Source organism: Gordionus sp. m RMFG-2023, chromosome 1, assembly GCF_954871325.1.
Source record: "Gordionus sp. m RMFG-2023 chromosome 1, tfGorSpeb1-WG-v2, whole genome shotgun sequence".
NCBI lineage: Eukaryota > Metazoa > Nematomorpha > Gordioida > Chordodea > Parachordodidae > Gordionus > Gordionus sp. m RMFG-2023.
This window is the reverse complement of record NC_088775.1, coordinates 39,762,239-39,834,327: the sequence shown is the minus strand read 5'-3', so window position 1 is coordinate 39,834,327 and position 72,089 is coordinate 39,762,239. Positions and strand designations below refer to the sequence as shown.

The window sequence follows — 72,089 nt, the reverse complement described above, 5'->3', positions numbered from 1 at the left end:
GCTTAATGAAAATTTTTAAGATTTATTTGGAGTAATCAAGTTAGAATAAATACTCTTTATAGTATTAAGATTATAATTAAATATTTTCTGGTCTTTATTAACATTTACAGAGGAAGTAAAGGTGATGTTTAATACATAATGAATATTATTAAGATTTATTTAGACTAAGTAAGGTAGAATCAATGATATGGTAGAATATATACCTTTTATAGTGATGAGAATATAATTAAATATTTCTGCTCTTTATAAACATTTGCAGTTTATTACTTAATGAATATATTTAATATTTTATATAGACTAATCAATATAAAATAAAATCTGTATAGTAATAAGAATATAGTTTAAAATTTTGTCATTTCCAGAGAAGTAAGGATTTATTGTTTTCTTTAATACTTCATGAATATCTTTAAGATTTTTTAAATATATTATCAAGTTAGAATGAATATTTTTTATAAGAATTAATTTAATATTTTATATTTATATATTCAATAACAAAAATCAAAGTGAGGAAAGATATATTATTATTTGAAATTTATTATAAAATTTAATATATTTTTTATATTTTATTTAAGGAAATGGTTATATATTGTAGTGCATATGGTTGTAACCAAAAATATTATTCAAGAAGCAAAATTTCCTTTCATAAGTATGATATCTCAAATTAAATATTCAGAATTAAATCTAAAATATTGCTATATTAATAACCTATTTTTTCTTGTAAAAATAATTATGTCAGATTTGCTATGAAATATTTAACATGTGATTTGGAATTTTAGAAACTACTCCAAAAACAAAATTGAATATACATAATTTTATTGATAAATATTTTGAATTATATAGAAAAAAATTTAAATATAATTTCTTTTGTATTTATTTTTTTAGCAAATAAAAAGAGGTTATATTTTATAATTTATATGTCTTTTTATATTTTATTTTTTTTTGCTTTGAATTATGTTATTCCTTAATAATTATAACTATCCATTTCTAAATATATTTATTTAAATTTAATTCACTAAAGTACAAAAATCAATAATGAATATATATGTATCGCGAAAAATATAATAATCTTATAAATTTTTACATTTCTAATATAAATAGAGATATTCGTCATCTCTTCCCGCCAATTATATATTCCTACCATTAATCGCCATGACTCTTACGTCGTTCGGCTCTCATGCCCTGGACTTCTTTAAAGAGCTGGAAAAACGGATCTCTGAGGATCCCAACGAGGGATTCTACCTACACCAAAGATTAGCCATAAACAAAATAAATACAATTATCTAAGCTCTATTTTTTCAATATCCAAAACCCCGTAATTGAACATCCTATGCATAGGATAGACTTTGGCCATTTTGCTGCCTATTATAATATTAGCGCTAAAAGGGAACTTGAATCTCAATCAATAAAAAATAACAAGAATTAATGACTTTATATAATTTGATTTACTAATATTAAATTTTTTTACTATTATTATAACTTACCTTGATATAAATTATTTGATAAGTAATAAATATTAAAAATCAAAAAAATAAATACAAATAATATATATGTTATATTTACATCTAATAAAATAATTGTATAAAAAATAATCTTTACAATAATTAATACAATAATATATATGTTATATTTATATCTAATAAAATGTTTTATTATAACTAACAAGCGCGTACACAGGAATTTGGTCTGGGAGGGGGGGGGGGGATAATAAATTTTTTTAAGAAATATTATTGTTTTTAAAAATATTAAGCATAAATTTATTAGGACTAATAACTATTCCTAATACACAATTTTAAATTGAATTATAAAAAAATTATATGTAAAGAATCACTTAAATGACCCAAAATAGAAATTTGAATTTTTTGAGCCTTTACACAAAAAGTTTATTAGGAATAACTGTATTTTGTATGTTATATATTTACAATGTAAAATCCAATTTCGTTGGAATTGAGTTGAGCTAATTTCTCAATTATCTCATCCTTGCTTGTCGTCAAATGCCTATGAATATTCAAAAGATCTAAACCTTTCAATCTACTTTCACATGTTGTACTTCTTGGTATGTTTTTTAGAGACCTGCAGGCCAGGCCCCTGGGCCGGACAGTATTTTAATTTTTTTAAATACACCCTGGCCGGGCCCGAAATTTTTTTAAAAAAACACCCGGACCGGACCTGATTTTTTTAAAAAAAACACCCAAGCATGGCCTGCATTATTTTTTAAAAAAACACCCAGGCCGGGCTGCATTTTTTAAAACAGCCTATATTTGAAATCGATATTATTAGCTATAAAAATCAAAAATAAATATAATTTATTTTAAAAAAATCCAGGCCGGGCCGTAAAAAATCTTTAAAAAAAATCCGTGCCGTGCCCTGCAAATGGTACTTCTGCAAGCCTCTGTTATTCTTCTTAAAAAAGAGAGTGTTCTCTCATTAGTTTACTAATGGGAAGAGTTTATAAACCCTTTTAATACATTGGGAATTTAATCTAAAATGTGTTTGAAATAATGCAGAGCATCCATAGCATTTTTTGGGACTATATCAACTATAGTTAATCTTATAAACATAGTTATTCAGCTAGTAAGGCATCATAAGATACTTTAACATCTTCATAATAAAAATCTAACAAATATTTTTTTTTCTATCACCATCTGAAAAAGGTTGGGAAGGGTTTTGTGGAAGTAATATTTGCAGATGTAAGTGCTGCATGATGAATTAAAAATTCATTTATTTGGGTTATAAATGTATCTGCATCTAAGATATACTCTTCTACTGATCCTATATTAATGTTTTAACGATGAGCTGCTTGCCTTGCTACAAGTCGAGGGAGACAAATATTAAATAAGTATAGCTCTGCCTTTGACTCAACATTAAATATAAAATATGAAATTCTTCATCAACGACCTAATTTCCTTGAGTTCTGATAAAATGCTCTCCGCTATTCTCATCTTCTTAATTAAATCAATGTCATGTTTTTGAAAAGTAATACTTATAATAGTTGTATAATTAAATAATACATTTTAATGAGAAATAAAATTTGGAATAAGCATTGAATCCAATAATTTTCTTGCTTCTGAGGAAATATTTCTTTTAGGCCATTGTGATATTTCAGTAATAGCAAATAATTGACTCTTCTAACTCCTTAATAGCAGTGCTTGATGGAAGAGGCTCTATCTCGTTGGACAAGGTTGCAATTTCTTTTTCCCTGTTGGACCAGAAGTTTCAGAAATAATTATTATTTGACTAGAAATTTGAAAATGGTAGATAAATACTAAAAATTTGAATATGATAAGTAAATATTACGCCGGAAAACTTGTAATCGAATTAATTGATAAAATAACTTATGAATGTGATAATAAATGTAATAAAATATATATTTAATATGAGATACAAATAAATAGTAACAAATATAAATTAATATAAACAATAATATTTTTGAAAAATATATCCGGCATCTGCATTTTTTGGCTTTGGGGGGGGGGGGATTTTCCCCCCTGTCACCCCCCTCACCCCCGCTGCGTACGCCAATGATAACTAATAAAGTAAAGTATAAAGTTAAAAGTTTTTTTTCGTACAAATTTTCACAATAATTCTTCCTTCACCTATAAATATTTAAGTACCTGAATTGCCCTTGAAAAAGTACTGCTTTGTTAAGTTTTTGTCTAATATATAATTTCAATTTTTGATTAATTTTATTGACATAATGATGCATACGTATATGCAGGTATCTGAAATAAATTTTATTAAAATCAAGTAATGATTATATATACCTTTTTATAATAAGTCTTATTATCATTTTATGATGACGTAATCCTGCCTCTTGATCATACATATGTTCTTGCAGGCATTGAATATATTTGTGCTAATATTTTTGATAATATTAGACATTCTAATTTTTTAACGGCATGTTTTTTCGTTATTTCATATACTTTTTCAAAAGCCCTGAATGAGCTCTCAGTTATTTTGCATAAATTTGATACGCTTTGGGATGGTATTACCAATCCACCATAATTTTTAATTTTTATTAAAGCGTAATTATAGTTGTTTGAGAAATTATCTATTAGTGAATGTAAACAGATAATCACATCTCACTTTTTTTTTCTTCAACAAGTTTACGGATAATGTATCCAGAGATATAAGTAGATACATTATCAACGTTTGAAGCTCCCAATCTGGCATGTAGAACACCTCTAACAGCACACCGCAGCTGGAATGCAGATGGATTATTATTGAAGCCACCTCTACTACGTAAACATGAGCAGAAAAGTTCTATATGGTCTTGTGATAACTTATACATTAATAAATATCTACAAAAATAGGAATAAAAAAGGTTTTACAGGATATTTATAAATAAAAATCATAAATATAAAAAAAAAATTAAGGTTTAAAAAGATATGTTTTATAAATAAAAATCATAAATATAAAAAAAAAATCAAGGTTTAAAAAGATATGTTTTATAAATAAAATTTCCACTTCATTTTTCGGTTAGGGCCTTTCAATAATTCATTCCCCAAAGCTAGCACACTTTTCATAGAGAGAATTAAACCCTCAATGCATGTTTTACGATTCGATTTATAGTCATAGTTTCCCTTTTCAAATTTAAAGGCTAATAAAGTTTTAATACACTTTTCAAAAAATATATTATATTCTTGAATTGATTTTTGAAATAAAGGGGCTTTATTGCCTTTACCATAGATGTGACGTGAATTTAATAATCAAACATTCTAGAGGAATTCAAATAAAAAATTAATATTATACTTGTCTATCAACAGAATAAATTCAATGGTTCCATCACAGTTGTCAAATCCAAAAATGTTCAGATTTTTAGCAAAGGCCAAAACCTTGCCCACAGAAGCACTGAATACTTGTACTGCCAATTTTACCTTATAAATTATTTATATATATTAAATATATTATAATTTTACCTTCATCTTTTGCTTATAAAATTGAATGTGTGATAGATTCAATTTATTCCCTGCTCTCAAGCCTTCATTTTCTTGTAAATTATATAACTTAGTTATATAATCCCAATTTATGATCTATAAAGTTTTAATATAACATGAGAAATTTTATTTTAAAAGTTACGCTTCCATCATTGATGAGTAATTTGGCATCAGCTAGCAAATTTCTTAACAGTTTCATCATGTGACACACATCTAGAAGCATATAGACCTTTTTATCTTTATTGATAGGGTGGAAGAAATATCGAACTGAATTTTCAGGATTTAGGCAAACATTAAGTTGTTCACCCATTCCTTTGTTTGCAACCAATCCATCACATATTAAGGCTTTACAAATAACTCCAGTTTCATGTATGTGATAGAGGGAGAGCATTCATAACTAAATTTTTTAATAACTGGGAATTAATAATAGAAACTAGGAGGTATCCAAGTGGAATCTTCCAAGATCCATTGAGACAAGTTGCCATCATAAATAATGCCCCTGTTGCAATTGGAAGTGACTCCGATATTGCAATTCTATTGCTTAAATCCACATAACCATGGGATTCTGTTTTATCCTAATGTATGTGCCGTCTGATTGACATTTCATGATTTGAGGATTCTGATTGGAGACTTTTAATTTTTTCTAATGAAGACTTTAAAAATTCTAAAGGAATAAAATAAAATATTTTTATGAAATATATTAGTAATACCAGGCCTAATCTTTGTATTGCAGCTCCAGTTTCTTAAAGTTGATTCAGATGGCATACAAAAATGGCTCTTTAAAAAACGATAAGCCTTTGGAGAGTAGAAATAAATAGTAAAAGCATGTTTAAAATGTGTTTCATATTTAATTTTCTTTGGATTTTTGACTCCACCACTGTCAATTTGAGTTTTGACAAATGTAAGAGGGAGACCTGTAAATAATCCCTCGACAACATCATGACCTTCACCATAAGTTTTTTTCTTTCAATGATTTAATATTTCTCTATCTTTTCTCATTAATTTTTTTTTGCCAAATTTAATTTGTTTTGTAACTTTCTTGTCAATCTATTTTTAATAATAGACCTCTTTTTTATTGTATCGAAACTTTCAAAATAATTAGTTCAGCTTCAATATTCTTGCTAATAGGATATTCATATATGGGGCTTAAAATACTTGATGTTTCATGGCTTACAATTGGCAAGATTGATTTTTTTGATCCCCTTGGCTTGATTGATTTCGATAAAAAAATATTCAATTATTTTTAAATTAATCTGGCTTCCAGGAAATCTGCATGTTATAATTTATTATTATTTTGCTACTTTTTGAAGATGCTTAGGAAAATCAAAAATTGATGGTATTGCGCCCTCTCTTAATTGAATATGATTTGTAACTGATGGAATAAATGTATCTGGTGTAAAATGTTTTGAACATAATTTACTATATTTTGTTACATTGAAGTTATCTCTCTTCAAAGCATGGGTCCACTTTTGTAATAATATTTTATTTTTCATAGGAAATCTGGCATAATAATTTTTACAAGAAAAAATAGGTTAGTTGCATCTTATATGATTAATATTTTAGATTTAATTCTGACAAAAATTAGAAATTATTATTTAATTTGAGATATCATACTATGAAAGGAAATTTTGCTTCCTGAACAATATTTTTGGTTACAGCCATATGCACAACAATATACTACCAATTTATTAAATTTTATAATATATTTCAAATCATAATATATCTTTCCCCACTTTGATTTTTGTTATTGAATATATAAATATAAAATATTAAATTAATTCTTATAAAAAATATCATTATAACTTGATAAGTCTAAATATATTTAAAAAATCTTAAAGATATTCATGAAGTGTTAAAGAAAACAATATATCCTTACTTCTCTGGAAATGACAAAATTTTAAAGTATATTCTTAATAGTATAGAGATTTTCTTCTATATTGATTAGTCTATATAAAATATTAAAGATATTCATTAAGTAATAAACTGCAAATGTTAATAAAGAGCAAAAATATTTGATTATATTCTCATCAAAAGGTATATATTCTAACTTGCTTAGTCTAAATAAATCTTAATAATATTCATTATGTATTAAACATCACCTTTACTTTCTCTGTTAATGTTAATAAAGACAGAAAATATTTAATTATAATCTTAATACTATAAAGAGTATTTATTCTAACTTGATTACTCCAAATAAATCTTAAAAATTTTCATTAGTAATCTAAACAATATAACTATAAATTACTTGCTCTAAAAATGTTTTTTTATTCATCTAGTAAAAAAATATGGTTATAAATATAATGTATAATAAAAATAAATCTGAAATTTATGAAATTATCATATACGTAAAAGATCCAAACACAAAATGGCTGCTATTCAATTCAATTTTTGTCACTTCAAATTTGATTTTAGCATTACGATCGGCAGTCTATAGTATTAATGTCATTGAGAAATCTCTTATATTTATTTGGACCTTGAAAATATTTTTAGGAAGAGACATGGTAATTAAATTTAAAAATGAATAATTTAGTTGATTAGTGAATTTGAACTCGGCTAAACAATATTAAACTTGTTAATTTTCAATTAATAAATGAAGATATTAATTTAATTAGGGTTATATAATAATTTAAATAATAAGAGTCAATTAAGCTTCAACTTTTAATGCTAAAACACAGAATTTGATTGCAAGCTGACATAGCGAAAATATAATTTATATGTATTAATCTAATCTAATAATTAAAATAGTATTCATTTAATAAAAATTTAGATAGCCTTATTAATTTTTAAATAATAAAATTAAATCTATATATTACTTAATAGGATTATAAAATAAATCGTTCAGGGGGCAATCAAAAAAATTTATTTTTAATTCAAGGGGATATTAAAGAGCCATTAAAAAAAAATTTTTTTGCTTCAGGGGGCTATTCAAATTTTTCAGCCAGTACTCTGTCTGCCAAATTTCGAGCTAATATTATTTTTGCTAAAATCTTAATCGCGCCATTTAATAACAATAAATAAGAGCCTTTTACTTGTTAAGGGTGGGCGTATCATAATTTTTACAAATCTATTACTCCCTTATATTTTGTTTATATTTGATTAAGAACATTGGAATGTTTTTTTTTTGTGAAATAATTTTATAATGAAAATTGTATCGATTATTATATTATTTACGATTTTAAATTGACTTTTTTCTTAAAATAAAAATATACTCGAAATATTTAATTAAGTGTATTGACATTTGCGGCGACACACTTGTATTTTTGTAAAATAAAATTTGGAAATAACTTTAAGAATTATTAACTTTTTTTAAAATTTTCATTGTCAAATTATAGCATCGGAACTGTAAATCATCCTTATATATTAAAAAAATCATAAATAACAGATGTGGTTAAGAAAATTGGATGCTAGAGTTCTTAGGATAGCGCGTTACTTTATTTGTATTGCTAGCTAATAGTGCACTTCTTTTTTATTTGAAAAATAGAAATGACATTAGTGTAATACCTTTTTAAGAATAGCTTTTAAATTAATATTAAAGACTTTTAAAAAATTTATAATTAGATAAATAAGTTTTAAATTTTAATTTATATATTAGTTAAATTTTGAATTAAATATATAATTTCGAAATGTATATTTAAATTATCTACAATTTTGTTTGACTTATTAAACTTTTATTGGAAAAAAAAACGAAAAATTGAACAAAACAAAGGGATCTATCGATAAGTCTTGAATCTTTATAATTAAATGGATAGCATTTTTCTTTTACAACAGCGTATATTAAATTCTTAAAGATCATAATAACCTGGATCAAAAATAAATAAGTTTATAGCAGCATCTAAAGTTCTAAATTCTATAACTATAGTAACGTTTATAGCGGCATCAAAAGTTCACATAAATATAATAACCATAGTAAAGAAAGGTAAACTTTTATAATTGAATCTACTAACTAAAGAAGAAATGGAAACATCGAAAGATAAAACAAATAGCGTATTAATATCAGTACCTGATAAAGGCAACACAACTGATAACTCAATTCATTATTGTACTCACATAAAATCTTTATTTAGATCTTTAGAAAATTTGTTAACTTTATCATAAAAAACGTTAATTTCCATAAATTATAATACCTTTATTCATTGTACCCTTCCATATGGTCTAGCCAAAATTCATAAATTGAATATTGTATGATGAAAGGGAAAATTAATTTTTATTAATATATTTTTTAATAAGTTTAAAAACGAGAGTATTTATATAAGTTCTTGTTAGGGGGGGGGGGTAATGAATAAATTAAATTAACCGAAACATCTCATTATCAGTGGTGTTAAGGTATTCTTAAAGCATGCCGATAGCCTTTATATTTATAAATTAGCTTTCACAATTTTGCCCTATTTTAATGATAAAAAATTTTTAAAATATGAATTTGGAACATTATACATCAATTTATTATAAGTAGGAAGAAATTAATATTAATATATTATTAATGCATTTTAATAACAGAATCATTTTGATATATTCATTTCCAAGTCTAGAGCGGTGATCACTAAATATTAGTTTAAATTTATCAAACAACCGCTCAACACTAGCAGTTGAGGGTGGCTATGGACTAAATTTTTGAAGAGGGAAAGTCATTCAACGTTTATGGTTTATTTTTATATTAAAAAAAATATTGAATTTCTTTCATATCATGATTTTCATGATTCATTTGTTGACATTGTGGTTACAAACGATTTTATCAGACTATCTAATCTTTCAATACATATACTAATGTATGGCCAGTTAAGTCTAAAATTTGGATGGATATAGCAAGACCTCCAGGGTACACGAGCTTGGCTGGATCTTAATTTTTTTTAAATATACCCAGGCCGTGTCTAAAGTATTTTTTTAAATACCCTGCACGGGCCGCATATTTTAAATCGCCATTATTAGCTATAAAAATAAATATATTTTTAAAAAATCCGGGCCGAGCTTGAAAATATAAAAGCCGGACAATTGGTACCTTTGAGGCCTCTAGGATTCATATTCATCTCATTTATTATTTTAATGATTATGACATTTTTAATGGATTTATTACATATAGGGGTAAACGAGGATGGAGGCTTCGAAATTTTACCTGTTCTCGTAAATATCCTATTAAGCAAATAAAAATTTCTCTCTTAAAAATGTGTACAACATATCATCATAAACAAAAATTTGAAAGAAAAAAAGTTAATTATTGATTCAAAATTTTAAGAAAAAACATTTTATATATAAAATATGTGAAAACATAAACTATTATTTAAAAAATGTACCAAAGGCCTGCAATAAGTTACCTTAAAGATCTCCAGTAAAATTTATAGTAAAAGCCAACCTAATAACGCTCCCCCCAGAAAAATCCTGGCTAAGATTTATTATAAAATAAAAAATATAATTAAAAATATTTCAAAAAAAGTTGCTATTAGCTACTTTAGAACTATTTTAAAAATATTTTTTTACGTATTACTATTTCTATTTCCATAAAAATATGATTAAAATTTCAAATATATATATAATATATTTATTTTTTATTGCATCTCAATAATTATATTTCCATACTGTCATCCCCAAGTCTAGAGCGACTATGAGGGAGTCCTAGCTTGATAAGACCTGTGTAAGGACTATTTCAATTGAAGGAGATCTAGAACCACCCTATTTATATGAGTAATATGGTACGGTAGAGTCCGTGAAAATCATGGGGTGCTGATTGTATCTATGCAGGGCTAGAATCGCACCCATTCCTACTGCCAAGACTTCAGCCCCAGAAGGATATTCCAATGCGGGATCTCGAAGCGTCCATGTAAACCGGGTTGTTAGCTTGGTATCGGATCCTAAGGGGGGGGGGTTTCATAGCGTCGATGATTTTATTGGCTTTAACAAAAGCTAGGTAAGTGTCCACGATGGGGGAAAGGTTACGTTGATTCATCGTAACGTAGTATGGTGAAAAAAGTCTGGACATGCCTGTGATCGTATAGGCATAGTGATTGACCACACCTAATATATTTGCTGCTTGTATACGTCCTAGTTCGAGATGTTGGTAAGTGTGTCTCCTGAATACCTCCAAACATTTCTCTAGACGGCGCCTGGTGTTAGTATCCGCTGGGTTTTTGCCTCGAGATCGATGGGGATGCCCAGATATGTAATACGAGGGGTAGGATCTAACACTGATTTTTCGGGAGATATTTCTAACCCCCAGCCTTCCAGCGTGCATCTGAGCGATCTCGTGGACCACTTAACATCCTTTTCGTTGTCCCCGTAAATTAGAATGTCGTACAAGTAGACATTGTAATTGGCTCTTCTGATCGTTTTGGCGCATGCGTCTAACATGATAGATTGAAGGCAATATGGACCGATGCGCCCATTGGTAGGACTTTGTATGCCTAATTGGCTCCGTCGAATTCAGAAAGTATAAGCTAGTAATGCAGGATTTAATTTAATATACATATTTTTTTATATAAAAAAAATCATCAAAAATATTCATTTGAGTATTTTTAGATTAAAAAAAAATACTATTATTTATTTCAAAAAAATTATACATAGTGGATGGCGTTTTTGATCTGGCTAGGGTCAGTAGTAATATTTAGAATAAAAATCATGTAGGGGATAAGTGGATGACCATGTTTGCCAACTTGCCAGGCCATCACCCTTTAAGTTTTATCTATTGAACCAATTACTCTCAAAATTTGTTATAATGTGAAAGAATTGAAAAAAGCATCTTTAGCTAGTATTGATAAATTTATAAAAAGATAGTTAATTTTAAAGCTCCGTGAAGTTGGCAGAACGACTTGACGTGCAATTGACAAAATTTATGCCATTATTTAGAGACTTAATTGCACCTAATTGCACTTCTATCCGGACATCAGCAGAATGAACCGTTCGTGAGTTATGAGCAAAATATAGAAAGTGTGAAATTTTGATGCTGGCAGAACGACTTGAGGTGCAATTAACAAAAGTTACGCCATTATTTAGAGTCTTAATTGCACCTAATTGCACTTCTATCCGGACATCAGCAGAATGAACCGTTCGTGAGTTATGAGCAAAATAAGAAAATGTTGGCACTTTGCCAAAACCGAAAATAAAAGAGATCCTTTTTTGAAACTTAACAATAATGTAGTATTTGATTTACTCTTTAATATTATCAAACCCGGATATCCGTATGTATAACCGTAACCGAGCTATAGCTATTTAAAAAACGTGAAGTTGGCAGAACGACTTGAGGTGCAATTAACAAAAATTATGCCATTATTTAGAGCCTTAATTGCACCTAATTGCACTTCTATCCGGACATCAGCAGAATCAACCGCTGGTGAGTTATGAACAAAATAAGAAAGTGTTGGCACTTTGTCAAAACAGAAAATAAATTAGATTACCTTTTGAAACTTGGCAATTAATTAGTTTACAATTTGTGCTTTAATATTCTAAAAACGGGATATCCGTATCATTAACCGCAAGCGAATAATATTTATTTATCTGAGAAAAGTGAAGTAGGCGGAATTATTTATAAAAAGTGAGGTGCAATTAGGGATACTTATGCCAATTAATAGCCCTTTAATTGAACATTAAGAATCTATAAACGGCATATCAGCAGAATTAACGGCTGAGAGTTATGAGCAAAATAAGAAAGTGTTGGCACTTTGCCAAAACCGAAAATAAATTAGATTACCTTTTGAAACTTGGCAATTATTTAGTATTTAATTTACTCTTTAATATTCTCAAACCCGGATATCTGTATGTATAACCGTAACCGAGCTATACTTATTTAAAAAACGTGAAGTTGGCAGAACGACTTGAGGTGCAATTAACAAAAGTTACGCCATTATTTAGAGTCTTAATTGCACCTAATTGCACTTCTATCCAGACATCAGCAGAATGAACCGTTCGTGAGTTATGAGCAAAATAAGAAAGTGTTGGCACTTTGCCAAAACCGAAAATAAAAGAGTTCCTTTATTGAAACTTAACAATAATGTAGTATTTGATTTACTCTTTAATATTCTCAAACTCGGATATCCGTATGTATAACCGTAACCGAGCTAGACCTATTTAAAAAACGTGAAGTTGGCAGAACGACTTGAGGTGCAATTAAAAAAAATTATGCCATTATTTAGAGCCTTAATTGCACCTAATTGCACTTCTATCCGGACATCAGCAGAATCAACCGCTGGTGAGTTATGAGCAAAATAAGAAAGTGTTGGCACTTTGCCAAAACCGAAAAAATTAAGAATAACTTTCGAAACTTGGCAATTTTTTAGTATTCAATTTGTGCTTTAATATTCTCAAAACGGGATATCCGTATTATCAACCGTTACCGAGTTATATTTATTTATTTGAGAAGCGGAATTCTTTGTAAATGTGAGGTGCAATTAGCGATTCTTATGCCAGTGTGTAGCCCTTTAATTGAACATTAAGAATCTTTAAACGGCATATCAGCAGAATTAACGGCTAGTGAGTTATGAGCAAAATAAGAAAGTGTTGGCACTTTGTCAAAACCGAAAAAAATTAAGAATAACTTTCGAAACTTGGCAATTATTTAGTATTCAATTTGTGCTTTAATATTCTCAAAACGGGATATCCGTATCATCAACCGTAACCGAGTTATATTTATTTATTTGAGAAGCGGAATTCTTTGTAAATGTAAGGTGCAATTAGCGATTCTTATGCCAGTGTGTAGCCCTTTAATTGAACATTAAGAATCTTTAAACGGCATATCAGCAGATTTCCATTTTTAAAATATAAACTGAACCGGTTTAACTTTTTTTTATAAAAGTTCTTTTTACTCCTTCAAAAAATAAATATATAGGTTCGGTTACGGTTCAGATATTTATAATGGTTGGTTCACTCCGGGTCTCTGATTTTTATAAACCTTATTTTAACTTTATACATAATAATAGGAAAAAACTTGAAAATTAAAATTATTTAATAAATGTAAGTGCCATTCTTATTTTTCTATAGAAAGGTGCTAATCGGAAGAACGAAATATATAAATTAACAACCTAATAAGAAAAACTCACTAGCCGTTAATTCTGCTATGCCGTTTAAAGATTCTTAATGTTCAATTAAAGGGCTACACACTGGCAAATCGCTAATTGCACCTCACATTTACAAAGAATTCCGCTCATTTCCGCTTCTCAAATAAATAAATATAACTCGGTTACGGTTGATGATACGGATATCCCGTTTTGAGAATATTAAAGCACAAATTGAATACTAAATAATTGCCAAGTTTCGAAAGTTATTCTTAATTTTTTTCGGTTTTGACAAAGTGCCAACACTTTCTTATTTTGCTCATAACTCACTAGCCGTTAATTCTGCTGATATGCCGTTTAAAGATTCTTAATGTTCAATTAAAGGGCTACACACTGGCATAAGAATCGCTAATTGCACCTCACATTTACAAAGAATTCCGCTTCTCAAATAAATAAATATAACTCGGTTACGGTTGATGATACGGATATCCCGTTTTGAGAATATTAAAGCACAAATTGAATACTAAATAATTGCCAAGTTTCGAAAGTTATTCTTAATTTTTTCGGTTTTGGCAAAGTGCCAACATTTTCTTATTTTGCTCATAACTCACGAACGGTTCATTCTGCTGATGTCCGGATAGAAGTGCAATTAAGACTCTAAATAATGGCGTAACTTTTGTTAATTGCACCTCAAGTCGTTCTGCCAGCATCAAAATTTCACATTTTCCTTATTTTGCTCATAACTCACGAACGATTCATTCTGCTGATGTCCGGATAGAAGTGCAATTAAGGCTCTAAATAATGGCTTAGATTTTGTTAATTGCACCTCAAGTCGTTCTGCCAACTTCACGGAGCTTAATTTTAAGAATGTTTAACATCCATATTACAATTTATAAAATATTTTCTTTAAATAGATGTGTCTGATAATTAAATAAAATTTTAACATGATTATTTATTATAATTTTTGATCTATAAATATCATTCATCGTATGGCCAGTTGAAACAAACCATGTTTGTACTGGGCCAAAATATAAACTATCACATAAACCATAAACTCATCTAGCTCAAAAATATTATAGGTACAGCTTTGATTCAAATTTTATTTTAAAGATTAAGGAATGGGCTACACATTGGTATTAAAATTGTTTGATATATTACCTTTAAATATTTCCTCACTATTGACGTCGTGCCGAACCGGGAATAAAATCCGTTTACTAAAATAAACCTATAAGTTCCTCACAGGAAAAGAATTAAGATTTTTTCCTTTTTTTTTAAGTTAACCTAAAAAACGCAAAAGTAAAATAAACTTTTTATTAAATTTTGAAAAAATAAAAAATTTTCATATTTTGCCAAAATTCGGCCTTTTATATACTAAAATTAAATAAATAACAACTTAATTTTCTAAAATAAAAATAATAGGACTCATCCTGAGTCTTGCAATTCAAAGCCAAAAAAATATACGCCGAGGTTACAAATCCATATTACTCCGCGTAATAAAAAAAATATTATAAAGATTATATATAAAAAAAAATATACAATACAAAAAAACGATACAGTAGTAAATACAACATCTCCCCCTTCCCTACTCCAAAGTTCTACCACCCTTATTTTTTAGCTTAAAACATTTTAATTTTTGGAAATAGCCATGAACATTCGAAAAAACTTTATTACTAAAAATACCAATATATTATGAACAAGTTTAATATAAATTGTTATATTTTTAATAGTATATATGATTTAAAATATGTAACTATTCAAATTATCGCCCTACTAGGCTAAAATATCATTATATTCACCCAGCTATATTTAATTATGCTACATCTACCTTTGTATTTACAACTGCAACTATTATTTTGGCATGGAATTAATAAAATTCTGCTAAACAATCTGAAATATCGATTTCCTTATAAACTTAAAATTTTTACTCCAACGAATCCTTTGTTCTAGGCTGCTGATTTCTAAGTTTTCATTTCAGTATGCCTGGATGTTTTCAGTAGGTTTGTAATCTGGAGAATGGTAACATTGATATGATGTCCTTTTATTTTTTTGTAGATTTAATAGCACGCTACCATTTAGTAGCTTTTACCATAGCGCCAAAATAGCTTACGCTACTTTGATATTAAATATAATTATTATTTAATCATTTATAAACATATATTATTTTATTCAGTGTTGCTAAAGTTGCGTGTTACTATAGCGCGTTACTTTTTTTAAGTAGCGGTAGCTTTAGCGCGCTACTTTAAGAAAAAGGTAGTGGTAGCTCACTACTAATTTAGAATTTCAATTTTATTATATATTTATAATTATTTTAATTTAATTTTGAAAATTAATATTTTAAAATCTGCATTATTAAATCTAGTTTTCAAAATAATTTAACATTTAAAATGTCTACGATAGAGATTGATATTGAAGATAACTTTGTTTACAAATCATATCGACAAAGTAATTTCCGTGAAAAATAATTATAATATGGAATTTCCTTTTCCTGAATTTACGAAATATTTTAATCTCGATGAAAAAATTAAAAGGATATAAATTTCATTGTAAGATATGCCGGAAAGATTTATCATCAAACAAGATTAGTAGTTGTTGTAAAAAAGAAATAAATTTAATATAATACAAAAAATGTCAGTTATTTTCTGACAGGGGAATTAATGTTTCCTTGTGGATGAGAGCAGAACGAGAAGATCACATGGGTTGTTTTTAGAAAAGAACAATAAGTTTCTTTGTTTGCGATTTGGAGTGAAGAAGACATGATATTGGATGAAGACGGGATTGATTGGGGAAGATTTAATATGTTTATAAAATATAATGTTATATGTGCATAAATAAAGTGAACTTGTAGTAATGTTTATTATATTTATTTAATATTATTAAAGGAATTGTTAAGTTATATTTTTGAGAGGGAAGGGTTGAGAGTAAAAGGGCATTTTTTTTATTTTTTTGATAGTAGTGAGTGTCGTATTTAATACTGTATCGTTTTTTTGTATTGTATATTTTTTTTTATATATAATCTTTATAATATTTTTTTTGATTACGCGGAGTAATATGGATTTGTAACCTCGGCGTATATTTTTTTTGGCTTTGAATTGCAAGACTCAGGATGAGTCCTATTATTTTTTATTTTAGAAAATTATGTTCTTATTTATTTAATTTTAGTGTATAAAAGGCCGAATTTTGGCAAAATATAAAAAAATTTATTTTTTCAAAATTTAATAAAAAGTTTATTTTACTATTTCTTTTCCTGTGAGAAACTTATAGGTTTATTTTAGTAAACGGATTTTATTCCCGGTTCGGCACGACGTCAATAGTTGGTAAGGGAACATAAATAATTTGTGTTGAGTTAGGAAATTTTTTTTTAAAAAAAAAAAATAGTTAAAGTTTTTTTTAAATACGATTTCTTTCTTACATAATTTTGTTTTGAATTAAAAGAAAATTTTTTTTAAAAAATATTATTTTCATTCCGAGGTTCTTGAATATGCCAATAACAAATAGGTAAGCTTTAAATTATTATAAGTGTATATTGAAATATGGCAGTAAATTCGAGATGGTTAAAAAAAAGAAGGGAAAGGGGATTAGGAAGTAAGGGAATATTGTAATAATAGATATATAGTCTTTATGTCTGAAGGTATATAGATTTGGGCACCCATATGTTACGTACCATAGTAATTAGCAATGATATGGAACCATTAGCCAGTGAGTGGAGATTGATGTCCCGGGAACAAGATGAACGTCATCCCAGAGCTCGAAGTGTGGATACTCGGGTATTGCAGGCGCCCAGATGGGAGACAAGAGTACAATGTTTTCGTTGTGGGGTGGAGGGACACGTCCGGAGGGAATGCCCGCAAGTCCATGTGCCCCGGAGGAGGGACCCCAGCCTGGGAGGGGAGGAATCAGCCATCGTACAATCAACGACCGTACAGGGAGCATCCATTCCTTCCCAGAGGAGGCCAGAACCGACGGAGATAATAGCTCAACAGAGACGACCCGTGGTTTTGAATGGGCCGGGACGGCAGGCGATCACACACGAAGAGTATTTGGACCTGGGGGTGAATACCCAGGAGCTTAATGATTTGTTTCAGACTTAGGGGAGATCTCTACTACCCCTGGGGTAATATACAATAATTTAATTTAACTAACATGTAATGTGTTAATAATTAACATACACCAAATAAGAATTATAACAATTATATTAATAACAATTTTTTGGTCAATTCCCTAATCACTAATACTAGATATTATGAAATCGTCTAAAGCAAATTTAAATTTGATATAATATATATATATAATTATGTTACATAATAATTATAAGTAATAATATAATAATATCCCCCGATAATTGTGAACAATAAAATCAAATTTAAAAAATAATAAATTTGAATCAGATGTGATCCGAAATTTAATGGAAAAATTGCACAAATAATATAATTAGAAATATAATTTATGTAAAAATAATGATTTAAAAGAAAAGATTAGATAATTGTTTTATTGAGAATGAGTGGCTTCATTTCCGTAATTTTACAATCGAATTGCATCATACTTATTTGGTCTGTGGAAAATTTACTAAGGTTTGCTAAAAAAATGAAATGGTAAAAGAGTATAAAATTAGTGAACATAGGGAATATAAATAAAAAATATATAATGAAATACAAGAAAATTTTCAACACATTCATTAATTTCTTAAATCAGTTATCACTTAATTTTCCTTTGGAATGTTAAATAATTCAGGATCTGTGAAACTTCAATTTTACCAGAAAGATGAACTTTAAGCTTTTCAAATGTAATAAATTACCAAATGATCCAAAAAATCATAAGGTGATAAATTAAGTTATAAATTATAGTGCAGTCTGATTCACAACACAAATAACTAAATTATTAGAACTTCCAGAAAATAGCGCGAGAGATTTTATAATATTCATATTTGGAAAAAATCCTTATAAATTTATAGGCAATAATATTTTATATTATATGTACTATTTAAAAATAAAATATATTTAATATATAGAAAAAATAAAGCGCTATTATAATTTAAAATATATTTCATAGAACCGTGAATAGAAAATAGATTATATTTACATGCTTCTACCACTATGTTGCGTCTAAGTAAAAATATTTATTTAGATCGCCAGAGATATCTAAAAGTTTTCCTAGTATTTTTAAAAAGAAAGGGCCTCATGCCTAAAGTTCGAGTATGGAGGTGACCACAGGGAAAAAAATAAGGCTATTTGGGAGGAAAATTTCTGAGTTTTAGTTAATGAAAAGCAGTTTTCATGGCTATTTGATCTGGCGAATAGTAGGTATACAAGTAAAATCCCCTGGAAGAGGTACTGTTTTCTTTCATAATTATTGCCTGGGCTTGTGCTATTTTTATGTTTTTATCATATTGAATAAAGATTAGTTTCGAAATTATAAAAGATTTAAGTATATAACTTTCAGCTTTACTTTAGGCGAACTTATTGTTCTTCTTTAAAGTCTTAAAGACCGAATTTTAGTTAGAAGGCTAGATCAGATAGGAATTACAAGCTTTCTAAATTGATGAAGCTTAAGACTCAATAAATATTAACTGTTGATTGATCCAATTAAATTTTTGGAATACGAATAAAGGGCCTCATAATTATTCAGACCATCTTTACAGAATGGAAACTGCTATACACCCATCGTACCTCAAGTAACCTCACGATTATAATTCGGGAAACTGAACAAATAAAAATATAATATATTTTATTTCTTTTATTTGTTTATTCTCATAATAATTAACTTTTATTAGTTATTTATATTTTATATCAATATCTTGTCAATAAAATGGAATTCTTCTCAAATATAGATATTATCATTGGATATAAACATAATCTGATGATATAAAGAATAAAAATATACATTGTTGAATAAACATAATTAATCAAAGATGCACCGATACCTCAGATTGCCAGGTATCAGGCAGAAACCACCGACACGTATATAAAAATAATTCCTTAAAAATTTAAACACTAACTAAATCAAATTTTATTTATACGCATAAATTGTTATTTTTTTTAAATATATAATATTATAATAAACGCTTAAGATTATTCTTAAAAAGTAAGCACTATGCTATTTATTGATCTATTTTCTTAAGCAACTTTTCAAATCAAAAATAAAATGGTCTAAAAACTTTTAAAAAATATGATAAAAATAATTTATAAAATAATATTTTATTAGTGCTAAATTAGATTTAACTTATTGAATAATTTGGTATCGACAAAAATAAAAAGTATCGTATCATAAGTAATATTAGATATCAATGCATCTCTGATAATAACTTTAAAAATATAAAATGCAATTTTTCTATATTTTGAATCATTCATTAAAACCATATTTGTTAAAATTAAACTAACTATAAACATAAAAAATATTTATCTTTAATACAAAGAGAAAAAATTATGGTTCCTCTGAGAGCAACATTTTTACAAAAATATTAAATTAACATAATATGAATTTTGATAAACTGGGTCATTTAATGTAAATCAATCATGATTCTCCGGACCTCTTTGAGATTTGGCAGAAATTTTGTATACAAATTAAAGTAAACTTAACTAAGGCAGTGTCAAATTTGAGAATCTTAGCATCTATATTTTTAGAGATATCAAGGATCAAAGTATGCAGTTATTCAATTGAGGATTTGATTTACTAGTTCTAAGTTATTATTTTTAATGTGACCAACATTTAACCCCAATTTAAAGTTTAGAATATTGTAAAAAATAATGAGTTTCTCCTATTTTTATAAAATTTTAAGCAAGAAGGAATATTGTTTTATATTTAATATAGTAGTAAATAATAATTTTTTAAATTTAAATAAAATGGATATACTAATATAAATAAAGATTCCACGAAAAATGTTTTTAATAATGAAAATAAAAAACAATTATGTTTTATAATGTTTTTTATAAATATTTTATAGGTTTTTTTAACACTTGAAATTTTTTTATAATAAAAAAATAAAATAAAGAAAAATTAATTAAATTTTTTTTAAAAAAATTTAGAAGTAAAATATCAGGGTTATAAGGGTTCTGGCTCAGGATCCGGATTCACAGGCCTGGTAGATTCTTCACTGTTATTAAAATATAAATATTTTAAATAATATTTGGATTAATTACATTTAAAAAACTCTTGGCTTTTTAGTGTTTTTATCGATTTCCCCTATGAAAATCAAATATCGGGACTTTAACTCAGAATTTTATAAAAGAGAAACTCAATATTTTTAACAAGGATTTTAAACTTTAGAATGGAGTTAAATGGACTTCCAAAAAAAAATAAAAATAATTTTAAAAAATAGAATGTATATTTATTTTGATATTAGAATCATAATTTATATCTTTGTAGTTTTTAGAAAATTTTTAATTTAATGTCAATCGATAAGGGTAAAAAAGTCATCCTTCATAGTTTTTGACCCTTAATATCTCCGAAAATATAAGAGCTAGTATTCTAAAAGAAACACTGCTTTAGTTATGTGTATCTCTGCATATAAAGATCAAATCTAAAGGGGTCCCGCGGAAATCATCATTTGATCGATTTGACATGAAATGGCTCAACGATATAAAAAACAAAACTTTTAGCTAAGTTTGGCATGACTAAGGACATCTTTGGGCGAATATTATCCGAGTTATTTAGGGCTGGAAAAAACATGTCCTTTTTGTTGATGATAAATATTTTAATTAAAATATAATAAAGCATTTTGATTCTAAGGTTTTAAAATTTACATAGTTTTTAAGGAGAACCATTAAACCGACTTTTATAATGGCATTGACTTTTACAAATATTGAAATATGGGAGATGTAATTAATAGCCGAAAATAATTACATGCCTTTAACTACTTAAACGTACTCTATTATAATAATCATTCATGGTTTTTATTTTTATAGATATTTTGTTCAAAGTAATAAGTATATTTTCTTTATCATTTAGTAAGAATTTTGTCCCTCAAAATGTTATATGATTGTGAACGATCTGCCCACTTTAAATATAAGTCTGCAGTGTCTGATCTATAACTTTCTTACAGAGATCCGGGCTCGGTGCTGGTTCCGAACTTGTGCCTGCAGGCACTAGTTCAAATCTGACAGCAACTATTAGGATCTCGATATTTTGAAGTATTTTAATATTACAAAAAATAAAAAAAATAAACTGGAAAAATGGAAAAAAGGTAATATGTGTCGTTTTGATATCGAATATTTTTCATGAACTCCAACATCAGATTGAACCAAGCGTAAGACATTTTCCCGAAAGTGTTAAGTTGAGTCGAGTTGTTATCAGCATTTTCTACCGGTGGTTTACTGATAAAAAAGGATGTTTTTTGTATAATGACGATGACTAGAATTAGTACAATGTTTTAATCGATCGTTTATAACTAATATTCTTTTCTTCCTTATATCATACATTCATAGAAAAATTCTCACAAGCACCCTACTTTACCTTGCATTGTTAGTAAATTCCTTTTTATGTTCACTCGCTTATTAAATATTTTCCTCCTTTACCTCAATCTTTCTTCTTTAAAAAATATAAATACCTACCTTTGTTGATCATTCGAAAGCAACATAGCCCTTCGTTGATACATCCAATAATCAATTGGTTTCGTCTCGAAAGATCCGTTTGGATTTTTTCTATTTTTATTTACCATTCGCCTATTCCTTTTTAAACTTTTAACGGTAGTAGAAACAGGATTTGTTTCTTGCGTTAAATCAGCGAAAGGAATTGAGTGAGCCGGATTGGGCGATAACAAATTATCCAAATTGGGATACAGCGAAAAATAATCGCCAGATTGAGCGAATTCAGCTAATTTAAGAGACAAACTGAGGCGATGATTGTTTTATAAGAGAAATTAAATAGTTTTTTATTCGAATGATTATATTATCTATAATTCGATTGTATTTGTGAAATGCAGCCGTTCAGGTAGGTCCTGAGGGGGCCTCAACTTGGCCCCCTGAAAAAATCTTTGCCCTTCAAAAAATTTTCCGGCTCCCCAAATTTAAAAAAAATTATTAGTTATTTAATTTATACAAATTAATAAACAAGAACATACCTATATAAATATTAGTTAAAAAATATCCATTCACTAGTTTCATGAAAAAACAACAAGTTATTTCCACATTTTTATTCCTCGTCAAAAAGACAAACCTTTTCTTGAACATGGTAAGTCAGTGACTAATAGTACACACCCTTATCTGGACTTGAAGGAAGAAAAAGTTGAAGGTAAATAGGTTTGTTAAAGTTTTTTAGTTAATTTTGATCAATTTATTTATATTGACAACTTTTTTTTACTTAAGCTTAACTTAACAAAAATGTAGGTAGTATTGTTAAACGGCTCGTTTTGAGCCGATTTTTAAAAACGGCTAACTCAATATTTCATCTAGAAACATATTATGCAAGCCTTAAAATTTTGCTCATAGAATGGTAAAAAGGTTTGAACATCTATTAAATAAATCTCAAGGCTTAGACAATATTTTTCTAGCTAAAATATTGAATTAGTCGTTTTTAAAAATTGGCTCAAATCGAGCCGTAGGAATAACTTGGGTAGCCCAAGTGATGCATTTGGACAAAAGGGATTTAGCAATTAGAAAAAGGTGTTAGCTGCAAAGAAGGGACTGATAAAACCATTGAAATTCTATAACAATTTGGCACGAAAAAAAATCTTAATTTAAATATGGATCCTGAGATAACAACAATTTTCGTGTGCCAACAAATTAACCATAATCGTTATTATCTTAAATCAATATTTGATTTGATGCTATTTCTTAGCTTACAGGAGCTACCTTTTCGTGGGACTGGTTCAACAAAAATTATGGATGCTGCAAAAGACGAAAACATAATTTATTACTCTGGACTATTTATAGCAATATTTTCATATATCAACCAAAAAGATCCTGAATTATAAAATTTATAACCAAAATTGATAAACCTAGATTCAAAACGAAATAATATCTATTATGGCAGATATGGTGCTTGAAATATCTCATATAAATATAACAAAAGTGAAATGCTTTTTTTTTTGTTTTAAGGCTGATGAGACAAAAGATCCATCAGGTGTGAAAACCTGAGCATGTATATTCGTTATATTTTTTTTTGTAGAAATACAAGAAAATTTAATAGGAATTATTAATTTACAGTGTCTATCTGCTGAAAGCATTTTAAAGCAACTAAATGATTTAAATATTAATTCAACGAATATAGATATGATTGTGCAAACATCATGTCTGGCCGAAATGGAGGAGTGCAAACCCTACTTAAAAAAAAATTAATAAAAAAGTTCCTTTTATAAATTGCTACAACTAGAGGTGGGCGCGGGCCTAATTTTTTATTCATGGCCCGCCCGCTCACGGTGGCAATAAAAAAATTCACGATGTTTTTAAATTTTTCAACTATTGCTATAATTTTACACTAATTTGAATTTATTCTATTTATTTCTCTAATTTCATAATCCATATTAACAACAAAAAATAAATACAATCTATAAATAGAAATTTTTATTTAGAAAAAGAAGAATGTCTATCTTTTTTTATTTCAATTGTGTACGCCTTTCCTCTAATAAGAGATTGGCTATAGAAAATAACCTTTCACTACCGAACTGGCCGGGGCTGAAAAACTTTACTCGCTAATTTTCTCAAAAAGGAAATGAATATTCCTGCTTACAAAACTTAAATAATGTCTTGTTATTTGTATTATGAGCGATGAATCTTTTAAGTTCATCCTCACAGCTTCCATCGGTAGATGTTGATGCTTCATCGGAATCATCTAGAAATTCTCTAAATTTTTCATTTAGAATATACGGTCTATTATGAGTGTAGGATGAATTAGGAAAGTTATAAATGATAGTTGGCATTGACTTATGCATATCATCTAATTTTATATCATTTAGCATTTTTAACGTTGTTTTATATACATCATCCTTTTCTTCTTCTATTATAAACCTAAGACTTTTGGAATTCGGGACTTTTGAAATTCGGTTCTAGAATTAAGCCTAGCTTATGTAGTGGCTGCATAATAAATCTTTCTTTTAAAAGAAATTTTGTTCTGTTTTTTAAGGTTTTGATTATTATTGTATCACGTTCAGAAGGTTAACAAAATTTTACTTTTTTGTTTCCATAAAGCTACATTTATTGTGGGACGAGAATCTACGCTCAGATTATCCGAGTATTCTTTAAATATTGATAAAAATTAATCTAACTCGCGTATGATGTTGATATCACTTGTGGCTAATCTATTTAATTAAATAAGTACACCTGTATTACAGAATATGATTTTAAGATACTCATACAGAGTTACATCAGTTATTACATCTTGTTTAAGGGTGTGGCTTAGTTTGCTATTAGCTGTCGATTGCTTGAAATATTGTACTAGTCAAAAATATAATGCATAATATTATTTAGTATATGGCATATACATACTAGCGTTTCGTCATCTTTGAATGCACTTATAAGAATTGCTCCGTTATGTCACACAACTAGAAATTTATTTAAATAATTTTCTATTTTTGTGTATTCTTCTAAAATTGAACTGACTACACTTTTAATATTGACGCCTGTTCTCATTTCCTTGTGGCCAAAACAAATATTTTTAATTCAAAATCCTTAATGATAACATGTCCTGCAATGGTTAAAAGACTTCGATTTTTATAATCATTCGTTAAAAAATCAGTGATTATGGACAAGTAATTATTATTGATCATGTTTTTAATTTTAATTTCATAGTATATTTTTGGAGCTATAGTATTCAAGAGAGTTTTTCGGCTCACAAGTATATCTTTTATATTTTGTTGTTTTATATGCAGAGTTGTTAAAAGAAGTTTTAAATGGATCTAGATACAGATACACCGTCTAAAAAGTTATATAGATCCAGATACAGATACGGTGTCTAAAAAGTTATCTTGATACAGATATAATTTTTTAAATCTATCTAGATACAGATACAATTTTTATTATACTCTTATATAAGCTTTGCATAAACTTAAATTAGGATTCTATTGTGAAAATGCATGAAATGAGCTAAAAAATATATTTACTCGAATATAACTAAAATAATGGTTTTTAGATTTTAATATAATATATGAAAATATATGATTAAATGATTATAAATTATATCAAAATTTTGGTCATTAAGGCATCCTGGTTTATCTGTAAAGACATTTTTAGCTGTACAAAAAGTCTTTCTACCATGGCGCTTGAAGTGATTATGGGGTTAATTTTATGAATAACAATTTTATATTAGGATATTCTTTAAAAATGCTAAAATCTCGACATTCATTTTTGAAAAAATGATTTAAAATTTGTTGAGTATCAAAATTTAAATGATTATTAACAATCATATTTGCTGTTGTGGGGTACTGAAAAAAATCGGATATTAAATTATTTGTTTACAATCAATTGAAGACCTTGATAATTCATTAACTAATCTTTGTATTAATTGTTTCTTAACATTGTTTGATTTTTTCTCTTAAAATTTAAAATTACAGTTGTAAACATTTATTTAGTATCTTATACCCTTAAATATTTTACAATGTTGCAAGTTGAGGTAATAACTAAAATTTTCGTATTTTTTGGTAGATATGGCAAACATTTTACTATCAAATATTTGTTTTCTTTATTTTGAGATATTATTTTAAAATATGCTCTATAAAATGGCTATGGAAAAACAATGTGTGAACTTGTTGATGCTATTGATTATTACTTATTCCTCTTCATCACAATTGATATTAATCTAAAATAAATTTCTAAAATTAGTATAATAAAATAAAATTAACCAATTCCATTGAAAATAAAAATGGCAGATTCCTTGAGTTGCATTGTAATATCAAAATTTGCCTGGTTTATTGATAAACTCTGACATAATATTTAATGTATATTTATATATAAGTTTTAATATTTTATATATATAATTTTTTATTATAGTAGTTTTAATATTTTTTAATATATAAATTATATGCTCATATGATATAAAATAAATTTTGCATTCAAGTATTTTTATTTATAATATGAAAAAGCGTTAAATAAAAGTATATCAAAATGTATCTAAAAACAGATACAGATATCTCTAAAATAATATCTTGATACAGATACTTTGATCAAAAATCTATCTAGATACAGATACCACATTTTTATATCTAGTAACAACTCTGCTTATATGTAACACCAACATTTATTAATTCTTGGCCTAGCTTGTAAAATCCTTCACTTTCTGTTGCATTTAAAGATCGAAGTCTTTACAAATAAATAACTGACCTTTCTATAAAAAGTTTAAGCAAAATTTAGCAAAATGTCTTGCGATAAAAACCTAAACATAAAATAGAACTAACGGCATGATACCGGATGTTGTTTATAAAATGTGGAAGATTTTTTGTTTTCAAAAATTATTCTTTTTAAAAAAAGAATTAGATTAAATTAGAAAATATATATTATAAAAAATTGTCAATTTATATTTATAAATAAACAATTTTAAAAATTAAAATTTCCGTAATTCACGGGAAATTTATGTTCACGCCCGATCATGCACGTGAAAAATTTTGGAAAGGCCCGTCATGCCTAATTATTTAAAATTTATTCACACTCACGCCGTAACCCACTATGACACCATGGGTCACGCGTAATTTCACGACCCACGCCCACCTCTAGCTACAACCACATATTGCATCTTGTGATTTAAAATTGTTATAATAATATTGTTATCATTTCTAATTTTATTAATTTTTCCAAAGTAATGTATAATTTTTTTAGGCGTTTTAACGTATTCTGTGAACATACAGGCCAGTGTTGTTAAACGCTACTTTTAAAAGTAGCGCGCTATCGCTACCGTTTTCAAATGAGTAGCGAACAGCTACTTTTTACGCTATTTTGATTTTTTTTTAAAAATATTTTTTACGTAACTTTATTTCCATTAATAAAATATTGGTATAAAAACATGACTATAATTTGTTACATATTTATATATATATATAATTTATTTATTATTGCACCTTAATAATAATAACATTTCGTTGTCATGAAAATTACAAGTATTGTCATTATCTTTACCAAATATTCTATATTTATATCATATTATAAAAAAATTATAATAAATTTAAAACCTGAAAGCCTTCAAGAAATTAGACCCATTATCTGTAATCATCTTACAAACTTTGTTCTGAATTGTGTAAGACATATGGATTTCTGAAATAATATTTGCTAGAATGTCATAAGTTTGACAGCCAATTATTCTTTTTAGAGCTAATGCTATAGATTTTCGTTTTAGATTTTTTGGATTAATCCAATGTGCGGTCACTCCTAAATAAGCTCTAAAAATATGAATATCATATTATAAATCAGAAAATAAACATTTTTATCTTCAATAGTGCGTCCAGCAATCTGCTGTTGTACAGATGTAGGAGACATCTGATAGATTTAATATTAAAGATTCTTTCATTTCTTTAAAGCTATCCAAAATTCTTGCCATCAATGTCTGCCGGCAAGATATCTTGGTACGTGGAGAAAAAGTGTTTATCATCTTTATAAAAGAAATCCGCCAAGGATAAAGGTTGAACAGTATCTATTATAAAGTTCATTATGACTTTGTCAGCCAATTTTTGAGATACACCTGGTGTTGACGAATCCAAATTGCTTAATTTTGTTTGAATTAAATTTGATTTGGAAGTCGGTGTATCTTCTTCCATTACCCCAAAACTTTTGAGATATTTTTCAATCTCTTTATAATTTGAGGTGTGAACAGTCTAAAATTATAACAGTATTAGAATAAAAATTATGTAGGAGATAAGTACATTACAATGATTGAAATATTTAAAATGTTTTAAATAATTTAGATAAAATTTATGAATATATAAAAAAAATGATTGGTCTTTGATCTAAATTTATTTTAAAAATTAAGGATTAGCCTACATATTGATATTAAATTTATTTAATATATTACCTCTAAATGTTTTTCAAATTAAAGCTGCTTATGATTTGAGGATAAAATTTTGCGACATATCTTGCATCGAAACCGATATCCAGGAGTAATTTTTTCTTCAAGAATCAAGTATTATTTGAATTTTAGGAAAGGATAATCTATATTTTTCTCATTTTCCAAAGAAATTTCGCTACCTTCAACAATCTCACACATTTTTAATAACGAGATTTATAATGCTAACTAGATTTATAATGTATATTTTTAAATATAAACTTAAATTTCAAAATTAAATTAAATAAAAGGATTATAATTTTAGATTTAATAAAAAAAATATTTTAATAATATTTAAATGTATTTATTATGCAAAATTGAAAGTAGCGAGCTACCGCTATCGCTATTTTCTAAAAAAAGTAGCCCACTAAAGCTATCGCTACTGAAAAAGTAGCGCGCTATTTTAACAACACTGATACAGGCCATACTCTTAAGAGACTTTTGGACTGGTCATTTAGAAACATCTCGCATCATTTATTTTTGAGGCTATTGGTGAAGTATTATTTTACTCTTCTAATAGAACTTTTAACTTAGAGGTTTCCACTCATGATTCAGTCGAAGCCTCTGGTCTTTTATCTCAATGCGTTAATATAAATGTTATATTTGAATGTTTATATATGTTGTATTCCATATCAAATCAACTGAAGATTCAACCCGACCCTCTTCGATTTTTTTTAAAATTTGCATGATGGTAGTATATACACTAACTAGCAATAATATAAAATTTTAATACAACTCAGCTTACTTCATGAGATATGGCCATCTTTAGAAACGCGAAAAGTTCAAAATACACCATATTTAATTTTAAATATCTCAAAAAGTAATTAAGCTAAAGGTATAATTTAAACTTTATTAAATAACTCATTTTATTATATTGAAAATAATTTTATTACCAAAAACCGGAAATGGTTATAAAATAAAAATTGCCCTTTTTTTTCTTTAAAATTTTTTTAACAAATAGACATTATATACCCTAATATTTGTACAAAATCCTAGATTGGGACCATTACTGTGCCAATAGTTATTACGCTTTAAATATAAATAGTATGGCTTAAATTCTATATTATACGAAATGAGTAATTATTTTTTTAACAAAAGTGATAATATTTGTGAATAATAGTATTAAAACTGAAATCCGAACCCAATCTTAAGATTTATATTCACCCCCCCCCCCCCCCAAAAAAAAATTTTCTTCTTAAATTCGATTTGACCTGATAATTCTATGAGTGAATTATGTAGATTATTTTCTTTGCCAAATAAAAAATTATCTTTGTGATCGTCAGAAATATATTTTCATAAAGATTATTTTCTACTTATAATTAATTATCAAATAAAATAATTATCATAAAAATCAAATTCAATTCCAACAGCAACAGCCGTCATTTATATTGATATTTTATAAAGCCATTTTTCTAAGAAAATTAAATTATCGGTATTCATTATCCAATTTATTTTTAATTTAAATAGCTATCTTTTATTCCTTACCAAAAAAATTTAAATGTCTAGAAAAGATATTTATATTCCAGTAAAGTGCTGTAATCCCTTTAGAATAAAATCTCATTCAGTACGTTACGATCTTAGAAATGTTTTACAATGGATGATAGAAGTGAATTCTAGCTTATCAATTAATCAAAAAATTTGTAGCTCTTGCCGGAAAAAATTAAAAAAATATTCAACAAATCTGATCTCACCTTTTACTTCTACGATCCCGATCACATTACCTTCTATTTCTAACTTACCTTCTACCACAACTATTAATGAAACATTTAGCGATTCTGAACCTGATCAACCATGCAATAATCCCGACTCTTATACAGATTTTAATACTTCAATTTCAACTTTAAATGAAACTTTGCCATTTTTAGGGGAGACACCTATTAAAAAGAAAAGGTTAAATGGAAAAAAATATCCTGTAAATAAATTTTTGAAAATTAAGGGAAAAATCAAAAAAGTTTTTAAAATAAATCTAGAGGATCAAGCAAAAAAAGATGAAGCCGAAATCATAAATCAACTGAAAGAAAAATTTGCTACAAGTTCTCGCAATGAAAAAATACAAATTTTAACAGTTTTACCAAAATCTTGGACTCTTGATAAAATTGAAAAGGAATTTTCAACCACAAATTTTATGTCCCGGATAGCTAAACAATTAGTTGAAGAAAAGGGTGTTTTGTCAAATCCAAATATCATAAAGCCAAGTAGAATAATTCCGGATGACATTGCAAATAAAGTAATAGAATTTTATAATTCTGACGAAAACAGCAGACTTATGCCAGGTATGAATAATTTTATATCAATGAAAGTTAATGGAAAAAATGAAAGTCAAACGTTACTCTAATTCATTAGATAATTTAATGTATGATATTATTTAATTTAATAATTTTCCATTTTATATTCATGTAATATAAATAATTAGCTAAATAAAGTTATAAATATTTTTACAATTATTTTCTCTCTAAAATAAAATCGCTAAACTTATATGTTAAATATAACATAATGTCTACTAGTGGGCTCACAGCCCAAAACATTTATAAAAAAATATAATCTGCCCGATCATAAAGGAATTTTCTTTTTATTTGTTTCGTAAATTACTATATATTTGGTATAATTTAGGATTTAAGCCATACTATTTATATTTAAAGCGTAATAACTATTGGCCCAGTAATGGTCCCAATCTAAAATTATGTACAAATATTAAGAAGTATAATGTCTATTTGTAAAAAAAATTTGAAAGAAAAAAAAAGAGCAATTTTTATTTTATAGCTATTTCTGGTTTTCTATTTCCGGTTTTTAGTAATAGACTTTTTATAATAAAATAATTTTTATATCATATTAAAGGGCTATTTTAGAGCTATTTAATAAAATTTAAATCATGCATTCAGCTTAATTACTTTTTGGATATTTAAAATTAAATATACTGTATTTTGGAATTTTCGCGTTTCTAAAGATGGCCATATCTCATGAAGTAAGCCGATTTGAAAAGTAAAATTTTACATTTTTATTAGTTAGTGTATATACTACCAACATACAAATTTTTAAAAAAATCGAAGGGGGTCGGGTTGAGAATCGACTTTTTTTGGTTGATTTAATATGGAATTCAACATATATTTTAAAAGGTTACGCTATTTGAATTATACATTTCTTACATTTTATATTATCTTATGGAGGTCAATGTAATTGCATATTAGTAGTAGTTAAATGACATAATTATAAAAGACTATATATAGGAAACAATTTTATAATTAAAAATCTATTGTTTTGACTATAAAAAAATGGCGACGAAATAAAAAAAAAATCTAAGTCGCGCGATTTTCGGTCAAGTTTAATAATATATAGAATTATAAAAAAAATTCTGTTTATAAAGAAAAAAATTATATATATTTAGAAATTATGGATAAAATTATTCTCCAGGACTTTAAAAAGGAAATTGTTCTATCGAGGACCACGTTGATTATATCAAATATGAAAAATATTCCTCAAACTGACGCCATTTAAAAAAAATTATTTATAGCTTATGGAGGAATAAACATTACAACTGATATCAAAAAATTACTCTATCCTAGGAATATAGAGGAAGTAGGATAGATTGACATATATAAAATAGCAAAACAACTATATAAAGATGAAAGAACTATTTTGGCATCAAGAATTGATTTCATTAGATTAAGTCGCGGGGCTACTGAATCCGTAATGAGCAATTTAAAAAAATATAAAGGAGCTAGCCCGAAGATGCGAATTTGAAGACAATGTAGAACTGAGAATTCGAGATCAATTAATCGCCGAACTAAAGATGTCACAACTGGATAAAGAACTACGATTAAGATATCCAGATACTAAAGACGAAGACCAACCGTTACGCTTAAACAAAGTGGTAGAATTGGCTTTAGCGATGAAACGAGACTTAGAAATAAATAATACTGCTAAAATGGTATATAAAATCAAAGAGCCGAATAAACATGATAATAATCGGATAAATCAACATGATAAAAATAATCGGCAGTATAATAATAATGATAAACGGCACTATCAAAAGGATAATAAAGCATATGTAAAAAGAGAACTAGTGCCCGGGTATAATAACTACCATACAAATAATAATAGTAATTGGAGAAAACCATGCTATTTCTGTAATCGGTTTCATGTTGTCCCGCCTACGGAAAATCGTGCAGCAAATGTAGGAAACCAAACCACTTCGCCGTATGTTGTAAAGCTAAAGAAAAGGAACAAATTACAATAATAAAGAAGACGATTCGGATGTCTCAATAAGAAAAATATACAAATATGGGCAACATCCAAAATTAAAATGGAATATGATACTGGCTCGGCAGTAACCATTATTAATGAAATAATATGGAATAAAATCGGAAGGCCAAAACTTAGAAGGGCTAAAGCACCAACTACATATGGAAATAATAGAATAAAAATTATGGGTGAAGCTGATGTAAAAGACAATTATGGCTTTCATTATTTGTCACACAAACAAATGATGCAGCTCTATTTGGATTTCCATGGATTATTGAATTTGACTTATCGTTACCAAAAAATGTAAATATCAATATGATCAACAATAGATATAAATATAATGATAATGGTAACGTAAATACAAACTATATAAAGAATTTGCTACGGTGTTTGATACTAAATTAGGATTAATTAAAAATGTCGAACCAGTAAAACTACAATTGGAAGAAAATACAAAACCAATTGCACTGCCAGCTAGAAGAGTACCGTTGCCTTTAAAAGTAGAAATTGAAAATGAACTGAAACGTTTGGAAGAAAATAATATAATCAAGAAAATAGATCCATCAACAACAAGAGTAACCTGGAGTACTCCAATGGTAGTGGTATGTAAAACTTCAGGTGAACTACGATTATGTGGAGATTTCAAAGTAACGTTAAATAAATTTCTACTACTAAAAGACTATCACATTATACCAACGTTTGAAGAATTAATAGCAAAAATTGAAAATAAAACAGTGAAATATATACGAAATCTTACTTATGACACATTAACTCTATCAAGAAAAGAACTTAGAGATGAAACTGCGAAAGATCCAATTTTAAGAAGAGTAAAAATATTATTAAATGGTACAAATATACAAAATCAAGCACCAGAATTACAAGCTTTTAGAACAAGAATAGATGAAATAGAAAATGATAACGGTATCCTATTTTGGAATGGTCGCTTAATAATTCCATATTCACTACAAAAACGAGTTTTACAGATATTACATACAGGTCATCCCGGTATTACATCGATGAAATCCATTACGAGACATTATATATGGTGGGAAAAATTAGATAAAGATGTCGAAAAACCGCTTTATTGGGTGTCAAAAACATCGCAGAGATATACTAGAAGTTGCCGTATAACCATGGAATCCGCCAGCACAACCCTGGGAAAGGGTACATTTAGATTTTGCCGGACCACTAGACGGATTTTATTGGCTGCTAGGAATCGATGCATATTCAAAATGGATAGAGATCGATAGAATCCAAGATACCACAAGTAAAAATTTAATAAATAGATTAGAAAAATGGCTTACACGATATGGTGTTCCATGTCAAATTGTCACAGACAATGGTCCAAAATTCATTTCAAATGAATTTTACAAATGGTGCAAAAATAAGAATATACAACACATAAAACTATACCATACCATCCGAGAAGTAACGGATTAGTTGAAAGATGCATACAAACTATAAAAAATCGGTATTTTGCTAATAGAGAACAAACAAATGATGGGGAAAAATGCCTTAATGAAGTATTAGTTACATATAGAAATTCCGAACATTCCTCAACGGGCCGAATACCTGCCAAACTATTTATGGGGAGAAGACTAAATACTTTATTAGACTGGGTGAAACCCCATCAATTACTGAAAAATTAGAAACCTCTGTAGTAAAACACGACCAGTTAAACAAAGAAGATATGTGATATTTGAATGTTTATATATATTTTAAAAGGTTATGCTATTTGAATTATATATTTCTTACATTTTATATTATCTAATGGAGGTCAATGTAATTGCATATTAGTAGTAGTTAAATGACATAATTATAAAAGACTATATATAGGAAACAATTTTATAATAAAGAATCTATTGTTTTGACTATAAAAATAAAACCATTATAATTTATGAGATATCAGTAACAATAGATCCACTAAATAAGATCTACAGTCAGTAGGTACTAATCTAGTGGATGCTAAAAATTGTATTGATTACATGATCAATATATTAAAAAATAAAAGAAGTGATAATTCTTTTGATTTGTTTAGAATTAAGGTTCAAAAACTTTATTCCTCAAAAGTCATCGAGGGTCGTAAAACGCATATAAAGTGAAAAGACTCCAATTGGAGTTCTATAAAAAAGAATTATTATGAAATTATTGATTACTTTGTTGATCGCTTTTTAGATAGATTTACTTTACATAAGATGATTATAATCATCTATCATATTTTAATACATTGTCCTTACCTTGACCCTGATTATTTTATATCAGATAAAATGGCCCAATTAGAATCATTAATAAACTTAAATGTTATAAAAAAATATCATTTTACATTTAAATAATTGTATAAATGCTGCTCAGAAGCCATCATCATTGGGAATTTCTACAGTTTCTTGTGAGGCCTCATTCTCTACACTAAAGAGAGTTCTATCGAGCACCAGAGAATCGATGAAAGATCGTAAACAAAATTTAATATTAATGGCTCATGGAAAAAGAATAATACAGAATTTATTAAAAATAAAAATCGTTGTATTATATTATAGTATTATTTTGTATATTCATATTATAGTATTATTTTGTATATTCATATTATAGTATTATTTTGTATTCATATTACATTTACAAATTTTTAACAAAAATAGCAAAAAATTTCTATGAATGCTTAATTACTAATTTATTTTAAAAATATAATCCCCCCCCCCCCCCCAAGTAAGGAGCTGCCCCCAGATGGAAATTCTTGGCTACGGTCCCGTGAAATGACATAACTACTGCAAAATATACAAAACCCTCCAATTTTGTGGTAAGATTAATAAAAATGTAGTAAACTTCCCTGACGCAAAATTAGATAAAATATAGGAACATATTACTTTTTAGCATCGTCACTATCGAAAATGGGCTGAACATTGGTCGTCGAACGACTCAAATTTCTTAAATTTCCCAAATTCGTCATATGTTGGTAATCGGCGTTGCTGGGATTGTAAAAATATGCGCGCAGAAGGGATTCAAGCCACCCCCTTCGGTTCAAATTAATAAGGCGATTTTTGGCGGTAATGTTTTTAACGTTATGGGGTAAAGGGTAAGCGGATTGATTTAACATATCGATATAATAATCGGAATCTATCGATTTCGACATTAGCAAACGGCCTTTGTAAGAAACTGAACGAGGGGCTAAATTTGAGTGGGGACCCCCAACGGGTAATGAATCGAGGTACGAGTGGTTATTATTACGGTTGTTGGTTCTGATTAATTGTGTTGTAAATGGGAGGGGGGGGGGTTAAAAAGAAAAAGTATAAGAAACATTCACACTGATTATCCTCCAAAAAATTAAATACTCGCTTTAACGCAGCTTTCTAATAATTTACCGACATTAATTATATCTCCTTCTTCATTAAATACCTTACTTCCTCAATACATATTTGTTAATTATAGAAAAATTAAAGGCTCTTACAGGAATGGTAAAAAGTATAAGAATAAAAAGGCAACGCCAAAGAAGACGCCTGGTTTGGTGGCTTTCAACAAGGGTAAAACTTTCTTTAAAACGCAATTCTAGAAAAATTCATGTTTTTTTAAACAAAAATATAATTAAATATTATTATTTTTAATAACTGACATCATTTTATTTTTACATACGAAGCCTCAAACCATCAATTGATTTATTAGATATATATATATATTTGAAGTTGTTGACTTTCTATGTACGTGATAATTTTAGTTGTTAATAAAAAATTACTTTTTGATATCGTTATTATTTATTCTAAAGCAAACGAAACCAGACTTACATATTCTTATCCTATTACTTATTCTTTTTAGAGCAACCAGACTTACATATTCTTATTCTACTACCGATTCTTTTTTAGCGGAATTATTCTTTATTTGCGTCATATGATAAATTATCAATCGAATCCATTATACTCACCGCCAAATCTTTATTTATTGTCTCGAACAGTTTATATTTTTTAGTGGATTCATCAGTTATGTTTTCGGCAATAAATTTTAGGTCAAGGGTTTTGAGTAAGACTTTTATGTTATTATGCCCCTATCCTCCACCATGATGCAAATAAAGAATAATTGCGCTAAAAAGAATCGGTAGTAGAATAAGAATATGTAAGTCTGGTTGCTCTAAAAAGAATAAGTAATAGAATAAGAATATGTAAGTCTGGTTTCGTTTGCTTTAGAATAAATAATAACGATATCAAAAAGTAATTTTTTATTAACAATTAAAATTATCACGTACATAGAAAGTCAACAACTTCAAATATATATATATCTAGTAAATCAATTTAAGGTAAATCAATTGATGGTTTGAGGCTTCGTATGTAGAAATAAAATAATATATTATTTAGTGATTTTTTTTGTATATGTAAATAGTCATAGTTTAAAGCTTCAATTAACTTTGTATATTATGATATTAAATTATATTATGCAACAATAACTATAATCATTTCTTTCTTTCTCTCTTTTTTTCCTTGCTTCCTCTCTTTTCTTATATCATGGATAAAATTAAATTATACATGTTCACAATAAAGAATTTAACCATTTTAGAGTAAATTAAACTCACAAAGTCATTTTTTTATCAGTTAACATTGGGACTTTAACCGTCACCTAATAAAAATATGATTTAAGTTAGTCGGAGCATAAAGATTAGAAATGCGTGATGAGCTATACATATTTTTAAACCCTAGATTGAGGTTGTATTTTTAGATAAAAACAAAGTTTAGTTATTAAATAGCCATGGCTTACAAGTCTTAAAATACATAGGTAAATATAGTTCAACAAAATGAAGATGTGATTCGATATTAGAATACGACTATCTAATATGGCTCGATCTTAAGGCATGTCCAGAAAATTTTTTGTAAAGTCTTGATAAATGACTTAATTTTTCCTGTTTTCCACAAGGTTGAGACATAACCTCAAAGCTGAGGTGATAGTTTTAGACTAAAAATTATGCTGTAATTTTTTGAGTCGCCTCAAAACCGGCTTGAATGGAGAAATTTTACGATACTGCAGATGTTACACATAATACATTGCATTTAATTTTTCTTCGGTGATTTCTAACATTAGCATCTGACTAATTTATACGTGTCAATAGTTTAAACAAAAGCTGTTTTTTAAACAAACGAGCAAAATCTACTGCGTTTTTATTGTTATAATTTTATATTATTTTCTTATTTTTTTTTGGTGGTTAACGCCAATTATTATCATTTTAAATTATAAAATGATTGGAGTCAATGTTAAAAGATATGCAAAGGTAAATATTTTGCAAAATTATTTGTAAACTTCAACTAAGGTTACTAAAGACCCGATTAAGATTTTAGTCAAAATAATATTATGTAGAGATTTGGCAAATGATCCAACACTTTCTCCTATTTATGAGCTAAATCCCCAGGCTTACATAATATATTATGGCTAAAATCTTAATCGAGTCGTTTTAAAAGTCGACCAGAATCGGGGTTTTAACAAACCTAGCACATATTATTCTAATAATTTGGCATAGGTTTGAGTCTTTTCCTACTTTTTTTGTACTTTCTATATATTTTATTTGCTAAACATGTTATCTATATCAAAATATAACAATTATTTTGGATACTTAATTTTTTTATTTATTATAATTCTTTGTTTAAACTACCAATCAACAATAAGCAATATTATTATTGATTGACATCTAAGAAAGAAATATTTAAAAAATAATAAGTATGCTGGGGCACTTATATTATCATTATAATTAATATTTAAATTTAACTTAATTATTTAATAAACAGATTAATGTAGAATCTATAAGTTTGTATGGAGTCGTATCTTTATTTTAAAAATATATCGCAAGCCAAGCAAATCTCAAAAACCCAAAAAACTTTTTAACCCCTCATTAATAGTTAGCAAAACGACAAATTATACAAAATACACTCTATTTTTGTATTTTACACACAAATCCGCACCAACTGTGAATGCAGGGTGCGTGAAAAAAAAGCTTATCAAAAAGGGATCTTATATTCAAATTTTTATTATATTTCTATTCCCGAACATAAATTTTAATTATTCCATTCAAAATGAGGAAAGATTATTTTTGTTTAAACACTCCTCGATATTATGAAAATCAGCATTATTAATTTGCGAAAAGATTTATAATATTTTACATTTTCTGTTTATTTTGAATTTAACCTTATGGTTAGATTAAATAAAGTAACTCGAATAATATAAATTCTAATGGCGTTTTAAATATATCACATTACATTTTACAACGTTTACTTTAATCATTATCGGTGCTAATAAAGTAGCCTTATGAAGAAGTGTTTGGAGAACATTTAATATGTGATGGCTGGGAAAATCAGTTCAATTGAAACAAATTATTAAGGGTAAAAAAAAGGCAAATCATGGACCCTATGTCAAAACCCCTAACAGCTTCACTATTGAATGTGCAAAAGGATAAGGGTAATTAGGCTGATGATAAAATTAAGATGTCAAATTTTGAGAAATATATAATGCAAATCAAATCATACCCAAGATTCTAGGTTTTCTCTAGTTAACGAAAGAAAAATTTTACCTTCGAATTTGGCAAAGCCTGTGAATTAATTCAATCGTGGTATAACAAATTGTTCATTCGGAAAACAGGCTAAAATCCTAGTCAAACAAATCGGCCAAGCCATAAAACAATTTCGAAGGCTTCTTTGTTCAAACAACAAATTAGTCTAGTATTCTTACGTTATAATTTTAAATTATTTAAAAATTCCTGGCTGTCGCCAGGTGTTGATGAATATTTTTTTAATGTATGTTATTTAAAATATTTTTAATATGTATTTTAAATTATAGTCCTTATATGTTTTTTAATACATAGTTTTACAAGTTATTTTTAATAAAATAATTAACAAAGTTAGGGTAAAAAAAAATAACAAGTTTGAATGAGATAAAATTCAATATAATAATATATGAATAATATTTAAAATATTTCATATAAAAGCATATAAGTTTAATTTATTGTTTCTAAACCATATTTATTTATATTTCACAATATTTAATCTTGATCGGTCAAAATCCCAAATCTTATTTAGCAAGCTTTAAAACATTTAAATCGTTAACCAATAAATACTGATATGATAAACCAATTGTCATAAGGCCACTAAGTATTTATTAACTTTTCTTGAAAAGATGAACACAACATACAATGTTTTTTTCCTAAATACTTGTTTATTAATATATAATAATTATATCAAGAAACTAATAACTTCAAATAATTTGAATCAAATTCAACATCATTTTTGTCTGTAAAAAAATATATAAACAAGAATAATGGTAATAAAGATCATAACTAAAGAACGAAATCGTATGCAACAATAATAAATATCGGGTTTAGTGTTCAAATTAACAATTAAATATTAAAATTTAGATGTTGCTAGCACCGAGCGAGATCATATTATAACGTATTAAAATTTATATATCACACTATACAAAAAAAAGAGAAATATTTAAAACCATTATATTTTGTATAATATAGAATAGACAATAAAATAAACATGCATTATGTTACACTAGTATATACAAAAAGCATCCGTTAGCCCTTATAATATATATTCTAAAAAATTGGTTTTAATATAAAAATTTATCTACATACAATAAATATACTCATTCGTACATATCACAATTAGTTTGTATATATTTTTAAATGTTACCCATAATAGTAGCACCCGAAGAAGATAATAATTGTCTAATAATTTATAATATGTAAAATAATATAATTATAAATATGATTTATAAATTTTAAAATGTCCCTATCATAAATATTGAAGAAAAAATATAAATTATAACGAGGCTAAATATTGGAACAATTATATTTAAAAAAGAATAGAAAAATGCATTAGATTGGAGTTCGAGAGATATCTTTATGAAAAATAGAATTCTAACAATTGGTTATAGACCTCTCTTTGATATCTTGTGGCCGCTTCCTTTACATAGACGTTTAAGAGTAGATTGTTATTATAAATCCTATTCCGAGTTATGTAGTGATTTTTTTTAAAAAAATTCAGAGGAGCGCCATGAGAGATTGATTGTTAGGGGATGTTTGAAAAAAAAGAATATACATGTTATCATATTAAAAGTTGTATACTATAATTTTTTTTATAAAGAAATAAATAATCCAAGGTGACCCGATGACAATTGATCATGAAATTTTTTTAGAAGGGGGGGGGGAGTGTATATTAATCTTTATTTTATTTTAGTAAGCTTTAAGTGAAACATGCAAATATCACCATGCTTAAACATTAAGATAATAGCCTCCAAAATATTTCAAAATAAAAATTAACAAATCTTTTAAACCTCCGTTTCTAGCGAATTTATTTTGGTTTTCAGACTTCCGTTAATGATTTCTAAATCCCGCTTTTCCTTGGACAATTGCTCTACCCTACTCTCCAGGCTCTTGATATACTAAAAGTAATAATTCATTAATTTAAATATCATGCCAAATATTTTTTAGAAATCCGAAAAGCACAATGGAGGGGGGTGAAATTTGTGTAAAGTATTTTAGCGGGCTAAAAATTTCATAATAAAATTTTAAACTTAAAAAAATTTATACGCTAAGAATAAATTTTATTTGAACTAGGGCTGTGCCGATATTAAATATAGGATTGTCACCGATATAGCGTTTTCCAAAATATTGGATCGAGCCGATACCTGTAAAAACCCGATCCGATCTTTTTACTTTTTTTTTTGTTATTTTATTCATATTTATTTTACATTAATAATACTTTCTGAATGATTTTTTTTAACAATGCAAATGCACAACACCCTTTAAATTTTATTTATTTTTTAAAATAGATTTATAATATTTTAAAAGTTTTTTTTTAAAAATAGAAAAGAACACCCAAAGTTCAAAGATAATTTTGCAAAATGCGTTTTCTGCAGAAATCTACTTTCACGGGGAAGAATAAAGAAAAATTCATTTAATACTACCAATATCCATAAACTTTTTTAATTATTGTAGAAATAAAAAAATTAAATTAAATGCATAATTCGATTTTTTGCATAAAAAATATTGATTTCTTAAATACATTTTATTCAAAGGGGGGTGGTAAAGTGGATCGGCACAGCCCTAATTTGAACTCTTCTGGTCATTACTACAAAAATTAATTCAGAATTTTTCCTATGTAAATTCATTTTTAAGAAGCCAGACAACTTATAAAAATCCTAATGGGCTAATCCTAACCTCTCTAACCTATTTTAGATTAATCCTATTATATGGCATATAAGTGGGGACCAGAAGGAGACGTCTGTTTGAAACTCTGCTCTCCTAACAATAAAATGCTTCATTTTGTTTTTTTCCCTTCTTTCTATACTATTTTACACGTATTATGTTATTAACGTGAAGCTTAGCTGAAAGGTATTGCCGCGAAAATTTTACTGTTAAAGAATAACCGCAAGTGCATTCAAGTAAGGCTTGATTTGTGCTAAGGTTATAATAATATTCATTAACAATATTTTTTCATAAATTTCATCGAAACGTTGCCTACTAGAGTTTATGTATTAGATATTTGGTTAGATTAATATCAATTATCTTTTTCAATATATTCTTAATATACGCATGCTTTTTATGTAGATTAAAAAAATTTTTTTTTTATAAATAATAAAATGTTTTTAAATTCTATCGAAACTAAACAGGATAATAGTGCGAATAAATTGAATGTTTCAAACGCAAATGACGAATTACAAATTTGTCAAATTGGCGCTAGAGACTATTTTAAAAAAAGCAAACTGATTTTCTTTATTCAATACTTTTTTTATAATTTAAGGTTAACTTTTTTTTTCCGAACTAGCATACTCAATTTTTTTTATAGAATTAAAAATCTCACATCAATTTAAACAAGGGATGTTACGTTTTATTTAGAAAAATAAAGAACGGCAAAACTCAAAGTTATAGGCATTAATTAACGCACATAAATATAATTATAGGTATACCATTTTTTCAGATTTTGTTAATTGAATTCAGAAAAAAAATATATATAATAACTATAGATAACAACAGCCTTTAGCTAACAAATTTCGCATCTAATTCATATTTACAAATATGTTGTACTCCATATTAAATCAACCAAAACTCGATTCTCAATCCGCTTCTATTTTTTAAAAAAATTTGTATATATATACCAACTAATAAAAATTTTAAATTTTACTTTTCAAATCGGCTTACTTTTGATATATTCCCATCTTCAAAAACGCCAAAATTTGAAAATGCACTTCATTTAATTAACTTTAAATATCTCAAAAAATAAAAGCCATAATTTAAATTTTATAGCTCTATAATAGCCCTTTAACAAGAAATAAAATTTTAGTGAAAATCATCTAATTATCAAAACATAAAAAGAAAACTGATATTTTTTCTTACAAATTCTTTTTACAGATAGACATTATACTCCCTAATATTTATACAAAATCCAGATTGGGACGTGTACTGGGCCAATAGTTATTGTTATTTAAATATAAGTTGTATGGCTAAAATCCTACTAGCAAATTTATAGTGATTTATTTTTTTAAAAAAGTGGTTGCCAAAAAATAACATTTAAAAACTAAAATCTAAAGCCCCAACTATTTCGCCTTTATTAAATATTAAAAAATGCAAAAAAAACGTTTACCAAATTGTAATATATTATTTTAAAAACGCAATAATTTGAAAGCACTATAATGAATAAATACTAATGATTTTGTAAAGAGTAATAAATTACAAATATGATTAAACATAAATCAACTTCCAATAACTCTTCTCCACACCTAAAGATAGAGCTTCGTCCTACAAAAAAAATTTCCTTATTAATTTGGAATTTTTGACCTGGGAATTCTGTGAGTGAACGATGTAGTTTAATTTTTGTGATCGTCAGAAATATATTTTCATTGTAAATATTATTTGGAAAATTTCAGTCCGTTATAACAAATAAATCTATCTTATATTTGGCATAAAGTCATGTTGAGAATTAATTCCAAAAGCAACAGTCGTCATTTAAATTCATAAATTCTAAATCCCCCTTTTCCTATGAAATTAAATTACGTATTCTATCCAGTAGAGAAAAAAGGTTATTTCAATTCCAATAGTGCTGTAACCCTTTCGCTAAAAATTACATAATATATTATGAACTTAGAAACATGAGCATAGGACGTGATTACCCATCGGTAAAAAATCAGATACTAATTACTATCTAGTCAGCAAAATCAAATAGACACCTATAGCTACTTACAGCCGAAATAGTCACAATGCCTTTATGGTATTCACAAAGATGATGTTCTGTAATACATACGCAACAATAATTCACAATAATATATTCTCAGAAATACTAGCATGATAATGTATTCGCCGAAATTTTTTTAGCAGTTCATTCACGGTAATACCTTTGGCGAAAAAAATTTGACATGTGTATGCAACCCATTATATATATATAACAAATTTAGTAAGATATAAGATAATTTTTAATAATTTGTCACATTTATTTTTTGACTATATTTTATAAAATGGATATAAGATTAGAGTAATTGGAATATTTAAATAAATTTTGACCACTTTAAATAAATCGAAAAAGGTGGCTATCCACTGATTTAAGTCATGTTTCGTAAGTGATTCTACTTTGGGATCAAGTTTTAATGATTATATATATTTATTTTAACCTCTTTTTTGCGTTTCCTAGATAAACTAGCGCTTTCCCTATTTTTGATCATCCGTTCTAATCTCTTGCTTTGCTTGTGCTAAAAAATTATATAAGAAAAAGCGTATACAATTCATAAAATATTAATCGCCTTTTCTTGAATACAAATAATAGTGTATTCGTATTTGATAAATACATATGAATAAATATTTAATTAGAATTATTTGAATATTCTTTTTATAAAAATTATATAAAATTTTCATACAACAAATATTAAATTTTCTGATTTAATAAAATTGCAATTTTAAAAACATAACTTTTTTGAAAATTGTTTATTGTTCTTTAAATAATTCGAAAACAGAATCAATCATTTATTCATATTCGACGTATACGATAATATTCCTATTGGTTCATAATGAAAAGAATATTTAAATATTCGAACAATTAATCTGCGTACCTTTACAACTATCGGCGAGAAGCGTCACGCTGAATTCCTTTACATTGAAAAAGTATTTTCGGTTTTTCAAAATTAATTTGAAAAAATTTTCGGAATAATTTATTAGTTCACTTATAGTTAAAATTATAATAAATTAGGAATCCAAAAATTTTTTTAAATGATAATTATCTTGTATAAAAATAATTTTATCTAAAACTGAAGGAAATCATGAGGATCTTCAGTTTAAAGTGAGTCACGCTGTTGAGAATACACAGTTACTGGTTATGCTTATAGCCGAGATACAATATTTTTCTAGCTAAAACTAAAAACCGTGGAATTTACCATTTTCTTTTTTTCCTCCAAATCGAATAAATTATTTATTGAAGATAAAGAAAATAACAAATATGATTCTTCTAGATGATTCATTATATTGTTTTGCTTAGCCTGATAATTGGATGAATGTTTATCAGCCATTATTTTGGGAATTAATATATATCTCACAATTTATTTGGAAAATTTGCCTGTCAGCAACAATGAGATTGGCATATAAATTAAACGGGTGTATTACATTTTTCTTTTAGATGCTTGTCATAAAATATTTATCTTTTAAAATCAAAGGTCTAAAAGTGCAACTAAGGCCTAAAATTGAGGAAAAATATGTCAGTTCATTGACAAACAAAATCCTACGATGCTAATTTTGGCGTACATAATATTTGAGAGGATAAAAAATCACAGGAATTTATGATGTTTTTAGGAAAAAGAGTTTAAATTGTATTATGAATGAAATAATTTTAGATCATCTCTCTCCATTAACATGTTATTAATGGGACCTTTGTTACATTCGACTTCGAGCATCAGCAAAATACAATGCCAAAGAGTAGGAACACTTCATTTTAAGTTTTATGTTGTCTTTTATCATTATCACATATTGTAACATTTTAACAACGATCAGATTCAGAATGTTGCTCAAAATAAGGATTTTTTTATCATCCAGATCTAAGCTTTATGATATTTGGTCTATTGCTTCAGAATATCATCATTTTTCTGAATCAGCCATTAAAAACGTGTTTGTTAATACTATAAATAATAGAAATTTTCTTTTACAAATCAGGTGCTTTTTAATTGCGAAAAGAATAATTAAAATAGCAATTCCATAAAATCTAAAAATGTATTAAAATATAATTTATAATTAAAATAATCAATGTATTTTATAAATGTTAAATATTAATAGTGATAATATAATTTCCTTTGTCCGCTAAAAGCAAATAATTATTTGGCGTTGGAGTGATCATATAGCCATAAAAAGAAAGTGTTAATAGTGGGCTAGCTAGATTGAAAACATGTGATTAAAAAAGAGAAAACAAGTTTATATAAAAATAAATAAATGGTATAGAACCTCTTCGTTCGAACCGTACATTCCCATGGGAGAATCAATCGTTCTTTTGACATAATGACTTTGTTTCGAAGAAAAGGGTAAACGTTCAGTGGTGCCAATATCAAATAGAGAGTTTTGATAAAAATTGATATTATCCTCATTTGAAGGTATCAACCTTTGGAACATGTCGTTTATAAGGGCCTTATTCTTATCATTGGTGCAATTGATTACATCAAAGACGTCCAAATTTTTTGCGGCAGGCAGTGCACTAATGTCGTGATTTCGTAAAATTTGCTGTTTCGTGTTAATCGCATTGCTCCTATTTTCGTCACTAACATTAGTATTACTATTTCTACTGAGGCTGAAAATAGGTTGACGGGGTGAGATGATTGGTGGCAGGCGAGAGCCTTTGGACAAAGCCGGTAATATGGGAGAGGGTGAAGCTGTGTATGAGAAATTTTTTCAAAATCATATTTTTTTTTCATTTAAAAAGTTTGCAATAAAGGACAAATCATTACTTTGTTTGACGTTAGAAGAGCGACAGTTTTTTACAATAGGAATTTTGGTTAAGGAAGTGTTAACCGTAGGATTTTCTGTGCAACCCGATCTAATTCAATAAAGAATAGTTTGTTTTTAACAATAAGATAGAATGATCATATGGGGAAAAAATGATAAGGGAAGCCATATACATGGTTTAGGTTATTAAAATATAATTATCGGTTCCATTCGAACCTCTAAAAACCGGGTTGAATTTTTTTGTATACAAACTTACATTTGTAATTATATGTAAAGAAAGCACAATTTTTTATTTCAATATAAAAATAGGAAGTTTATATTAAAAAATCTTATCAATTAAAATTGATTAATAATATTTAAAACAATTAGGATATAAATTAGAATTTTGACTAATAATACTAGTAATAATTTTCACATTATTTTATAAACATAAAATCATGAGGTTCACAAGCATTTTTAGAGGTCCAATTTAGGTTTGGATAGAAAATCATTTACCAGTTTAGATTCGATACAAAATACCGGTTTGGATATCTGAATCCAAAGTAATCGAGCATTCCCTTATTACATTAAACATCTGTTTCCTTGTGGAATTTGATTTTTATAATAGTTTATTTTGTATAATCATTTTACCTAGTACTAGTTAGACTAAATAAGTTAAGAATTTAGTACAAAGTTTTAGTAACTAATGAATGTATTTGAATTTTTCAATGATGTTAAGGCGCAAAATTTATTATGTGACCCAAGAAATACAGATCACAACATTAAATATAAGGTTGATACTGCTTAGACTGGGATAGGCGAAAAATACAATTTGTGAACTAATTAATTCAGTTGTCCACGCATCTTAAATTAAATTCGTATTTTAAAATATTTCAAGTGTTTATTATAAATAATTACAATATGCTAAATTTTCATTTTAATTTGACAAATTAATTTTTTTAATCATCTCTATATTTTTCCAGTAGTCTAATTTATCTATTATTAGAAGATCAAGAAACGATAAAGAGAAAGAAGAATTATTTTAAAAAACCCACTTTTGGAGCCTTCCATTTAACTTTTCATGATATAGTAAATGATGATGCAGGATTTATGAATTCTTAGGATGAAACTTTCCTTCTATTATCTTATAATTTGAAAGACTCACCATTCTATAAGCAAGCTTACAGAATTGGTAATGCAGAATGACTATTCATTACATTAAGTTATTATTATATTAAATTTTTGAAAATAGAGAGTTTTCAAATCAAACTATTTCGACAATAGTTTTGGAAATATGTTCAGCAATTTAGAAAGCTGAACAAAGCATACATTTGACATAACTTCAGAAAAAGATTTCAAGAAAATTGCATCTTATACTGAGAAATAAATTTTCAATGTGGTGCTTTAGATTGTACTTTTTTAAATAAATACATATATAGGAAACCACGGTATGATAAATAAGCCGCCTCTATCTGGTATCTTATATTATTTATAAAAGTTTTTCAATATGAGACTCGAGGCTATTACTGACAGTAATAAAAGATGTTTAATGATGGTAATATGAGATTATTGTAAATATAAATATTAATAATGTTGCTTACTAATTATAAATAGGGAAACACTCTGATGGTACTAGCATTAATAAATAAACATTCGCTCGAAAATGATAAACAAATCCTTAAATATGCCACATACCTCCCCATATCTTTTTGTTGTTGATGTAGCATATCCCCTTAATGAAAGTATTATGAACCCATTTAGTGAACGAGGTTATGCTAATATGACACCTGAGATGCAAACATATAATAAAAAATTGTCTGCAGCAAGTTCTACAGTATAAGGTACATCTGTATCATTGAAAAATACTATCTCAAAACTTATATCAGACTTTATTGAATCGTTTTCAGAAGATTCTGGCATATGTATGACTTTGTACAGTACAGTCTTCCAAATACTTCCAAAACTACTGATTTGGAAACTCTATAAGCCAAGCCTAAAGGATTTGTCTAATATAAATATCTATTTTCAAAAAATAAAAAATCAATATAATAATAATAATAATCTTAATGTAATGAATAGTCGATCTGTATTAGCAATTTTGTAAGATTGCTTATTTGAGTTCTTTAATAGTGAGCCTAATAAATTAAAAAGATATGTTTTCATGAATGCTGCATCATTATTTACATCTTGAAATTTGAATGGAAGTCTCCAAAAGTGTGTCTTTGTTAATAAATCGTCTTTATCTTTAATATTTCTTGATCTTCCAAAAATAACTACTTGAAAAATATACAAGCTTCCATTAAAACAATTAATCATATTTTTAAAAAAATTTTCATAGCAATTATTTAAAATAAAAATTATGTAGGATTTGTTTTCTTTAAAATAAAACTTGAATTAAATTAAAATGTGAATTTTGTTTGAAAATCGTGGACAACGAAATTAATTATTTCACTAAATTAGTTACTAATTTAGTCGAGGTAGAAAGAGATAAAAAGAAAAAATTTTGCTAACAATTACTAGAAACTTGTTAAACAAAGTATCATTTAAATGAGGTATAATAAAAATGTTTTAATTTGAAAAATAAAAACTAACAATTATTTTAAAATACAAGCAAAAAGAATTGATTCATAAAAAAATGATTAATTCAAATCGGGATTTCAATCAATTTAATCATATAGACTCAAAAATAAAATTCTATGACTCAATTCAGTCGTTATTCAATTTTAAATCTTAAAGACTAACAAATAAAGCACTTTATTTTTATGGACATTAAATGTACCGAATAAACATTTATTTAAATTATATAAATTAATTTCGACCTCAAAAAAAATTAATTAAAGAATGAGAAACTTGGTTGTAGGGGAGGCATATTTGAGCGGTCCTAGTGGATATGGTCTAACATGCTGATCAGTTATAACATTACCAACTGATCTTGTTGGACAAAACCCATTCTTGTTAATATCGTGTATCGAGCCATTATTAACGTTATCTATTACGATTATCACATCATCGACGTCAGGTTTAAAGTTTTTGAATAAATTTTCTTTGAAAAATTGTAAATTATCCGCCATAGCGAGTTCCACATCAGAGTCCGTGTTACCAGCAGGTGATGGCAAATCGTGATTTTGGAGATCACTGCGATGTTTGAGCGCTTTGAAGGAAAGAGTGGGCGGTAATATGGATGGCTTTGAGAGAATTATAAACAAATTATGTCAACTCTTATTGAATTTTTTTTTTAAAAAAATAAATTCATTCTACCCTGAAAGAAAAACAAAGTTTAAAATTTTATCACCTTGTGTGGTTGGATGTTAAAAAGTGGATCCTTTTGGACTTCAAAATCGTGTCTTAGCTGAGATGTGTGAATCACGTGATTATCAGCCATTACAATGTCTTCGATTGGCGAATTACCTATCAATGAGCGAGAAGGTGGGGTGGCTAAGAAATATTAAATGACATGTATTCAGAGTTGTTAATGCTGCTTTTTAGAAGGAGCTAGCTCCCGCTTCCGCTACTGAATTTTTAAAAGGAGATATTATGATTTTGATTTATTTTAGTTTTACCTTTTTGGGTGGATAGCTCCTATAATATCTCTTTCCAATTTGTATTATTCATACCCTCATTTCAATTTATATTTAGCAGAGTTGTTAATCGCTACTTTTAAAAGTAGCGCGCTAACGCTATCGCTATTTGTCAAAAAAAGTAGCGCGCTACCGCTATTTGTCAAAAAAAGTAGCGCACTATTAGCTACTTTTTATAAAAAAAATTTAGAAACAAATTTGTTTTATTTTTTGCTTATATTGTATATAAATATATAAAATCAGCATTTATAAATATTAAAATATAGTTAGTTTTGATTATAAAAATAAATATTTATGGTAATTTGTCGTATTTTATAAGTTTTACCTAGTGTTATGTGTCCAACTATCTGCCATGGTACATATATATGATATCTCTGATAACTCTACTATTAGAGCATCTTTCATCACTTTAGAGTCTGCTATATTACATTAGTGTCTGGCGACATAAAATTGTTGTACCAGGGGATAGTCTTAATCATCATGGTAAATGATGGATTATCAACCAAGGACATTGGCTGAACTGTATCCATTATAAAATCAACAATAACTTTTTATCTGCTATTTTTTTCATTAGTGTCTGGCGATATAAAATTGTTTTACCAGGGGATAGAGTCTTGATCATCATGGTAAATTATGGATTATCAACCAAGGTCATTGGCTGAACTGTATCAATTATAAAATCAACAATAACTTTATCAGCCAATTTCTGAGAAATATTGGTATTTGTATTATTAATTAATTTGGTTTGAATTAGTCTTTATGGAAGTAGAGTCGCCTATACCAAAATTATTTAAATGTTTCTCCATTAACTTAAAACTATTGGCATGAACAGTCTTATAAAATAAATACTATTAGAATGTAAAAATGACAATTTACCTTTTGGTGTTTCTTGAGATTATATCTGGATTGATTTGAGGAAATATTTTTTTTACATTTTAAACAAATAATTGTAGCCAGTATTGGTTTTTATATTTATTTAAAAAATTTATTCAAATCTAGGGAATGGGAAATTTGTATTATAGGTATTAAGAACATTTTCTTCCCTGGTATCTTCCATTTCATTAATATAAATGTCTGAATCACTATCAACGATTTGGATATCCATAGCGATGACATTATAAATTATTAACACGTGATTTAAGTTTAATACAAATGAAAATATAAATTACAAAATTGAAAATATATTTTAATTTCAAAATTAATAATAAATCATAAATATTATAATTAATTATGATATTATATTTAAATTTTCATGTTTATATTTACCTTCATTATATTTTTTAAAAGTAGCGCGCTAATAATTAAATGATTACAAAAAAAGTAGCCGCTATTAGCTATAGCTACCAAAAAAGAAAGCGCGCCAAGTAGCGCGCTACTTTAACAACTCTGATATTTAGTGATAATATTATAAAGTAAACAAAACAAAATCATATATTTTTTTTATAGTAGCAAATTTTCTAAAATAAATAATCATGCCTCTCCACTAAAACTTGTTTAGCAATAGTAAAGAAGTGCTCAACAGGAACGTTAGAGGAAAGAAAAGTATATATAAATATTTTTTTAAATCATTAATATATTTATTGTAGTATTATTTGTTAAAAAATATTTGTCTTATATATTTTCTTCCTGGTAATCTATTTGATTGACTCCAAAGAAAAATCTTTTAAATCATTGGAAGGCACTTTTGATGTGATAGTTAGTATATTTGTGTTTGGAATTGTTTATTTATATAATTAAACTATTTATTTTTTAGTTATCTATTTTGTTCCCGATAGGCAAGCCTCTTACCCTTGCGAAACACATAAATATTTATCCTAATAAGTTATTAATTTCAATAATTGTCATGTCCTCGACAAGAAAAAGAATTTACTCAAAAGACTAATTAGAGAAAGTGTAATCAAAAACAGTAATAATTTAAACAGGGAGAACGGATATATTCTATCTAATGGATGAGAAAGCCTATTATCTTATACCTAATATTATTATTTCAATTTTTTTAATCATTTTATCCTTTCTTTATTATTTTTAGAATTTTTTCTTCTTCTTTTTAATCTAAATTTTCTTTTAAAAAAAATTTCTATAAGTGCATATTTCCATTTAATCTTTTTTTAAAAAACAAAATACTACAATGCACCATATAGAATTAAATATATTCTAAATTCACCATAATTCTATCTGTTATATATATATTTTTTTTTGTCTTCTAGATCCTGATAATAAAAAACGAAAATGTTAAATTATTTTAGTAACACGAACAAATTTGTGGTAAACTGCGCTATTCGTGTTACATTTTTTAATTTTTTGGGTTAGTAATCTTTTTTGATATAACAGACTTATTTGGACCAATGGTGAAATGATGCATCATAAAGATTTTTGGAGCAGAGTCCCCATCTGAATTCCTAGTAGTGAGTGACTATGCCAGTTGTGTTAGTGATATTATTTTTTATGAAAAACGAAATTAGTTATTTAAACTAAACTAAGAGCTCTGCAGGACCGGCCAGAAAATTATCAACAAAATATGGGCGCAGCTCGTGGCCCGAAAAATTTTCCTTCCTATTCTTTCTATAAGCCTTAAGTGATCAATCATAATTATAAATAATAAGAAGAGATTTTTAAAAAAAACCAGGAGAATAATTTTGTAATAAATAAAATAGGGAAACATCATTAAATTATCAAGGTTATCGCTGCATATTTAAATTTAACGTATAACATTAAAAATAGAGAACAAAATAAATATTTTGAGTATAATTTCAAGCTGCTAGTAGGAACGGGTCAAGCCTAGAAGATTGTGTGGTCTAGGGCAGAAAAAAAAATCATTTTGCAGGTCTCTAAGCCACGCACAAGCTTAATAGTAAAAAAGTGATCATTTCTTAGCGTACAAGAAAAAGGCTTTTAAAAAATATACGAATATTATTATTCGATTTATTTGACGTTACAATGAAAAAATAATACTTGCTTGAGTAACTTTCTGAAAACAATCGATTTGGATACATCTACAGACAAACCAATCTTACTCTTCTTATATAGTTTTGTGACATAGGTCTAACAAAATTATAAAAAAAACCCAGTTCTTGATACGTCAACGAGAGCATACAAAGGAATGGACATTATTTCAAATCGACATGTCTACCACCAGTTTCACCATCAGTTTCTTTCGCCACATTAGATGTAACAAAAGTCAACCATAACTCAAATATCTTTTACTTACGATGCTGTCCATCCTACAAATGTGATAGAGCAAAAAAAAATTATATTCAAGTTATATGTCAATAAATACATCTAATCCTTTGAAATATCTAACAACTACAAACAAAACAAGGAAATAAAGCAGTGAACTACTTAGAATTCAAAGCCGGTATGCTTATTATATACCACTTTTGAGTCAATCATTTTAATACTAGAAAAAATATTGATTTCAATGATACTTTTATTGGATTGCAATTAAGCCATTTCTAAACACGTTTTTTTTCAAAGCTGTTTTCTAGACATGTTTTCAGCAATTTTATTTGTTACCAAAAGGATAATATTGGGTTAAATTATTTATTTTTCATAATTTAAATTTGCCACTATTTGATCGTTAATAAAAAATAAAAATCGTGTTTTTTTATTAACGATTAAATGGCGTGTGGGTGACAGAGACCTTTATAGGCATGGATTTTTTATCAGGCTAAGTCCAGGTCCGCAATAAAAAAATTTTAAGGCCTGACTAGTAATTAATATTTAAAAATTCCAAAGTTTCGAAAATTTAATTTATTGTATTCAATGAAAATATTCAATATTTCAGTGAGTGTATTTAGGCAATCATTTTGTTTGCTATACTGAAATGACTTATTATTTGAAGAAAAAAATTGCAATAATTAAGTAAAATTTTTTGGCTAAGCTAAGCGCATTAAAAAAAATTTAAAAACCTAGGCTGGCTAGAAAATATAATATTAGGCCTGTGGGTCGTGTATAGGCCCATGAAGGTCTCTGATGAGAGAGTTTGCGATCAGCTATTTTTTAAATATCTTATAATGCAAAAAAAATTAATTCGACCAATTCTTTGTTTAGGAATAAATAATAAATTAGAGAAATACATGCCTAAATCGTTGTGAAAAGGTCTATCTGGAAATGGCTTAATACTTTTCAAATTTTTTTTATAATAAATGACGTATTTCGATTTTAGAAAACGATAGCAACACCCCTCTTGTAATTTCATGCCATATTAAAATTTGCATAAATATTTATAGTTTATTATTTATTAAATTTTTTTTACTCTGAAATGGTACAACTTGTTCAAATATAAACCCATTTGAAAATATATTTTTTTAATAATATATAAGTAATATGATAGCTTTCATTATACATTGGTGGTTGTTATAAAGCATAATTTTTTAATAGTTAATGGAACATTTTCATATTTTTAAATTTATTTGCAAATAAAATTATTTACCTTGCAAAAAATTGTTAATCCATTAAATCTGCACAACACTGTAAAATGGTATATTATAATAATTATAATTTTTTGTTAAAAAATGCATAATAAAGATAAAGTATTTTAAAATGCTCAAAAGATAAATCTCAAAAAATAACCAATCGAAATTGTTTCACCCATGCATGATAATCTCGTAGAATCGTTCGAGGTGGTTAATAATATATAAAGGTGGTATCTTTTAAAGGTGATGCTAAAAATAGGCCGGTTTGACAAATTTTTTATCAATGGTTGGGTCTTAAGAGCGAATTATTTAATAAATATTTTACAGGCGGAGGGCTGTTTATATTTATTAAAAATTATTTGCCTAATTCAAAAATTATAAATTTCTAACCAATCCAATTAATTTTTAAAAACAGGTAGAAAGCAGATGTAAAATTTATAAAACAATAGGTGAGTGGAGTTTTCCCCCAAAACTAAGGGCGGGTGGACTAAATAATTTGAAACAATGAACGGGAAGATTTGTAGGCTAAAAGCCGCCCATGCCTATATCTATGTATATTTTTTTATAAAAACTTTTAATTTATTTTAACAATATTGAAAACATGTAAAATATTTAGAAAAATACATTTAAAAAAACAATGAATTTAAAAAAATAATAAAAATGGCTCAATTCACAGGTGCGCTTCGAAAAAAATTCGATCAGCTTTGAACCCCAAAGCTGAGGGGATAGTTTTCGACTAAAAAAGTCGTTTAGCCGCTTTTCAAATTAAAAATATCTAAAAATGCAGCAATTACTTAATTATACCTCTGAGTTATGCCGTTTTAAAAATATATATTACAAGAATCGTCCAGAAATTGGTCTTTTAAAGAGTCTTGATTATCGAAGCCTCCCAATAACGAAAATAGCGAGTTATTAACGTCAAAATCCTAGGTTTGGGTAGAAAGAATGAAGGGTGTTATTTCGTTTTAATATTATAACCAGGGACCCGGAACCTGGGTATTTTCGCGCTCTCGTTCCGTTCGAAAAATTGTCCAGATCCGGTTCCGTTCTAGCTTTCGGAAAGTTCACTGAAAAATATCTAAATATATTATTTAAATCTACACATTTTAATTAATCTTAATCATAAAATCAATCAATTATTATATCGAAGCAATAAAATATTTTCTAAAATATTATGTTTATATTGGTTCTATGTGATGTTAGTATAAATAAATAAGAAATTTTTATATTTTTAGGAACGTTCCGGGACCGTTTTGGGAAGGTTTCGGAATACACCTTCCATTCCCGTTCCATAAATTTACTCAAAGTTTTGTTCCATGTCCCTGATCGTAACATTATATTTCCTTTTTTTTAACAAAAACCCATATTAGTTATAACCAAAATCTCGTTGAGCATAAGCTTGTAAGGAATGTTGGAATCCAAAAAATCGTTATTATCTTCGCCGTCGAACCGATCATTGCCGCGAGAGGGTTGGTACAGGCTCAGGGGCTCCATGTCCAGGCCTGTAAAATTATTCATTCGGCCGGTTTTGGCTTATAACTGAGAGGGGAATAATATAGGTAGGTAGTAATAATCTAATCTAAAGGGTTAAAAATAAATGAGGAAAAAATATTATATAGGTTGAAATTGACGAAAGTGAAAGTAATAACAAGTGACGTAGGGATGAGATATCAACAATGCCCGACCCATAGGCCGAGCTAGGTGAAAAAAAATTGCGGGTCGGGCGGGCAAAAAGTAGAGACGCCCGGCGCGCCTAATAAAGAATAGATATAAAATTATCCGAAAGCCTAATTTAGTTTAAAAAAAAATTTTCTCTTTAGCTTTCACCTTTTCTGGTGGTAAGCTCCTTCAATATCTCTCTCCTTTATGTTATCCATACTATCTCTTTTATCTAATTTATACTTCTTCATATTGGCTCTAACTTTATGGCATTGAAGTTTTGGCCTTCCTTTTTACGTTTGCCCATCACTTCCAAACTCTCAACCTTATTTTCTATGTAGTTCATAGGCCTTCTCATTGTGTGCCTATACCACCTAAGTCTGTTTACCATTATCTTATTCTTAATGGGCACTACCTTTAAACTTCCTAGTATTCTTGTACTTCACACCTTATCCTTTCTTGTTACCCCAGCAATCATCCTCAGCATCCTCATCTCCATAGTTTGTAGACTTCTCTCGTCTGATCCTTTGGTTGGCCATGTTTCCGAACTATATAAAATAGTTGGTTGTACTATGGAACTGTAAATTTTTCCCTTCAATTTGTGTGGGATTCTTTTGACAAAGAGCACTCCAGATAAAGATCTCCACTTTAACCACCCTTGATTAATTTTATTCTTTATCTCTTTCTCTATTGTGCCGTTTGTTTGTATAGTGGAGCCCAAATATTTGCAGCTTTTAATTGCCGATATCTGCCATTCATTTATAACAATGCTCTCTGTTTCATCTCCTCCTATCACCATATATTCCGTCTTTCCTCTGTTATCTTTTAGTCCGTGCTTTTCTAAGATATTTATCCAACTCACTAATCTTTCTTCTATTTCATCCTTGGATTCGGCAAGTATCACAATCTGCAAATATCATATTCCACGGGACTGATTGAGGTATAGACTGTGATAATACATCTATTAGTGTTATGAAGAGAAGTGGGCTGAGAGCCGACCCTTGATGAACTCCCTCGGCTATTGTGAAGCCTGTTGAAGCACCAGTTGTGCTATTGACCATTGTTGTATGGCCATACATATCCTGTATTATTCTTATATATTTTTCGGGAACCTTTTTGTGGCGAAGCGCCCACCAGATAAGTTTTCTTGGGATTCAATCGAAGGCCTTTTCTAGATCGAGAAAGACCATGTGTAGCTTTTTGTTGTTTCCCCTGTATTTTTCGCTCATTTACTTAATTGCGTGGATTACATCAGTTGTTGATCTTCCAGGCATAAAGCCAAACTAAGTCTCTCCTATTTCGATTATGTCTCTTAGCCTTTTTTCTATATTCTTTTCGTAGAGTAAGACAGTGTGACATTAGTTTTATACCCCTGTAATTTTGACAATTGTGTGGATCCCCTTTGAAGATAGGAACTAGATAGCTCTGCCTCCATTTTTGAGGAATCTCTTCATTTTCTAGTATTTTATTATATAGATTTGTGAGGAGATGTATTCAATCATCTCCTAGTGCTTTAAGGCTTTCTATTGGAATATCATCTGGACCCCTAGCTTTGTTGTTTTTCATATGCCAAAGGCATGTGATTATTTCTTGTTCTGTTATTGGTTGTATAAGTTTTGACATAGGGAATGTTCATCTAGATGTAGTATGTAGGGATTAAAATTGAGAAGCTCCTGAAAATATTCTTTCAATCTATTCATTAATTCTTTTTGATTTATTATCAAGTTCCAATTTTTATTTTTGATTACTTTCGGAGCTCCGTTTATATCCCTAGAATTCTTGCTGTTTGGCTAATCTTTATATTTTATTTTGCCCTTCTTTGGTATGTAGTTCTTCATACATAATTTGTCTTACCATCTGGGTTTTTGGATTTGTATCATATTTAATATAGGGCTTTTTTCTCCTGTATAGTGATTTGTACCTCTTAATTTCGCCACCAAAGTTCTTTGTATGATTTGTTGTCTCCCCTTGCCAAGCCTAATGTCGATTTGACAGTGTCTATTAATCTGGATGAAAGGTCTGTCCACATTTTTTCACTGACTTGTGAGGAATCTATTGTTTCAATGTTTGCATTGATTGCAAAGGCATCTGTCATTGATTTTAATCTACCCCATTTGATGCATGGTTCAAGTTTTATCTTATTTTGAGTGGATTTATTTGTGATGTGTAAATCTATGACTAGTAGCTTGTATTGCGCGGCAATATCTTCTCCTGGGATGACTTTGCAGTCAATTACATCTTTTAATCTTCTGCGAAAGATAAGCATATTATCTAGGTTTTCCTTGTACCACTTTCATATGTTATTAAATGACTGTCCTTTTTCTTATAGGTGTTGGTTAAGGCAAGGTCGAAGGCTTGTGCAAATTTAAGTACATGCTCTCCATCATTTCTTTCTCCATATCCAAAACCACCATGATGCCTTTTGCAGCAGTCTCTTGCTTTTCCCACATGCGCATTCACCTATTATGACTAGGTCATCCTTAGGGATTTCCATTACAGCTTCATCAAGGATAGCTCTAAAGTCACCTTTCTCTTCTTTTTTTGCAACCCGTTTGAGGAGGATATAGTGAAAGAATGTGTAGTATTGATTGACCAATGCAGAGTTTTATTCATTAGTATATCAGAGATTCTGTTAACTTCTACTACTGAAGAGGTTAGATCTTGACTGAGGATGATGCCGACACCGTTCCTATTGCTAACAATTCCATTATAGTACAATTTATACTCATCTCCAATCATTAAAGACTTCTGACCTTTCCATTTCATCTCTTGTATGCACGCTATATCAACTTTTCTCTTGTTCAACATTGATGCCAATTCTCTCGTCTTACCTTTAAGTGTACCAATATTCAAACTTGCTAACCTTGTCTTCTTTGCTTTGACCTTAAATTTACTTTTCACAGGATGGAGGTCTACACCCGCGTCGCTTGAAGGAAACGCCCTAGCTTTCATATTCATATTTTCGTTTGTTTCCTTCATTTTTGTTTATTGGACAAGTATCCTTAGCACCCGGCTGTCCAAGCCAGTCGGTGACCGGGTTGTCATCTCTTAGCTCCGAAATTCACATTACAATATATATTTACACATTAGTGATCGAAGAAAACCCTGAAAATTTTTACGTTCCTTACCAGGATTGAGCCTTAGGCCCTTCTGTTTGCAAGCATACATCATAACCCACTAGGCCACCCATATTATTTTGCTTATAATTTTAATGATTAAATGACCTGCTAGTAATACTCTTATCATTCATTCATATAAACAATTTCCTTTTTTTTATATTATGTTTTTATGGTTTAATAAGAAAATCATAGAACCTGAATCCTGATAATTATTATAGCCATTTTTCAATAGAATATATTTCTGGATTTTAAAAAACAGGCCCAGGCGAGGTAATCTTAGTAAAAAAAATGGAATCGGGTCGGGTACAACTTTGGATGAGTAAAAACGTAATTCAAACCGGGCCGCGCTTTATTAAGATAGTATGAAATATTTTATTTTTATAATAATATTAAATAAAAATGTAATTGCGCCTATAAACAAAAATTTGTTTTTAAAAAAGGTATGTCAAGAGGTATAGCAAGAACAAGATTATAATTTTGATGCATAAACATAAAACATACTAATATGGGTCAGAATTTAGAAACGTCTCTTTTAGCTGTAATAACGAACTGAAGTCTTCTAGGCATTGTCTTGGCAGGACTTAGGTACTTTATTTTCCCAAACATATTCAATTTATCAAGATGGAATGCATTTGCCTTGCGCACCACATTATTATGAATACTCTAAAATTCTAATACAAAACATGTGCATTGATTTTGCAAAGAAGTCTAACTTCTCATTTTCTGTCAATGAAAAAGCAGAAGCTAACATCCTAGGGATGTTCGAAAAAAGAAGGTTTCCAATTTTATCATAGCCATAGGCAAAAATAGGGAGACTTATAACAGATGACCCCAAAGAAGTATTCTACCTTCTTCGGTAGATTTCTCTCGAAACCTGCAGTCCAATTTCTTAGGCATTCAATATGTTTCTTTTTTAACGTTTTTTATATATCTTTTTTTCATATGTTTTAATATTCTTTTAAAATATTTATTATTTTTAAATTATGTGATTACTTGAAATTGAAAAATATAGATATACCGTTAAAAAAATATAATATATCTGATCATAAAAAAAATTATTTATTCAATGTGCTGGAATACGATCATAATAAGAAAAAAAAATTAGTTTTCAACTAAATTAATGCTTATACCTAAAACGAATTATTTGTTATTCGATATTCGATTCGTATTTTACGAATACGAATAACACAATTATTCGATTCGTAAGGAAAATTTATTCGTTGAATAATTTTTATTTATTATTCGAGATTATTCGATTAAAATAATTTATATTAATAAATATCGAAAAATAATCATATATTATTAGTAGGAATTATTTGCAATTATTCCTATTTAATAAAATTTCCTAGGAATAATGAAGAAAAATTTTATATTTCTAAATGTTGTTAGCGGGTGTTTTTATTCGTATAATTCATAATACAAAATTAACTTCCGAAAATTGTTTTATGATAGACGAAGAAGAATTATAAATAACTAGTAGCTATATCGTCAAGAATGACGGGCGAACCAGATATTTCTCCTTTGTTTGATGATGGAGAAATCATAAATTTGACTTTTTGCAAAAACTTTGTGTTTAAAAAATTTGTTGTTGGAATATTTGTCTTCTACATTATATGAATATTATATTGATTTTCTACATTATATATAAATATACTATATATGTATGCTTCTATATTATCTTACTAATAAAATTTGTTTGTCTTTTATCCATGGTTAAATTTTACAAAATAAATTTAATATGCTATCTTTTTTAATTTACGGTTAAATAAATTTTCGAATTGAATCGAATATTCGACGAATCGAATCGAATATTCATTTTATTATTCGTATGAATACGAATAATGAATTATTCGATTTAAACGATAATGCTTAAAAGAAAGATAAATATAAAAATATATTAATATTCACCCTTTGTTATTTATATTTATCAGATGTCTACAGACCTGGCTTGGAACTGGCCGAAAATATGTAGGAAAATAATATATAATTGATTATTTAGCATTTATTTACTGATGATATTTTTAATTTCACTTAACGATTTGTAAATTGCAGGCAACATTATTCAAAGAATAAAGAAAATTTTAACAAGGCCTAAGATTAAAAATTCACGAATCGGGCTTTGAAACTGATTTTTTTTAAAATCTGGGCTAGGAAAAATTTGACTTATGCAGGTCTGATATATGATTGTTGTAAAAATGAACCTATTTTAGCTATTATTATATTATATAGTTCAACATTTTAAAATTATTTGTAATCCCATTACCCAAAAAGAAGATTATTTGTAATTAATAGACATTCAATTACTGATTTTAGAAATTTCGAAGGTAATTATTAATTGTAATTAAATAGATCTTTTACAAGTAATTTTAATTCGTTATAATGGGTAATTGTTCCCGACCCTGCTTTACATATATCAAACCCAACAGACCCAAAGTGTCAAATATGTTTAGCTATGATAATTTTAAAACATCTAAAACATTTATAGAGTGTGTAAGACAAATCAAGATGCTTTGGTAAACATATATAGAGGGTCAATGTATGGAATAATTGATATGCATTTACAATAGAATTATGGCAGGAAGTGAATTGACCTGGGTTCATATCCAGTGGTGGTCAATTTTTGAGATTTCATTGTATACTGATAGGGGATCCTTTTTTGATAGCAAAATTAAAAGTTATATAAGAGTTTATATTGTTATATTTTATAAATTATTTTAATTATCTTTCAACCCAGATAAATTGAACCCCACAACATGGTAGTGCAACGTAAAATATATTAAATCATAAACTAGAGCCCTGAATCATTTTTTTAGGCATTTTTAAGCCCGAACATGATTTTTATTAATATTTAATCCCGGACCGTTTTATTCTTTTTTAGGCCCAAGTAACCCGTAAATTTTAATAAAAAATATACACATTTCTATTAGGTAAATATATATTTATTTTGATAAAGGTAAAAAAAATTTAATCCGAGCCCGACTTCGAAACGAATACAGGTCTCAAATATAAAGCAAATTATTTTTCCTGACAAAAATAGAAGGTAAATGCCAAAAAATCGTAATATGTTGGGTTGAGTATAATAGAGGGAAGGTACATAAATGAGTATGGAGGAAATAAAATATTTTATTTATTTAATTAAGTTGCGTAATTTTTTTAAATTTTTTTGAATAATAAATTTTTTTTCAAATATTTTAGTTAATATGTTAAGGTAAGTAAATACACAAAATCTATTACCTTTTATCCTGAGTCTGCAAAAAAAGAGGAAAATGAATGCAATTTTTTTTAAAGGTAATAACTAACATATAATATTCTATTGATACATAAAAATTTTCGGTATATAATTCATTATAGCGATAATTGAGGCGCTTCAAGTTACTAAATTTACAATCATCAATTCTCTTTATAATTTTTTTTATTATTTACCCGCGAAAAAAACTGTAAAAAAATTTTTCAATTTCTCTTTGAAAATTTGTAAATAAAATTTTAAAAATATCATGCCGGGTTGTAAAATGAGCAAAAATAAAAATCAGACAGCCCAAAAGAAGACCCCGGAATAAAAAATTTTAAATCCTGGCTGGACCTAAAATTTTGACCTCCAAAAGTAGTGTTGTTAAATGGCTCGATTTGAGCCGATTTTTTAAAACGGCTAAAGTATAGTAGGTGGCGCACTCCACCAATCTTTCAAGCTAGAATGAAATTGGATAAATTCATTTTTAAAAAAGATTTATAATCGCTATAAAACATAATTTCTTCGTAATAAATTTGATTAGAAAAATTTTATTTCAAAACAAACAAAAAATAATTGAATTTTCAATGATATATAAAATAAAATTTTTTCTCATTTTTTACCTTATTTTCATAAAAAAAATAATGCCCATAAAAATAAGTAAAATACAGACGAAAAGAAAACTGTCCACCAAACTAAAAATCAATAAAATTACAACCCTGTATGTGTATTAGAGGTCTGCATTGAGCGGGATTTCGGCCCGCCCTCCCATCTAAGTGGGCGGGCGGATGGGCGGGTAAAAAATTTTTCGAGAATGGGCGGGCAGGCGGGTTAAGAAATTTTAACAATGGGCGGGCGGGTTAAGGAAATTTAAAATTTTTGTTCAAAAATAAACCAAAAAAAATAATTGTTTAAATGATCTATAACAATATTTCTTTTTTTATTTTACCAATCGTTTTTTTTTTAAGTGAAGAACATTTACCTAACTATATTATGTAATAAACACAACAATAAAACTTTTTTCTTAGAATAAACAAACATTCTTGTCTATTAAAAATTTCCTTTTATGGGAATGTAATAAAACTTTTCTCTTAAAATTTCCTTTTTTTGGGTTTGCAATCTGCATTTGGTTTCACTTTTATTTAAAGATCTCACTTGAGTAAGAGGATATACTACAAACGGATATCCTACTTTGGTGGAAACGACAAGAAAGAGATTTGCCAAAGCTATCAAAATTAGCAAGAAAAATTTTGGCAATTCCTGCAACTAGTGCTTCTTCCGAACGCGGATTTAGCATTGCTGGAAGATTTTTAAAACAAAGAAGAACGTGTTTGAATCCAGAAAATGTCGATTATTATTTTTGCATTATAATTACATATAATATTAATTTTACATTTATATCTTTTTCATAAATATTCAATTTGATCAAATAAATTGTCCATAATTTACATTGATTATTTTTATACTTATATTAATTTCCTAAATTATAAACTTTTTGTAGAGGTGTAATGCTAAAAATTTTTATAAATAATGGGCGGGCGGGAAAAAATTTTTAGACTAATGGGCAAGCGGGTAAGGAATTTTAGACAAATGGGCGGGGAGGGCGGGTATATATTTTTTTGAAAACTATGGGCGGGCGAGTTAAATTTTTTTTAAACATTGGATGGGCGGGCTTTTGGTCCAAAAATCCTCCCAATGCAGACCTCTAATGTGTATGTCCGTTTAAATTCGTGATTCTTAAAAAAATTTTTAAAAAACTGAAAACAGGACAATGTTATAGTACATAAGCAGATGATTGTTAATTTAAATTTAAGCTAAGTATGTCAAGATTTTGGAAACACTAATCATTCTGAAACTTATATCGAGCCATTAAGTAGATCTCAGTATATATTATTGCTTTAATTTATTTGATAGGTAGTTTAAGGGGGGGGGGAGTTATTTGTAAAATAATAAAAAGTCATAATTAGCATCCACCCAGAACATTGAAACAGGCTTTCTAAATATCTGGTTAGTGTTAACATCATATAGTGCCTTATTTATTAAATCTTCTATTAATTTAACCAACAAATTAACCATATTATAAACTATATAAAAACTGTTTTCAAACCTTAAGCATGAAGTCAGACAAACTTAGTGTTGTTAAACGACTTATTTTGATTTTAAAAACAGCTAACTCAAGATTTTATTCAGAAAAATATTACTCAAGCCTGGAGATTTTTCTCATAAATGGCATAAAGGTTTGGATATCTATTAGCAAAATCTCGAGGCTTAAACAATGATTTTCTGGCTAAAATATTGCGCTAGCCGTTTTTAAAAATCGGCTTAAATCGAGCTGTTTAACAATACTAGATAAATTTCTGGAAGGATAACAGAAAATTATATCAATAAATAAGTGTATATTTAGTAAATTTTAGTGTTTAACCTATTTGTTAAATAGTTTCAAATAAAAAAGCATTATTGACAAATAAATAAATAAATTACCAAGATTGGCAAGAATGAAAATATGTAATGCCTGATTAGTATTTAACTTACTAATAGTTGGTCATTATATTTTAACCTAAAAAAAATTATATTATATGATTGATTTTTATGTTTTTAAAATAAAATTTATGATTCATTCAATAAAAGAAATAAATTATAAGTGAATGATTCTTAAAAACCGGATTTTAAATTGTGATTAATAAATCAATTATGTCTAAATACATTAAGATATTTCTCCGTATAATTATTTGTTCTTCTTGGCTTATTTAAATATAGAAGTATAATAAACTCATCCTATTTTGAATCAGGCTATATTTCCAATAATTTGATATGATCTGAACCTCACATTAAAATTAAGCCCTAAGTATGAAGTTTGCCAAACTCATGAAATCATTTGTTCTAAAGCTTAACCCAATATGTAATCTAAACTAGTATACATTTAAGTTTAATGTTTCAATCCATTTGGTAGACAGGGTAAATAGAAATGCAATGAGCAATAAAAAAAATTCTAAAATTGGCATCAAGATTTAAGATAAAACAAGAAATATAGAAGTACTAAAAAAAATTATATTAAAAAAATTCGTAAATGGATATCAATCAATGAGATGGGGTAAAATAGAACAGAGAAGTGGTCTACAAATGGCAAAAATCTTAGGCCCGCATAGTAAGATTAGTTATAGCCCAGTCAGGTTTCAATTTTTCTCTAAGGTTGCCCAAAACAGCTTCATATTTTCCAAAAGTAACAGAGTTTTTTAAGATTTGTATGGTTTTTTTAAGTATAAGGCATAACCTAAAATATTTGTAGTTGAACACCAAATAAACAACTATTTATACTATTAGAAATTAAAAACACTATACTTATGAGTTATCACTTCTATCAAATATCAGAATTCATCAGTAAATCTAATACATCAAAATATGTCATATTACTGTCAATAATAATTTGTCCATGTTTTGAGATTAAATTAAACTAAAAACCTAATAAAAATTTGTGACCATTAAAATTATAAGCCAATAAAAAATATTGATTTAACAAATTAGGCTTAGAATAATTTTTTATATTCTCTAATCTCTATTAAACAGGCCAGGCATCTCCACTTTTTGCCTGGCCCATTCATTATTTTTGCACACCTGATATTTTTTTGCTCAACCAGGGGCGGACTGGCGACGCTACGGCCTCATGGGCATTTTTTTATAGCGGCCCTCATTTATATGGGGGCTTCGCCCCATAACCACATTTTGCTTTTGCCCGGTCTTCGACCGGGTTCCCTTAAATGGCTTCTTCGATTTACATGATTTTTATTACTTCTTATTCTTGAAAATAAGTTCAAACGATCTACATTTTTAATACAAAAAGAATAGTATTACACGATAATCATATATTTTATTTTTAAAAAAATGCACATCTAAAATCATATTCAATACTTTATAAAATAATATTCATTGCACATATATATTTTATATTAGATACGATATTTCACTATAAAATCAAATCATACATCACATGTTAAATATAAAAAAAATAGATACTCAATATATCAAATCAATCAATTAAAATTATTGCAGTTATATAATATTACAGAGAAATTATTGCAGTTATACAATATTACAGAGAATAAAATTGCTGCACTTATAAAATCAGGCACCGATCATATTGTAAATAGATATTAATAAGATTCAAATAAAAGAATAAAGAAAATATATAATTTTTACTTTAATAAATCTCTCATTAACTTTGAACCTTTGCACAAATATACAGGAATATCTTTTAGTTCAATCTGCACTAATAGTTCTCATTCAAATGACATCATTAAAAACGCTTCTAATTTTTCTTGGTCAATATTAGCTCTCAGCTTATTTTTATAATTTTTAATTTACTAAATGTTTTCTTGCAATTAACCTGCGTAAATGACAAAGTTAAGATGTATTCATATGCAAAATAAATTAGCGTGACTGTATGCATATTGTATCTTTTAAGAATTTCATACACGCATATTAAACACTTGTTACATTTATTATCACACTCTGAGTTATTATCATATTGTAAAGGTCAATCGATTTGAGGACGTTCATCTTGGCATTTGTCACTATATATTATCTTTGTTCGTCCTATTCAATTTTTTGGCAGAGCATTCTGTACCCTGATCTGGGAGCTTTAAATATGAAGTGTTTCATTTAAATTAGAAGCCATTTTATTGCTTTATTTTGAATTGATGTAATAATCGATGATATAGAAGACTTAGCATCTTCAATCATTTTCCATGCTGACAAAGTACCTAATTTTTAGTTTGAAGAAATGACAGTGGCCTCTTATTTCAAAAATTTCCAAATATATTATAGCTGTACATAGAGTCTTAAATTTACATAAATTAACAAGCTTTTGCCTTAAATGTTTTATTATCCAATATAAATTGATGTGCATTTATCATTATTAGGAGCATGCTCTCTTTACCATATATCCATCTAAGGGCTTTTTCACGTGCCCCACCACCCTATCTAACCTATTTTTGCAGCCTTCATAACTTATTTTGTCCAAATGAATTATACTGTTTCACTCAAGCATCCATCTTTTTATCTGATTCACTGACCTGGATATTTGATTTCAATTAATTAAGAACAAAAAATGTTGGCTATATTATTTCTACAATAAAGCAATGTATAAAAATATAATATAATAAATTATCAAAGCTTAGCTTACTCTAATCAAACGGAAGCATTTTCATTCATTTGAAAAAAAAGCAAAGAAATGTGGTAATGATGTATAACGTCAAGCGACGTTAATGATATTTCATGTATTAAAATATATGACATTTCTCAAGGAATGTGATATTCAAATCATAGAGATATCATTAAAATAGAAATAAATGCTAAGAGAAAATATGGTGAACATAATGATATTTTTCTAATTGGCCTCTTTTTTGATAATTTCTTCTGATCGGCCTCAAAAATCAACATTTTCTTGTGGCCTCGTATTCCCACCTGGTCTTATGGCCAGTCCACTCCTGTGCTCAACCAGGCCCAAAAAAAATTTTCAGACATTATATGGCATTGGGTATTGCAGACGAGAGATCTGCAATGGGTTGGCTTTTAGCTCACAAGCCCGCCAATATTTTAAAAAAATTAACCTGCCCACCTAACCCACCCATACTTTTTATATAAATATACCCATCCACCTGCCCTTTGGTCTAAAATTCTTTACCCACTTGCCCACCCACCCATTAGTCTAAATTTTTTTATCCACCCGCCCATTATTTATCAATTCCTTAACCCACGCTACTCATATGAAATATAAATAAACTCATTCTTTCAATTTTTTTAAGCATCTAATAAAAAGATTATTTACTTTCAGTGCTATAGCCTATAAAAAAGTTTTATAATTTAGGAAATAGATATATTAAGCATAAAAAAATATTAAATTAAAATTATGGATAAGGCATTTATTTGATCTAATAAAATATTTATGTAATAATATAAATATTTATTGATACTAAGAACCTTCCAGCAATGCTAATTCCTTATTCAGAAGAAGCATTGGTTGCTGGAATTGCTAATTTTTTTCTATTAATCTTGATAGCTTTGATAAATTTTTTTCTTGACATCTCCATCAAAGTAGGATATCTGTTTGAAGTATATCATCTACTCAAGTGAGATATTTAAATAAAAAGTGTAACCAATAATAATAAATAAAGAAATGTAATTTAAATTAATCGTTTATAAATTGCAAACTTAAACTAAACTAAATGGCCTAAAATCTTGCTATATATATATAAAAACTTGTATATTTTTGTTGTCATTAGGTAATGTTCTCCTTTTTAACAGTCACATCTTCCCATCTCTGTTGTTTAATTTTGATGTGGATGCTATTTATTTCAAATATTGCCTTTATAATTTAATAATCTTTAATTAAATTCTCTTTGCCTTTGGGAAAACAGATAAAAAGATTTTCATCTATATTTATGTTATATTCTTCCATGCAATTCAATTCCAAAATGTTTTCAATAAATTATTTACTTAATTAATTTCTTTCAATGACAACAACCTTGGTTATCAATACATAAGTAAAAATGTTTAAATTTCAGGGAGCATTTTTTTTTAAATGTTTACTTAATGATTTTAAATAACAAATAAGTTGTAAATTTTTTAATCTACCTGCCAGACCACATATTGTATAAATATTTTTCTTAACCCACCCACCTGCCAAAAAAAAAAACCATACACGCCTAGATGTGCAGGTGGGCTAAACCCTGTCCAATGCAAACACTGAATAGTAAAAAATGCCCTTCAAAATAAAAAAACTTCATTGAAAAAATATTTTTTTGGTATGATTTTTGATCAAATTTTTAATTTATATAAAAAACTTTTGTGATTTTTATGCATAAAGAATATCTTTCATTAAATTATTTTATTAAAAAAATCTCTTCAAAGATTGCTCAAAGGCTTGGGCAAAAAAAAACTTTAAATATTTATTTCCGAACTCTGGTGAAAAAAGTCCAAATATTATTTTACTAAAATAATGTATGTTAACCATTTTGTAATATTTTTTATCCTTCAAATTATACTCACTTTTATTATTTTTTTAAAGTCTTTGCAAATGCCAGAATACTTTATTCTTTTTATATGATATTGAGGTTATAACTTATATAATGTGTTAATATTTGAATTATAAATTACACTTCATCATTATTTTATTAATAACCATGAGAGATTGAATTGTATTCAAAAATAATTAAGATGTAACTAATTTTTTATTGTATTAAATATTTTAAGAATTTGCAAAGATATGTTCAGAATTATATTGAGATACTTGTAAATAATAAATTTCAAATTTTAGTTTATAATTTATAAGCTAGAAAATAATGATATATAAATAAATCAATAAAATAATTTCTGAAATCTGCTCACATTTTTTTTTCATTTGTAGTAAAAATCGGAATATGCGGTGTAACTAAACTAAGAATTGACAAGTAAATTGAGAATAGACAGGTAAACTGAGAATTAACAGGTAAAATTTATTTTTATTTTAAAAATAATATGTTATATATTCAAAATTGAATTATATTTTTTGTAACCTTACCTATTATTACTTTTTGTTTTTCGTTTTTAAATTTATATTTTTAATCTAATCTTTGTAACCTTACCTATTATTACTTTTTGTTTTTCATTTTGACTATATGTATTCTAATTTATATTTTTAGATAATATATATATAGTGTGTGTACGAAGATAAAAAAGATATAAAATAATAAAAAAATATATTTTTACTTACTTGCACTATTATCATGAATCTCTTCATGGTGCTCCCAGTTTGGGAAAAAAAAACTCGCCTTATGGAAATTCCTTTTTTTTTAAAAAAAAAAAATTTTTTTCCCTTTCTGTAAATATGAATAATTATAAAACGTTACAAATAAATTCTATATAAAGAAGGAAAAAAAAGGTAAAATCATTTTGATATTATTTCCATCATGTTTGCTTTTAAACTCATCAATATTCCTTGTGAAATTTCCGTTTACGACATATTATTCGAATTGACTTACAACTGCTGGGAAGTGACGACGTTTTGTTTGAGTTTGTGAACGTCAAAGATATGATTTATTGTTTTGAATCATTGAATGGCAAATATTATGTATACAAGGAGTCAGAATTAATCCAATTAAATTGCATGTTTGTTAAAATATGAAATTTTATAATTTCCAATATATATGATTTATTAATAAAATATGGAAATAAAACCTGAATTAATATACAAAATTCCTAAATTAGTTGGACCACTTACTGAGATTTATTTAGATAGAATATTAAGTTATTTTTCGACCAGCACATTATCGGAGTCTATTAAAATAAATACTTTGCTTATTAATTTATCAGACGAGGTCTTTGACAACATTAAATCAATTTGTTCCGATACCGACATATTAGATCTTAAAATTATGACTAAAAAGTTAACTTATCTTTTACCTGTGCAAGATAAAAACATTTTAATAAATAAATTTAACTTATTACAGCAGAACTCGACTGAGAATTTCATGCAATGGTACATTAGAGTATCGAAACTGCATAAAAATTTAATTTTTCGGACGACTGTAGATTAAAAGAAAAATTACGTACACCTACCTTAAATGACAAAATAAAATAAAAATTTTGTAAAAATATTAATTTAACTTTAAATGAGATGGTTGAGCTAGGGATTAAGTTAGACAGCATTAGCGATAAATCATATGTTGATAATATAATATAAGTTATATGAATAACGATAAAAAGTCCGATAAAAATAAAAGCTTTTACAATAGAAACGACAGCAATAATTATTTTAGACCTGATAATAATTTTAGAAATAATTATTATAATAGAAATAGAGATAGGAATTACAATAATAATTTTAGATACAATGATAGGAATTACGGTAATAATAATTCGAGATACCACGATAATTATAACAACTATAACTACAATAACTATCGTTACAACAATAATAATCAATCTAATTATGGTAGAAATAATACATGGCATGATAATAATCAAAGAAAACAAATTCAATACGGTGACGGAAATCGTAACAATTACCAATCTTATTACAACAATTCAAATAATTATAGAGGTAGTGACAA

At 27.4% G+C, this 72,089-nt stretch overlaps 1 protein-coding gene across 6 annotated transcripts; it reads right to left on the bottom strand.

Annotated features, from left to right (window-relative positions):
- Positions 1-18,243: 18,243 nt before the first annotated feature.
- LOC135931284 (uncharacterized) lies at positions 18,244-70,435 on the bottom strand. 6 transcript variants are annotated; one of them, XM_065468283.1, is made up of 15 exons: positions 70,387-70,435; positions 56,377-56,578; positions 55,838-55,925; positions 50,299-50,414; positions 49,857-50,191; positions 47,030-47,118; positions 46,533-46,954; positions 44,723-44,800; positions 41,393-41,500; positions 36,537-36,634; positions 35,956-36,327; positions 22,450-22,728; positions 22,065-22,212; positions 21,493-21,571; positions 18,244-18,479 (listed from the first exon to the last, which is right to left on the bottom strand). In XM_065468283.1, the coding sequence occupies exons 2-15, from the start codon at positions 56,515-56,517 to the stop codon at positions 18,379-18,381; spliced, it is 2,454 nt and encodes an 817-aa protein (XP_065324355.1). In that variant the 5' UTR covers positions 56,518-56,578; positions 70,387-70,435; the 3' UTR covers positions 18,244-18,378. The 6 variants fall into 6 exon arrangements, with proteins under 6 accessions (XP_065324355.1, XP_065324378.1, XP_065324363.1 ...); XM_065468306.1 differs by lacking the exon at positions 70,387-70,435 and adding an exon at positions 69,259-69,277; XM_065468291.1 differs by lacking the exon at positions 70,387-70,435 and adding an exon at positions 62,340-62,418.
- Between the last annotated feature and the right edge of the window lie 1,654 nt (positions 70,436-72,089).

What these genes read in the sequence shown, in the direction of transcription:
- LOC135931284 (XM_065468283.1), bottom strand. Translation starts at nt 56,517, where the DNA reads ATGAATAATTTTACAGGCCTGGACATGGAGCCCCTGAGCCTGTACCAA. An exon ending in TGTACGGTTCGAACGAAGAG is followed by an intron (nt 44,801 to 46,532) that starts GTTCTATACCAT and finishes ATAATTTTTTAG; the next exon opens with CACAAGCAAAGCAAGAGATT. An exon ending in TTATACTTTTTACCATTCCT is followed by an intron (nt 36,328 to 36,536) that starts GTAAGAGCCTTT and finishes ACAATTAATCAG; the next exon opens with AACCAACAACCGTAATAATA.